The sequence below is a fragment of the Gallinula chloropus genome (genome assembly GCF_964237585.1).
Source record: "Gallinula chloropus genome assembly, chromosome: 11".
Classification (NCBI taxonomy): Eukaryota; Metazoa; Chordata; class Aves; order Gruiformes; family Rallidae; genus Gallinula; species Gallinula chloropus.
The window spans coordinates 4,777,692-4,844,921 of NC_140096.1; the positions used below are offsets into that span (position 1 = coordinate 4,777,692).

General features: G+C 61.9%; 5 protein-coding genes across 5 annotated transcripts in view; 3 read left to right on the forward strand and 2 right to left on the reverse strand.

Annotated features, from left to right (window-relative positions):
• The window catches only part of SHROOM4 (shroom family member 4), a gene marked incomplete at its 5' end in the record, with an annotated part of 12,084 nt that extends 9,723 nt beyond the window's left edge, over positions 1-2,361 (forward strand). Inside the window, 2 exons of the mRNA XM_084268944.1 lie at positions 429-701; positions 794-2,361. Of these exons, the coding sequence (XP_084125070.1) occupies positions 429-701; positions 794-1,066 (546 nt within the window). The 3' untranslated portion in view covers positions 1,067-2,361. The remainder of the gene's footprint in view (positions 1-428; positions 702-793) is intronic.
• Positions 2,362-6,318: 3,957 nt separating this feature from the next.
• Positions 6,319-26,237, forward strand: DGKK (diacylglycerol kinase kappa; the record flags this gene model as incomplete). Its single annotated transcript, XM_084269321.1, has 29 exons — positions 6,319-6,516; positions 15,205-15,315; positions 15,430-15,510; positions 15,740-15,844; positions 16,049-16,184; positions 16,395-16,501; positions 16,920-17,045; positions 17,165-17,267; positions 19,119-19,281; positions 19,378-19,486; positions 19,653-19,792; positions 19,931-20,012; positions 20,443-20,534; positions 20,787-20,886; positions 21,136-21,376; positions 21,672-21,773; positions 21,899-21,998; positions 22,403-22,510; positions 23,197-23,293; positions 23,374-23,481; positions 23,678-23,791; positions 23,917-24,051; positions 24,148-24,314; positions 24,463-24,580; positions 24,670-24,756; positions 24,870-24,986; positions 25,071-25,182; positions 25,666-25,796; positions 26,163-26,237. The coding sequence occupies 29 exons, from the start codon at positions 6,319-6,321 to the stop codon at positions 26,235-26,237; spliced, it is 3,465 nt and encodes a 1,154-aa protein (XP_084125447.1).
• Positions 26,238-26,938: 701 nt separating this feature from the next.
• On the reverse strand, positions 26,939-30,760 carry CCNB3 (cyclin B3; the record flags this gene model as incomplete). Its single annotated transcript, XM_084269340.1, has 11 exons — positions 26,939-27,033; positions 27,212-27,342; positions 27,569-27,718; positions 28,008-28,163; positions 28,557-28,694; positions 28,950-29,042; positions 29,226-29,324; positions 29,680-29,761; positions 30,242-30,360; positions 30,498-30,581; positions 30,668-30,760. The coding sequence occupies 11 exons, from the start codon at positions 30,758-30,760 to the stop codon at positions 26,961-26,963; spliced, it is 1,218 nt and encodes a 405-aa protein (XP_084125466.1). The 3' UTR covers positions 26,939-26,960.
• A 7,748-nt stretch (positions 30,761-38,508) lies between these two features.
• LOC311195544 (protein eva-1 homolog C-like) lies at positions 38,509-47,095 on the reverse strand (the record flags this gene model as incomplete). The annotated part of the gene is made up of 9 exons (XM_084268945.1): positions 38,509-38,969; positions 39,615-39,704; positions 40,045-40,116; positions 40,259-40,402; positions 40,544-40,696; positions 40,905-41,028; positions 43,039-43,238; positions 44,918-45,115; positions 47,008-47,095. The coding sequence occupies 9 exons, from the start codon at positions 47,093-47,095 to the stop codon at positions 38,584-38,586; spliced, it is 1,455 nt and encodes a 484-aa protein (XP_084125071.1). The 3' UTR covers positions 38,509-38,583.
• A 146-nt stretch (positions 47,096-47,241) lies between these two features.
• On the forward strand, positions 47,242-56,062 carry LOC311195650 (chloride intracellular channel protein 2-like). The gene is made up of 6 exons (XM_084269069.1): positions 47,242-47,420; positions 51,974-52,083; positions 52,541-52,666; positions 53,628-53,734; positions 54,143-54,324; positions 54,507-56,062. The coding sequence occupies exons 1-6, from the start codon at positions 47,364-47,366 to the stop codon at positions 54,666-54,668; spliced, it is 744 nt and encodes a 247-aa protein (XP_084125195.1). The 5' UTR covers positions 47,242-47,363; the 3' UTR covers positions 54,669-56,062.
• The last annotated feature ends 11,168 nt before the right edge of the window (positions 56,063-67,230 follow it).

Sequence of the window (67,230 nt, forward strand, 5' to 3'; positions counted from 1 at the left end):
TGGGGCATCATCGGTTGCTTGTGGGAGCTGGGGGCATTGCTGGATGGTCATGGGGACCAGGGGCATCGCCAGAGGCATAGCTGAATGCTCAGATGAGCTAGGACATTGCTGGATGCCAGTGAGGACCAGGGGCGTTGTTGAGTGCTTGTGGGGCCTGGGAATGACGCCATGGGGACCAGGGCCATCACCAGATGCTCATGGGAACCGGAGGCATTGCCAGATGGTCTCAGGGAACAGGGACATCACTGGGTGCTCACAGGGACTGGGACATTGCCAGATGCTGGCAGGGACTGGAGGTATTGCAAGCAGCTCCTGGGAGCCTGGGGTATCCCCACATGCTTATGGTCTGTGGGGTGCAGTGCAGCGCACCCCCCCAGCCCTGCCCAGCTCCCCAGTCCTGACAGCTGCTGGTCCCTTCCCTCCCCCAGCTGCAGCTGATCGAGAGCCTGAGCCGCAAGCTGGTGGTGCTGCGGGAGGCGCAGCGCGGGCTGCAGGAGGACATCAGCGCCAACGGGGCCCTGGGCGAGGACGTGGCCGCCCGCCTGCAAGCCCTCTGCACCCCGGGGGAGTTCGACAAGTACCGCCTCTTCGTGGGGGACCTGGACAAGGTGGTGAACCTCCTGCTCTCCCTCTCGGGGCGCCTGGCCCGGGTGGAGGCTGCCCTGGACAGCCTGGGCCCGCACGCCCCTGCCGAGGACAAGGTGGGCTACAGGACAGGGGGGGCACCCGTGGGGCGCCCAGGCGTGGGTCCCCCCACAACCCCCCCTGCCAATGCCACCCGTCTCGCCCACAGGTGGCCTTGCAGGAGAAGCAGCGGCTGCTGGCGGAGCAGCTGGAGGATGCCAAGGAGCTGAAGGAGCACGTGGGGCGGCGGGAGGAGGCAGTGGGTGCCATGGTGGCACGGTACCTGCCCACCGAGCACCTCCAGGACTACCAGCACTTCGTCAAGATGAAGTCAGCCCTCATTGCAGAGCAGCGGGAGCTGGAGGAGAAGATCAAGCTGGGCCAGGAGCAGCTCCGCTGCCTGCGGGAGAGCCTTGGCAAGGCCCCCAAGGGGGGCTGTTAGCCCACTGCCCAAGCCTCCTGCAGTGGCCCCAGCTTGCTGCCAAAGCAGACGTGGCCCCCCGGGGCTCTCCCTGTGTCCGTCCATCTGTCCAGCCCCTGCATTCTATTTATTTTCCCGGTTTACCGAGAAGGGGAGGGTGTGCCAGTCCAGGCACAGGCAAGGGTGGCTGTGCCATAGAGCTGCCCCAAGTTCTGTGGCCACCCAGCACCCTGAGCTCAGCGGGACCAGATGGATGGAACTTGCCCCCCACCCTGTCCCTCACCCCAGTCTTTGCTTGTGGGGGTCCCTCCGCCTTGTCCTGGACACCAGTGCCTGACCCACAGCTGGTGCAGCACCATGTGCCTTAAACACCCCCCCCCCAGCTGCCCTGTGGCATCCCCACAAAGTGCCTGGAAGAGTTAAACCTCTTGCCCCATGTCTGTTTGTCCAGGTCCAGTGGGAGCTGGAGGAATTTCAGTCCCCAGCATCCTCTTCCTCTCCATTGTGTCCAAAACAATGGACCTGGCCAGCAGATCTTTAACCCCTTCCCCACCATCCTGAGACAACATGGGGGGTAAAGGGGGGAAGACAGGTGCTGGTGGGTGCTGTGCATCACTCCGGACACTGTGGTGGGTGCCTCTGGGATGGTCCCCTGACAGGGGTGCTGGAGGCAGTAGACCAGGGTCCATGGGTACCCTTTGCCACCAGTGCTGTGGGCAGAGGGACCACCTGGCCTCATCCAGGCCTCTCTTCCAGCCCCTGGCAGAGCACCATAAGGAATTAATAGAGGAAAAAACATTCTAAGAACAAAGTGGGGCATCTGTCCCCTGTGCCACAACAGCCCCCAACAGCACATCTCACCCCAGGTCACCCCTCCGCTCTCCCTCTCTCCCCATGGGACGGGCAGATGCCAAGATGCTGACTTTGTACAAGGGCTTCACGCAACCGGCAGCAGCTTGGGAAGGGGGTGGCGGGGGGGAAGCCTTTTTGGGGAGGCAGAGTGGGCCCGAGCCCCTGTGGGAGTGGCGCAGCCCCAGGGTGCAGCCCTCCCACATGGTTGCTTCCCCCTGTTTCCTAACGCTTGAACACTACACCCCAGCCCCCCCCATCTACCTGTCTCTATTGTGGGACGGTCCCTGGCAGGAGTGGGGGGGTCCTTGCATGTACCCCCATCCCAGCTGCCCCCCGAGCCTGCCCAGGGACACAGCTAGGACCAAAGACTGCATCATCCATCGGGAGCCGGCGGCCCGCGGTGCGGGGGGTGCGGCCGTGCCGGGGCCGTGCGCGGCTCTCACACTAAAGGACCAGCAGCTGTACGTCTGTCTGGCTGTCTGTCTGTCTGTCTCCGTGCGGTTTGTCCCCGCGGCCCGGCCGGCGGCACCACGGGCGCTGGGGGGTGCCGAGCCCCGGCGAGCTCTCGGCCCCGCGGCACAGCAGCGCCTGGGATGGTGCCGCGGGCGGGGCCCGGCTCCGCGTCCGGTGCCGCCAGGCCGGCTGTGAGCCGGGGCACAGCCGGGACCCCTCCCCGGGGGGCACGGGGCGGGGGCGGGGGCGCGTTCGGGCCGCCGCTCGCAGCGCTGTGCGCGGCGCTCGCAGCCACCGCGCCGCTGGGGATGGGGAGGGGGGCACCGGGGCGGCGGCGCTGAGCTGGGGGGTCCCGGCCTTTCCCCTCGCCCCCCGCCCAGGCCCGGCAGTGCCGCGGGGGAGGTGGGAGGGGGGGGGGGGAGGCGGCGAGAGGGCAGCGCCGGCCGCTGGGTGGCGCCAAGACCCACGCGGGTGGGCACGTGCGCACGCACACGCGGGTGGGCGCAGGTGTGGGTGTGGGGGGGGTGGGGTGGGGTGTGGGGGGGTGTCGTGCGCGCTCCCGTGCGGGCGCGTGTTCGTCGCCCCGCGCGCCCGCGGGTGAGCACGCGCCGGGGGAACGGAAGCGCGCTGAGCGCGAGAGCGCGCGCGGCCCGGGGTCTTGCGCGCGCGCCAGGAGGCGCCGCGCGTGGGCACGGCCCCGCCCAGCGGCGAGCACGCGCGTGGGTGGCCGCGCGCGCCTGAGTGTGTGACACACGCGTGTGCGCAGGGAGGGAGGGAGGGGCCAGGGTGAGCACACGCCAGGAGGGGCCTGTCCCGCACCCGCCTGTGCCCCGTGGAGCTCCCGCCGCGGGTGGGCAGGACGTGGGCGCGGCAGCCAGGCCGGGCTGCTGGGGACCGGGGCCCCGGGGCCGCGCTGGGTGTGGGCACCGGGCAGGGCAGGGGGGGGGAGCTGGGAGTCCTGGTGGTCCCTGTGCGGGACCCCCAGCAGGCTCAGTGCAGCACGCTGGGCTCCCGCGTCTCTCAGAGGTGTGAACAGGAGCCGGGGATGCTGGGGTGGCCCCGGCCCTGCTCTCTGCCTCCCCAGTACTGTACCCACCTTACAAAGCCCCAGTCTGTCCCCCTGCATCTCGCACCCTCCTCGGTCCTAAGGGACCAGGAGCTGGGGGAGGATGAGCATGTGGTGGGTAGTGATGCTTCAGGGAGAGTCGAGCTCTGCCCCCTCATGGCCACCTTCCCCACACGGGAAACACGAAGGTCCAAAGCCTGCGACAGCATCCCCGCCCCCAAAGGGCAAAGCCATGCACTAGGTGTGGGGCGAGGCAGCCCCACGCAGCCTGGGCATGGCCCACTGGGAGGGTGGGCTGCGGTTTGGGGGATGTGGGTCTCAGCTGGGTTTGGTCAGCTGACAGGATGGGGGTCCCAGAGCAGCGCCACGTTAGGGCTGGGCACCAGGTGCCACAGCACCCCGCATGGCCAGCCTGGGACCAGGCCCTTTCTCCCACCCCTGGAGGTGCACCCTGCAGAGCAGGGTGCTGTACAAACACTATGTGGGGTGGTTGTGTGCACGTGCACCATAGAAACAGACCTTTGAAGACCACCCAGTCCAACCCTCCTGCTCCAAGCAGGGACACCCTCCACTAGATGAGGTTGCCCCAAGCCCCATCCAACCCAGCCTTGAGCCCTGCCCGGGACTCAGGGGCAGCCCCAGCTTCTCCGAGCACCCTGTGCCAGGGCCTCCCCACCCTCAGTGCACAACCTAAACCCGCCCCCCCTCAGCTGGAAACCATCACCCCCAGTCCTGTTGCTGCAGGCCTTGGTAAAAAGCCTTCAGTTTTTCTTGGAAGACTTCTTCATGCGCCGAAACGCTGCAGCGGGGTCTCCTGGAGCCTTCAGTGTTCCGGGCTGAACAGCCACAACTCCCTCAGCCTTGGTACCCCAGCCCTTGGGCCATGTGTGTGGGGTCCTGGTGCTGGACACAGCGCTCTGGGGGTGGTCTCAGCAGAGCAGAGCAGGGCAGGGGGGAGCATCCCCTTCCTCCAGCTGCCGGCCACGCTGCAGGTGATGCGCCAGGACATGGTTGGCTTTCTGGGCTGCCAGAGCATGATGAGGACTCACATGTGAGTGTGTGTGTGAGTGTGTGGGGGTGTCAGTGTGTGTGTTCACCCATGTCTGTGCACACCCACGTGTGTGTGTGTGCTCATCTGAGTGTGTGGTCATATGGAGGTGGTGCCTGTGCTCGCCCTGAGCCGTGCGTGCTGATGCACACATGGGTGTGTCCACATGTGTGTGTGCGTGTCCAGGGTTTGTGTGCTCACCCGTGCCACCCACGTGTGGGTGGCGAACACGCGTGTGCGTGCACACATCCGTGGCACGGCCCTGCTGCACATGGGATGAGCGTGCTCGTGCATGTGTGCCCGTGTTCACACCTATGGGCGTGGCAGCTGTGCGTGTGCCTGCCCAGGGCCGTACCCTGTGCCCCACGTGGGTGCTGCACACACGTGTTACACACCCGTGTGTGCAGTGCCTGTGCTCTCCCATGCCTTGGCTGTGCCAGCCCCTGCGTGTGCACACACGCGTGCTCGCTGCCCCCCGGGCCGTGCCTGTGCACACGCGTGTGCGCGGCGGCGGTGCCTGTGCGCTCCCCCCCCCTCCCGCGTGGGCGGTGCACACGCATGTGCGCGGCGGTTTGCGGGTGCCCGCCCGTGCCCGCGTGCTCGGGGCCGTGCGTGGGCCGCCCGTGCCGCCGCGCAGCAGCGCCCGCCGCGCCGGAGCAGGCCGGGGCTTGCGGCGCAGGGCAGGGCCGGGGCCGCCTGCAGAGGCACATCCCGCGGGGCCGCGCTGCGGGGCTGGGGTGGGGGGGGGGGCTGCGGGGCGGCGGGCGGGGGACGGAGGAAGAGAACCTGGCGCAGGCGGCGGCGGCGGCTCGGGGTGCGCAAGGTGTGTGCGCGGGGGAGGGTGCGGGGAGGGGGTTTGCGGGGGCGGGGAGGGGGGTGTGGGGGGAGGTGTGTGGGTGCGCTCCGCCTCCCCCCCCGCCCGGGCGTGCTGCGGGATGCTCGGCGGAGCCGCGGCAGCCTCGAGGCCGGGGGTGGGAGGGGAGGGGAGGGGGGGTGCGAGAGGTCCGCAGCGAGGGGAGGGGGAGGACGAGGACGGCAGCGCTGCGGTGCCCTCGCTTTCCCCCCCACCTCCTCCCCGGAACGCTTGTTGCTGTGCGGGGAGACGGCACCGCGATCACCGGCAGCCGCGGGGGGGGTGGTTGGGAGGGGGGGAGCCGGCCCGAGGGGGCCGCGCACGGCAGCCCCGCAGCCGGCCAGGCGCTCGCCCAGGTAGGTGCCCAGCCGACCCTCCCGCAGTCCCCGGGGCGGGCGAGGATGCCGGGGGCAGGATGGCTGTTCCCGAGCGCGGGCAGCACCGCGCCCCCCCCCCCACCCCGCACCCCACCCGCAGCCACCTGCTCGGGACCGGCGACCCACCGGCTCCCAGCCCTTCCCGGCTGATGGAGCGAGGCAGATGGCGGGAGGCGGCTGCTGATTCTCAGGGAGACCCCCTCCTCCTCCCTCCCCACGGCCACTGCGGGCAGCCCAGCGCCCCGGGGATGGGCACCGGAGAGGGGCTGGCACGGGCTGCGGCGGGGGAGCTGCACCCCCAGCGCCGGGGCACGGGGTGGCTGCACTCTCACGGTGGAGCGAGGGACACTTGGGATGTCAGGCAGGGCGAGGAAGAGTTGGGACGCCGAAAAAAGGCAAGGAAGGAAAACTTTCTCAGCAAGGAAGCAACCCCGAGTGGCATTCCTGGGCGAGGAAGCGCCGTCTCCCCCGAGAGATCGCACCTCCTGGCTGGCTGAGCCATTGAGGTCGGGGGGGGCCATGCATCCATCCCTTTCCAGGGCTCTTCCTCCACTCCCGTGTGTCCTTGTCCTCCTAGGACTATCACAGGAGGCAGCAGAGCCCTGAGCCAAACTGGGTGGGAAGATGGCTGAGAAGCTGGTGCCCGGGGACCTGTTCCTGAGGAAGACGCGAGAATCCGTCTCGTCCCTGGACTCGGACAAGCTGGCACCCATCTCGCCTGAGGCGGGCGGCGAGGAGTCGTCTGACAGCGAGGGCGAGCAGGAGGACAGTTCCCACAAGCTCATCCGGAAGGTGTCCACCTCGGGGCAGATGAGGAGCAAGGTCAGGGGTGCGGGGCCCCGGGGAGCGGGGCTGGCTGGTGTGCGGGGTCCCTCCTGAGGATGGGGTGGGGTTTTGCCTGCTCTGGGCTTGTAAATCAGTGCAAAGTGTTTGCTGCTTGCAGACCCGCTCAGCCGGTGCCTGGGGCAGGATCTGGCCCCTTGTGCCCCTCAGAAGGGCACATGCCAAGGTGCCCACCCCACGGTGGCAGGGCCGGCGTCGGTCCCGTGGGGCTGTGGATTTTCACCCCACCATTCAGGGACAGGGTGTCTCCCATACCCAGACACCCACCCCCCAGTTGCTTTCATCCCATGTTTGTATCCCCTGCATTTCCCCCACCTGCCCCTAGGGAAAGGGGGTTCTTTCAGGAAAGCTCTGCCCCATAGATGTTCTGGGGTGAGGCTGAGGGATCCCTCATCCTCCCGTGCACGTGTGGGGCCTGGTGGGCGGTGAAACAGAGCCGGCAGCTTTCCCAGTGCCCCAGATTAATTTGACTGTACCAGCCCCCCCCGCAGGCCCTGCTCCAGCAGCCTCCCCCAGATTTGGTCCCCTGTGGTGCTTTGCTGGGTGGATGGGGACACCTTTGAGGTTGGACGTGACATGCTTTCGCCTCCTGACTGTTGGCATGAGAGCTGAATGTGTGTGTGTGTGTGTGTGTGTGTGTGTGTGTGTGTGTGTGTGTGTGTGTGCAGCTTCATCAGAAGAAGCTATTTTGGTAGGACCCACAAAAACATGGGGTGTGGTGCCACCTGGCCGAACAGGAGTGGGTGGCTGTGGGTGTCCAAGGTGGGGATAGTGAGGTGGTCAGGCACCTCCTTCCTGAACAACCCCTGGACTGAACAACCAGGTGGGAAGTGAGGGGAAGAGGAGCTGGGAGGGGTTTTAAGGGGGGTGTTTTGGGGATCCGGTCATGATGCTGGGAGGATGCTCTGGGCAGTGTGCTGGGTGAGTGGTCCTTTCTCATCCACCTCCTGGCTGCGGGGAGGAGGTGGTGGTGTGAGTCAAGGCAGCGCCTGCAGTGCTGGCGGGCGTGCGGGGGCTGCTGCACTGCGGGGGCTGGGGGGGACCCTCACCCAGGGGCTGTGCCAGAAATCCCACCCCCCCCAGACAGCTTCTGGCCCTGGTCACCCATTGGTGGGAATTTGGTGGCTGTGCCACCCTGGGGAGGGGGAGCATCTGTGAGAACGCTGCTGGGGGGTGCAGTTGTGGAGCAGGAGGATGTCCCTGGGCTCTGGTGTTGGGTTCCATGGGCATGGAAGGAAGCAGAGGTGATGGGGCACTGCACCACATCTGGTGGCAGCTTGAGGCTGTGGAGAGCTCCCCTCCTGCTGGGCCAGGCCTGGCTGTTGTGCCAAGTCCAGGATGCTGGCATGAGGTGAGCAAAGGGTGTTTGCTCAGGGATGCAGCAGGTGCAGGCCCCCAGCCTGGCCCTGAGGGGTTTTCCCACTTGCAAGGAGACACTTCTGGGCAGGCAGCACTCTGGGGGGCTCTTGCTGAGTCCCCCTGGTTGCTCCAGAAACATGCCTCAGTTTCCCTTCCTTTGGAGCAGGCTGGCACCTCTCCTGCCCGCTCTGACCTGGCTGCCAGGTGGGTTCCATCGGCTGTTCTGGGGTGCAGGGTGCTGTGGCCAGGGGGGGGCACAACGGGAAGCCAGGCTGGTGGGCAGGGTCCTGGGGGTGCTAAGTACTGGGTGGGAGCCCTCAGCACCCTCCCAGAGTGGCGAGAGCAGCCGCTGGAGCTCGCTGTGCAGCACTTGCCATGCCAGAGGGGTTGGGAGCGCCGGGAAACCCAAAGGAACAGGGCAGGGTTTCCCCCTGAGGATCCCTTTGCCTGGGTCTGGCTGGGCAGGACCACGCTCTCCAGCCTGGCTCCTTGCAGGATGGGCTCTGTTCTTACCTGTGGAGATGAGGATTTTGGGAGGCATCGCTGGTGCCACCCAGGTGGGCTGTCCCTGGCTCCTACCTGTGCCATGGCACACGTGCTGCTCGTCCCTCCAGCTTGAGGGTCAGGCAGGATCTGTGGTGCAGCAAGCACCTTCCCAGCTGCTTCAACACCCCTCTGCGCCCATGTGGGTTTGGGATGGAGTGGAGAACCATTGCCTACCCCCCAGAGACTGGGTCAGGTACCTAATTAGCACACAGTTAATGAGCAAGGGAGGGTCTGGTGCCAGGGCTGCAGTTCCTGAGGGAGAAGAGTGTTGTGGTGAGGGAAGGGGTCAGGCTGGCCTATTTCTGGGCTGCTGCTGGTAGTTGGTGTGCTGGGGGGGTCTGTAGGAGGGGGCCATGTAGAGGTGCAGGGAAGGGTTAGGACCCCCACCCCACTGCCAACCCGCACTGCCTGGGGGAACCCTGATCACCAGTGATGGAATGAGCAGCTTCCCCCATGCCAGGCTGTTGTCCAGTGCCGGGGCGACAGGAGGGGGCGAGGATACTTTTTGGGATCTGCCGAATCCTTCGTGCTCTCCCCCTCCCTGTTCCCCGCGCCTCCCCCCCCACCCCAAATGCCTGTTCCCTCACCCCTCCTCAGACCCTCCCCATCAATCACAGCCCCTCACTCCACACCCCCGGCCTGGCTTTCTCCGCACTGTAATTGCCGGGCGCCCCGCGGGGGGAGCTTTGTGCTGCCTTCGGCGGAGGCGGCGAGGCCATTGTGCTGGGTGACAATGACAGCTGCCAGGCGCAGGTGCCCCTGCCGGGTTCAATGGCCCCGGGACCGATGGGGTCTCGCTGCCGCCCCCTCCTTCACCTCCTTCTCACCGAAGCTGGGACTGCTTCTTGCCTGCGCTGGGTTTTGGGAGCGCAAGGGCGGAGCGGGAGGGGGATGGGGGGTGGGGGGTGGGGGTGGGGGATGCTGTGCTGCATCTGGTCTCCGTAGGGCTGTGCAGGGAGGAAGGAGGCAGTTGGGGAAGGGGGGGTGGAGCAGGGACACATCCTGCCGGCATGGGCCGGGCGCTGGGCTCCTGGTGCTGCCCTGGGTTCTCCTGGCAGCTGGGCAGAGGCACGGAGCCATCTGACAGCTCTGCTTGGTTCAGCACAGCCAGCAACTGGTCCTGGGGTGCTTGCAAGGAGAGCTGGGGGGCTGCAGGTTTGGGGGGTGAGGGGGTGTATGTGACACTGCTCATGGGGTGGGCATGGCTTGTCTGATGTTTAGAAAGGGGGGTCATGTTCCTGAGTTCCTAATGCTGGGGTACATCACAGCTGCTTGGTGGGGCCAAGGGACCCACCAGCATCCTCCCAGGGGGCTGGAAGAGGCCAGTGGGGTTACTGGTGCCCTGAGGGACAAATGATCCCGGTCTGTGCTGGAGGGACTGGGCACCTTGCAGGTATGGGGTGCCCTGGGGATGGGGTGAGCAGAGCCTGGGAGGGTGGTGCTGCCGAGCCTGGCTGTGGGGAGTGCTGCCTGCCACGGGCCAGATCCTCACAGGAAGACAAGGGAAGCACGGTAGGGCCCCTGGGGCCAGGCCTGGAAACCTCCTTCCTGCAGCAGAAGGGTAGCATGTGGCTCCTGGGCAGTACGTGGCTCCTGGGCAGTACATCCTTCTGCCTTGATGCTGGTGAGGGACGGAAGCATCTCTCATACAGGGAGAGGCTGGGAGAGCTGGATCTGTTCAGGTTGGAGGGGATGGAGGGACTGGAGGGTCCACAGCGATGTGGATGGGTATTTGAAGGGGAGGGTGCAGCAGAGAGGGAGCTGGGGTCTTTCTCAGAGATGTCTGCTGATGAGGCAATAGGCACAAACTGAAACAGAAAATCCATCTCAACAGGAGAAAAAACTTCTCCTGTGAGTTGGTGAAACGCTGGCACGAGCTGCCCAGAGAGGCTGCAGGGTCTCTGTCTGTGGGGACACTCAGGACCCATGGACTGAGTATCTCCATCACCCTGGGCAGTTCCAGGGGACACCCTCCCCCCCCCACTCCTCACCCTGTCTCCATCCTAGAGCTTCCCAGCAGCCCCAGCCACGCTGTGTCTGGCTGACACCAAAGCCCATCCCCACCCCAGCCATGCCCCACATTGGCCCCAGTCTGGTGGCACATGGGGACTGGCTGGTCACTGGGTCACCCCTGCAAGCAGGGCTGTGCCCTGGGGCAAGGTGATGCTGCCTGGGACCAGCCCTGCTGAGGAGGCTGCTGCACACCGGGGAGGCTGGGCTGGCTCTGGTTAATCAGGGCTCGCTGAGCCGGTGCCTGGGGTGGAAAGATAGCCCCAGTGTCGCCAGCCGGATGTTTGTGAGGTTTCTCAGACGTGCTGCCCTCTCCTCGCTCACATTTTCCGTTATGCAAGCGCTGCTCTCACCCCTCAGGGGCTGGGCAGGGTGGGACAGCTCTGGAGGTACCTGGGCCTGAGGGGTGGGCAGGGGGGGGGACTGCTGTGGGGTGGGCTGGCATGGGATGCCTGCCGGTGGGATGCTTGGAGCCTGGTGGGGCTGGAGATAGGGGAGCATGAGCTCTTTTCTAAAGAGAAGCTGAAGGTTGTGACTGCTGGAGGATGAGGTGGGGGGGGGGATTGTCCTTCTTCTGGGGGCTCCTTCCCTAATTTCTCTCCTCCCTGTTAATCCCCCATCTCCTTTTGGTGACCTGAGTGGTGCCTCATGGCACTGCACAGCGGCATGGATGGCACCAGTGCTGGAATCTCCTTTCAGGGGTCCCCTCAGCCCTGGGAAGGGGGATGTGGCACCCTGCAATGGCAGCGGGCTGCATCCTTGGGGACTGTGGATGCGGTGGAGCCCGCGGGGCTGTGGCACTCCCCACACACCGAGCCCCCCAGCTGCCTGGTCCCGGAAGAGCTCTGCCATATCACAAGGCCTGATAAGGTTTCCAACCGTCTCCAGCCCACAGGGTGCCCAGTAGAAGCTGCTGGCCCTATGACTGGGCTGTTCTCAGGGCTGCTGGCTCTCCCCTGCTCTCCTGGCACCTGACGGCTCAGGAAGGGCATGAGCTCTGACCCCACTGGACCCCGGCACATGCCTGGTGGGCTGCTGCGTTTGGAGGAAGGCGGCTGCCTGGGATGGTGCTGGTGCAATGCAGGTCAGTGTGCTGCTGGGCGCTCAGCCCCTCTCCCTCTCCTCGGGCAAGGCACCGCGTCGCCGTGGGGCCGAGCAGATCCCATCAGGAATGGTGTAGGTCTGGGTGGGCAGCCAGTGTGTGGTGTCCACCAGCCTCGTGTGCCAGCATTCCTGAGTAACTCAGCCTTCCTGGCTCTTCTCCTGCAGCTCCTTCACTGTCAAAGCTGATCCCAGCTGTGGTCAAACCTGGCTGCACTACAGGCTCTTCCTGAGGAGGGTGGTGGCAGAGTTGGGAGACTTGGGTGGAATTCAAAGCAGCGGTCCAAGGCTCAGCCTTAGGGCCAAGGGAAGAGCCAGCATTTTAGGGTGCCCCCTGGCCTGGGAGAAACCCTGCTGGGGTGCAGTCCCAGAGGGGGGTTCTGTTCCTGCCTGTGCCTCCCCACTCTGCATCTCCGGGATCCCTCCCGCACTGGGCGCATCCCTGAGCTGGGGAGAGCAGGGAGTGTTGCCCAGGTGGGGCAGGGGAGGGGAGAGCCAGCCCAGGGCTGGTGGCCGGGCAGGTCGCACGTTGCTTTGAGCACTGGCACATCCTGTTGCTGCTGCTACTGCTGGGGTCAGTGCTGGCTCTGCCAGGGCACCCTGCAGCACCAGCTGGGGCTGGCCAGGAAAGCCCAGGCAGGGTGAGCAGAGGGGCTACGGCTTCACCTGGGGTGCAGGGAGCACCCCCTGCCCGGGGCAGTGCAGAGACCCTGTCCCAGGGGGAGGAAGAGGCAGCCCCTTCCCTGCTCTGGGGGCTGTAGGGTACGTGTGGAGGCCTGTCTGGGGCTTGGGGGCAGCCAGCCAGGCACATCCCCCTGCCCAGCCTGGCACATCCCCCTGCCCAGCCTGGCACATCCCCCCTGCCAGCCTGGCACATCCCCCTGCCCAGCCTGGCACATCCCCCTGCCCAGCCAGGCACATCCCCCTGCCCAGCCTGACACATCCCTCTGCCCAGCCTGGCACATCATCCCCTGCCCAGCCAGGCACATCCCCCTGCCCAGCCAGGCACATCCCCCTGCCCAGCCTGGCACATCCCCCTGCTGCTTGCCCTGCCCGCTGCCGGCCTTTGCCCTCCCCACACCCTTCCTGTCTGCGAGGGGAAGCTGCAGGCTGCAGTGTGGCTTCCTGCCACGGGCCAGGTCTGCTGGTGGCCTTGGCCATCAGGTGCCTCCCAGGTCTCCTCCTGTACCTAGTGCCAAAAGCAGGGGTCCAAAACCTCCGAGCCCCTGGGGAGCAGCTCCTGGCATTGGGCAGTACTGGGTGTTCCTGGCTGAGCCCCATGGACAGAAAATGGGGTGTGTGAGGGCAGCTCACTGTGGTGAGACCCTGAAACAGCCCCCCCAGCACCCCAGGCAGAATGACTTCTGTGCTGGCCCAGGCAGCATGGCACAACCAGGCTCTGTGGCTCGGTTCAGAGAGGGGACCTGCCTTGTTTTCCCCAGGGAGGGGACTGGCTGGCTGTCCCCACACTGGCAATAGTGGTATCAACTGAACCTGCACCCCACCATGTCAGTGCTGGGGGTGACAGAGCCGGGACAGGCAGCCACAGGCGATCAGGGCTGCGCGTGGTGGGGCAGAGGGGTTGGGCTTTGTTGTTGTGGCTGGGGCACCCTGGGCATGTTTTGGGAAGCACCCAAGGGTGGATGTGGGGAGAGGTGCTTCTCAAGCACCCCAAGCTTCTCAGCACCTGCTTTACTGCCCCAGGCTGGGATGCTGGGGGCAGTTAGTCTGCACTGGGAGGGGGGGGGAAACTGAGGCACTGCACTGCAGGTGTTGTAAAGCTTAAGAGTGTCATGTTGGAGGTTGTGGGGGCTTTGCTTTCGGGGCTGTGCCCTAGCCTGGGGCTGGTACAATGCTGGCAGTCCCCAGAATGGCAGGACTGTGACATCCTGGGGCCAAGTGATGCCTTGCTGCCACTGTCTGCCAGGGCAGCTTACTGCAGCGGTCACAGCAGCGCAGCCGGGGGTGTTCCATCTCCAGCCCCCTCGGGAGGGGATGCTGTCAGGAAGGGTACCTCAGGAGGGGATGCTGTCAGGAAGGGGTACCTCAGGAGGGGATGCTGTCCCCCTGTGTAGCCTTCCTGCTACCCACACACACATCCCTGGAGCCAAGCAGAGCTGAGTGGCTGCACCCTGCTGTGTGCTGGCTGCAGCCCTGCTGTGACAGCTCAGGCCACCATCGTGGACCTGCCTCTTCTTCCTCCTTGCCATCATGTTCTCCTGTCCTCACCATCCCGTGCTGCCTGTCCTGAGCAGCACAAGCAGTGACTGCAGCAAACCCCGTGCCTGCTGCATGCAAAGTGACATTTGTGGCTGGATCCCACCCAGACCCAGGGCAGGGACTGCTGAGGTGCATGGTGTGTGTGTGTGTGGATTTGGGCTTGCAGCTGGAGCCCCCAGAAGGCCACCCTCCCCTTGCAGCCTGGGCTTGGGGCAGCACTGGGCTCACCACCCCTCTGTGTGCTCTCGCAGTTGGGATGCTGGGGGGGGGGTGGTGGTGGGAATCGGTGGGTGCTGGCAGGGGGGACCCCAGGGCTGTTTGAGCCTGCACTGACACTCACAGGCAGTGTGAGGACCGACCACAGCCAAACCCTGCACCGGTCCTGCGTGGACAAAGCACTGACAGGGAGTGATAAAGGCTTCAAACGTCCCTCTCAGCTGTGAGAGCTGAGGATGCCCCTGCGCCTGTCCTGGGGGCTGGGGGAGGAGCGGTCAGGTACTGGGGGGGGAGTTGAGGAAGCACCTGCGGTGGGGTTTTTGCTTCTTCATGACCTCGGGGGCTCCTGCTGCTGCTGCTGCCCATCCCGTTGGGAGCTCTGGACCTCGGCAGCACACGGGCTGGGCGCTGGAGCGCGGAGCCCCGGGGCTGCGGCTCTCGGATGCCCTCGGTGTCTGGAGCTGACTCCCCATCAGCCGTGGCTTGTCGCTGTGCGCTGGGATCTGACACAGCCACGGCTGCGGCTAATTGCAGGGGAGCGGCTGAATGGGGCTGCCGGCGGCGCTTAACGGAGATACAATCAGAGGCGAGGCAGTGCCAGAGCATCCCCGCCGCCCTGCTCGGCACAGGCTCGGAGCTGCGCCTTGCAAACGCTAATTAATTGAGCCCTGTAAACACCACTGTGAGGAGGGTAAATGTTGGCAGGTGCTGCAGTTCGGGGAGGGTAGAAGCCAAGCTTCAGGGCTGTGTAGGGATCTCTGCTGGCCCCGGGCTGGCTGCATCCTGCTGGCTGCTCCCCAACCTGGGGACTGCGGGGCCTGGGTGATGCCAACACAGGGCAGGTGGCTCTGGGGCATCTGTGTCCCCTCCAAGGTTGCTTTTCCATCTCTGTCTGTGCCCTTGGCTTTGGGGAGCTGCAGCCGGTCAGGGCTGTCCTGGGTGCTGCTTTGGGGATGGGGAGGAGGTGACTGGCTCTGTGCCAGTGGACACCTCTGACCACCACCGCAGCAGCATCCCCCTGCAGCAAAGTGACCCATGCCTAGAGTGTGGTGGACAATGGGCCTCATGCAGCAGGGTGTGAAGCCCTGAACATCCCAGCTGTGCTCTGGGCACTGTTTAGCTCCTGGGGACCCAGGGGCGGGTGTCGCTGGATGGGGGCGTGTGGCTCTGCGGGTCTGGGCGCTGCAGGAGCTCATGACTCTGTGGTCTCTGCAGAAGAGTGTGAAGGAGGGGCTGTTGCTGAAGCAGACAAGCTCCTTCCAGCGGTGGAAGAGGCGATACTTCAAGCTGCGGGGCAGGACGCTCTACTATGCCAAGGATGCCAAGGTAGGCTGGGGAGAGGCTTCCGGAGTGCTGCTCTGGAAGGGCTTGAGCCTGCAACCCCGACAGGAGCCCCAGGTCCCTCCCTGCTGGACTGGGCCTCTGGTTTCCCTCCCGCAGTCCCTGATCTTTGATGAGGTGGACCTGTCTGATGCCAGCGTGGCCGAGACCAGCACCAAGAACATCAACAACAGTTTCACGGTGAGGGAGGTGTGGGGGCTCCCTTGCCACAGCCCTCCACCTCAGCACCTCGCAGGGAGGCACTGCAGACCCCTCCCCACAGAGCTGTGGGGCACCCTGCAACGTGGCCTGATGCTGCTGGAGGTGGCGCTGGTAGTGGCACCCCAGGGTTTGCTGGGGTGCTCTCCAGGGGGGCTGGCTGGCTGTGAGGGGGCCTTGCAGAGGAACACGGGGCTGGTGGGTGTTGCAGGTGATCACCCCATTCCGGAAGCTCATCCTGTGTGCGGAGAACCGGAAGGAGATGGAGGATTGGATCAGCGCCCTGAAGTCTGTCCAGAAGTGGGAGATCCATGAGGTGATGTGGGCATGGGGCTGCGCGGGCACCTCGTCTGCAAGTGGGGACCCCTGGGGAGCTGGGGGCACCTTTGGACAGGAGATGCTGCCCTTGGCACGGGGCATGGGGAGGACGGGAGGCGGGAGTGGGGCTGGGGTGACTGGGGAGCTAGGAGGCAGGGGTGGGTGTCCCCTGGGACTGATGGGGCAGGCCTGTGCCCCCCAGCAGGCCACGCAGTTCAACATGGAGCACTTCTCGGGGATGCACAACTGGTACGCCTGCTCCCACGCCCGCCCCACCTTCTGCAACGTGTGCCGGGAAGCCCTCCCAGGGGTCACCTCCCACGGCCTCTCCTGCGAAGGTCAGCGCTGGGGTCCTGTTTTGGGGGAGCTGGGGCCAGGACCAGGGTGGGGGAGGCAGGCTGGGGCTGGCCTGGAGCAGGAGGGGTGCAGGTCGATGCCTGCCACCTGCCAGGGCAGCAGCAACCACCGGCCATGGAGGGGGCTGGGGACCAGCACTGTGGACCCCGTGGGGGACCATCCCTGCTCCTCGCCTGCTCTTCCCCACACAGTCTGCAAGTTCAAGGCACACAAGCGCTGCGCTGTCAGAGCCACCAACAACTGCAAGTGGACGACCCTGGCCTCCATTGGCACTGAAATCATTGAGGATGAGGATGGGGTAAGTAGAGGAACATGGCAGGACAGAGCCACCAGCAGGGCTGGCCTTGCTGTGCCCAGATGGGGAGCGAGGGGGCCCCTGGGGCTGTCCCCTTGTGCTGTGTGGCCTCGGGGCTTGGCTCTGCAGGCACAGGGCCTGGGGAAACCTCTGCCCTTGCTGCTCTCCAAGTGGGACTGACCAGAAGACTTTTGCTGGGGACACCCCCACCCTGCCCCATGTGCTGGTGGTGGCTGCAAGGGGCTGGGTGGGCAGGGATGAGAGGGCTTGAGAGGTGTCCCAGGGCTTCCTTGTTCTGTTGTGGGGTGTCATCCTCTGCCCAGCTCTTCCGTGGTGCCTGGGGGAGGGGGGGGTGGCCCGTGTCACTGTCCCACAAGTGGGTTGGGGTGGCAGGGGTGACGTGCTGCGTGCCTCTCTGCAGGTGGCCATGCCTCACCAGTGGCTGGAGGGGAACCTGCCCGTCAGCGCGCGCTGTGCCGTCTGCGACCGGGCCTGCGGCAGCGTCCGGAGGCTGCAGGACTGGCGATGCCTCTGGTGCAAGGCCATCGTAAGGCCCCGCTCCCAGCACAGGCAGCACCGGCCCTTCTGGGAGCATTGCTGGGGAAACTGAGGCTGGAGGCTTTGGTGCTGCATTCCTTAGCTCTGCTTCTGTCCCTCTGTCCCCAGGTTCACAGCGCCTGCAAGGAGCTTTTCGGCAAGAGGTGCCCCCTGGGCCAGTACAAAGTGTCCATCATCCCACCAACTGCCTTGAACAGCATCGATTCGGATGGTGAGTCAGGGAGGGCACAGGGCGGGACTGTGGGTGAGGGGGACAGGCTGTTTGGGACAGGGCACTCAGTTCCCTGAGCTCCTCTGCAGGCTCTGACTCCTGGTGCCCCCTTTCCTGTGGGGCACCAGGATCACCACAGTCAGTGCTCCCCTGCCCATCCCTGACTGAAAGCTGCTCATCACTCACAGCACATCACATCACAGGGCTGTGGGGGTGCTGTGTTTTAGGGTGGCACTGCTTCCCCACGTGTGGCTTCAGTTGCTCCTGCCAGCCTGCTGCCCTGGTCGTGGTCCCAGCTCTGTGCTGGGATCAGCAGCCACAGCCATAGCCCCCAACATGGGCTGCCCCCCATCGCACTCCAGTACTTCAGCACCTCTCAGGGCAGGATGAGGCCCTTGCTTGGGTTATTTCTCAGTGTCTGAACCTCCTGGTTTTTTGGAAGTGCAGAGCACAGCTTCCCCTTGGCATGGGTGGCTCTGGGGTGCTGGGCAATATGTGGCCTGGGGTTGGATGTTCCCGCTGTCTCCCTTCCCCTCTCTGGAGGGGCCCAGCTGGCCTCTGCTGAGAGAAATCTGTTCTTCTCCTCCGGATATTCCTTCCCTTCTCCTTTAATGATTTTCCCCCCTCGGCTCAGCCGGTGGCTCATCTGCTCCTTGTTACTCATCGGGATGCTGTCAGGGTAACCAGCACACAGCTTCTCCTCTGGCTTCAGAGCCATGGCTGCTCAGGGCTGGCTCCCTGGGAGTGTCCCTGCCCTGTCCCTCCTGTCGTGGCAGCCTGGTTGGCTGAGGCCAGCAGGGCTGTGACTGCTGCTGAGCTCAACTGCTCCCACAGGAAGCAGCCCAGTGTGGCCCCAGCTCCTGTCCCCCTGCTATTCTGTCCCCCCACCTGGCATATGAGTGGTGCTGGCAGCGGGCTCTTCCCTGGCAGCCCACGCTCTGACTCAGCAGCCCCCGGTGCTTTGCTTTGCTGCTCTGCTCTGCTGGGGGTAGCGGGGATGGAGCGATGCTCGGGCCAGGTGGGCTGCGGGGACGGGGGATGCTGCTTCCTGTGCGGCGGAGGCACCGGGGCTCCTGGCTGCACCCTGTGGGGCTCTGTGGGTGGTGGCTGTGGGGCTGGTGCCAGCTGCAGCGTGGGGGTGATGCTGTCCCTGCCGCAGCACTGCTGCTCTGCCAAGGGAAGGAGCCAGTGGGCACCGGCCCCATGACCTGCGGCTCTGGCCAGGCGGGATGTGCCTGAGGCGGTGCAGGCGCTGGGCCAGCCATCGATCCTCCCTGCCTTTCATTCCCCATCTCATTTCCTTAAAAGCCTGGTGCCGGCTGCCAAACCTCCCAAGACTTCCACAGCGTTTGCAGCCACCCTGGCAGAGCCCTGCTAGGAGCAGGTGGCAGAGCTGGGGGTGACAGTACAGCCTTGGGGGGGCTGCAGCTCATTCCCAGGGGTCGTGCTGGCTGCCAGTGCCACCCCTGGGAGCACCCCAGGTGGGAGCATGCCCCGCTCCATGGGGTTCTGCTGGGCTGGTCCCAGCTGGGCTGTTGGCCTTCCTGGGCACCCACCGCAGGCTGAGGGCACAGGCAGCTCGGTGACATGCTTTGTGCCCACGGGGATGGTGACAGAGGAGGAACCTAACCTAGATCTGCCCTGCTGCTGGCCTTGCCCATCCCTCACCACATCCCAGTCCCCGCTGCCATCTCTCCTTTCCCTGTCCCCCCTGACGACTGTGGCCCCTGCCTGGCCCCAGCACCCTGTGGTCAGGCACAGCACAGCCTGGCTGCTCTCCTAGGGCCTCCAGCAGTGTCTGTCGGGGGGGGGTGTGAGAGCTGAGAGCTCACGTGCTTGGGACTGCTGCAGGTTTCTGGAAGGCCACCTGCCCCTCGACCTGCTCCAGCCCTCTCCTGGCCTTTGTCAACTCCAAGAGCGGGGATAACCAGGGCGTCAAATTCCTGCGCAAGTTCAAGCAGTTCCTCAACCCGGCCCAAGTCTTTGACCTCATGAATGGGGGCCCACACCTGGGGTAAGCGCTGGGCTGGGCACCCCAGGGTGGCTTCAGGGGGGGGGGGGTGTCCCAGCACAGCCCCCAGCCCCTCTCTCCTGTCGCCTCCTCCCCCAGGCTGCGCCTCTTCCAGAAGTTCTCCACCTTCCGGATCCTGGTGTGTGGGGGGGATGGCAGCGTGGGCTGGGTGCTCTCCGAGATCGACGCCCTTGGCCTCCACAAGCAAGTGAGCGGGAGCGCCTGGCACCGCCCCAGCACCCGCAGCCACCGCGGCTGGGAGACCCCCGCCGTGCGCCTTGAGGGGCTGGGAGGGGTGGGCACGGTGGGGTTGGGGGGTGTGTCGTGGGCGCCCTGAGGCTCTGAGCCCTCCCTGCCCCATCCCTCTCCTGCAGTGCCAGCTGGGCGTCCTGCCCCTGGGGACTGGCAACGACCTGGCACGGGTCCTGGGCTGGGGCAGCCTGTGTGATGATGACACCCAGCTGCTGCAGATCCTGGAGAAGCTGGAAAGAGCCACCACCAAGATGCTGGATAGGTAAGCGTGGGGCACATGCCTCTCTGCTCCCCCGCCCTCAGCACCTCTCAGGGAGCCTGTTCTTGCCCCCCCCTGGCCACTTGTTCCCAGGCTGGGGTGCTGGGAGGTCACGGGCAACTGTGGTCTCTACTGGGGCAGGTGGAGCGTGATGACCTACGAGGCCCCCAAGCAGTCTCCCCCGACCCTGAAGGAGGAGGAGAATGGGGACTCCAACATACAGGTGGGCACTGTTGGGGACTGAGGGCCTGAAATGGGGGAGGGCAGGTTGTGGGGGTAGGTCCCCGTTCACCCCATCAGCCAATCTGGGGACACAGGGTGGGATTGCACAGAGAGAGGTCACGCTGAGGGTCCCTGGGGCTGTGGGTGGGCCAGCAGCCAGCTGCATGCAATGTCAGGAGTCTGGCATGTCCACCTGGGAGCAGGCAGCAGGGTGAAGTGGGGCTGGACTGCTGCCATCTGGGCTCTTCCATGTGCTCCCCTTCAACTGCTTGCCTCAGTTTCCCCTCCTCCTGTGGCTGAGCATCTTCTCTGCCTGGTGGTGAGGGCTGGTCATCCTCGGCCTGGGGCTGGCCAGGCAAGGTGCCACTCTGGAGCAGGGTGTCTGGCAGGGCACCATGGCTCCAGCTGTCCTCCCCTGTCCCCCTACCCAGGCCCAGATCTCCCACTACGCTGACTCTGTTGCTTTCCACCTGGCCAAGATCCTGGAGTCGGACAAGCACTCAGTGGTGATCTCATCTGCAAAGTAAGGAGGGGGGCTGGTGATGGGGGTGCCAGCACCCTCCTCCAGACAGGAGCATGTCTCCAGGGGTTCCGAGACCCTCCCAGGCTGTTTGTCCCCTGCCTGGCCAGCCAGCTATGCTGCCAGGCACTGGCAGATAAGGACAGCACTGCCCCTTTGATGCAGGGGGGCATTACTGGAGAAGCTCCTCTCCCCACCCCACCCCCAAGCTGGCATCTGTGCCCCCCTCCACCTGCCTGCTGCTTCCCTTGGCAGGTTCCTCTGTGGCACCGTCAATGACTTTGTGGCTGAGGTTGGCCGTGCTTACAGGAGGGCAACGGAGAACAAGCAGGAGGCTGAGCTGATGGCACGGAAGGTGGGTCATGAGGGGGGCTGGAGGGGTGGCACATGCTGGGGGGGCACAGCCTGGGCAGCAAGAGGGGGTGCTGGCTGGCAGGGTCTGCTGCGGGGCCCTTGCTGGCATGTGCTGGGGTGGGCTGTGCCCAGGCAGGGTGGGGTACAAAGGTGGGGTGCCCTCACGCTTGGGATGCCCAGGGAAGCACCCAGCACTGGTGGGGGGGCAGCTCGTTGTGTCAGGGTGCTGAGGGCGCTGGGCACCCCACAGTGTGCCATGCTGAACGAGAAGCTGGACTCGCTGGTGCGGGAGCTGAACGAGGAGGCTCAGGCCATCGTGGGCCCTGAAGACATGGCACTGGCCACCCCTGTTGATGCCAAGGACCAGGAGAAAGGTGGCAGCTTCAGCCCCAGCCCGGTGCCTCGCATCTTCAAATCCAAGGAGCAGCTCATGCTGCGGGCCAACAGCCTGAAGAAAGCCCTGAGGCAGATCATCGAGCAGGTGGAGAGAGGTGAGGGGGTGGGGGCAGGGGCTGGTGGCTCACGTGGCACTGCAGCAGCCTGGCACAGGCTGCAGGGGGGTGCTGGACCTGTGCCTTGGTTTCCCCAATTGAGTCCTTGGGCTGGCAGCAGCGCTGTGCACTCTGAGGGCATCAGCCCTTCTCTGGTGTGTGGTGTGGCTGAGGGGGGTCCCTGAGGCTGGGAGGGCTGCCACCCTGGGCCCTGCCTGGGAGGAGCCCGCAGGGCTGTCCTGGAGGGAGCACAGGGCTACCCGGGACTCACTGTCATGCCCCTCTCTGCATCCAGCTGTAGATGAGCAGAACAAGCAGACCCAAGCCTACCACTGCAGCGCAGGCCCCAGCAAGAAGGACAGCTCAGAGGAGCTCAGCAAGGAGGAGGAGAGGCTCAGTAAGATGCCAGTGGGGCTCTTTTCTTTGGGGGGAAGGGGGGAAGAATGGAGGTGAGGTGTGGGATTGGCTCAAGGTAAAAGCCACTAGAGCAGGTGTCTCACCTCTCATCTCTTCCCTACCCAGACTCACGGCGAGAGACGGTGACCTCTGCATCTTCCTCCATCATCCTGGACCGTCCAGACACCTTTGGCAGCTTGCAGTTCCCTGATGACCCCAGTGCCCTGTGAGTCAGGGCTCCTGCCCACCCCCTCACCCACCTTTGCTGCCCATCATGGAGCAGGAGCAGAGCTGTGGCCAGGCTCCCTCTTGTAGATGGCCCCTGGGGCAGCCTCTGCCAGCCACCGTGTGCCCGGTGCCTGTGCCCGGTGCAGGGCCTCCTACTGCCCCTTGGCCAGCACCGTGCTCACACTGGGAGCTTGGAGCTCCCTCCTGCCAGTGCAGGCAGGGTGTGCCATGCCCCTGCCTGGGTGTCCCACCATAGGGACTGAAGGGGCTGCAGTCATCCATCCCTGCTGGCTTGGGCCAGGCTTCCCAATACTGACCCCCCTGGGAACTCCCACACCCCGTCCCCTGGTGCCAGCCCAGCAGCTGCCTCTCAGCTCACCCCCCCCCATCTGCTGCTTTCAGGCACTTCTCAGAGAAGTGTGTCATGAATAACTACTTCGGCATCGGCCTGGATGCAAAGATCTCCCTGGAGTTCAACAACAAGCGGGATGAGCACCCCAAGAAGTGCAGGTGGGCTGAAACCCCCCCCATCCTCCCAGGAGGTAACACACACATCCCTGGTGCTCTGATGCCAGCACCAGGAGGGACTCTCAGGATGCCAGGAGTCACAGGTTTGGCTCCAGGCTGCTGTGCTTGGCTGGAGAACGCTTCCTGGGGCAGGTTCTCCACCTGCTTGCAGCACTGGGGTGAGCATCCCTGGTTGGGCAGCAGCTTGTGAACACCCCCTGGTAGGGGGAGAGCTGCTGCAGAGCTCCTGCTGCCCCTTCTCCCTGGCTGGTGGCATTAACCCAGTCTGTGGCTGGAGAGAGGAGACAGGGCCATGCTGGCACGGCAGGGGACATGTCTGGGTGCCATAGATGCTGCAGCCTGCATTTCCTGGGAGGCAACAGGCAGCCCCCCATCTTCTGGGGGTGTTCAAGGCCAGGTTGGATGGGGCCCTGGGCCACCTTGTGTAGCTCCAGGCCTGGAGGTTGGTGTCCCTGCCTGTGGCAGGGGGTTGGAGCTCTGTGATCCTTGGGGTCCCTCCCAACCCAGACCAGTCTGGGATTCTATGATTCTGGGAGGGGGGGAGACTGAGGCAGACACAGGGCCAGCAGCCCAGCTGACTGAGGCCAGTTCCCTGGGAAGGATGCAGAGCCTGAGGCAGGCAAGGGGGAGCCCACAGCCCTTCTCACCCATCCCACTTCTCCCTGCAGTAGCCGCACCAAGAACATGATGTGGTACGGGGTGCTGGGCACCAAGGAGCTCCTGCAGCGTACCTACAAGAACCTGGAGCAGCGGGTGCAGCTGGAGGTATGGGGCTGGGGAGGAGCAGGGGTGGGGCAGGGGGGGCAGTGGCACAGCAGCCCCCCAGGCTCAGCCCTCTTTTGCAGTGCGATGGGGTGCCCATCTCGCTGCCCAGCCTGCAGGGCATCGCTGTCCTCAACATCCCCAGCTACGCCGGGGGCATCAACTTCTGGGGAGGCACCAAGGAGGACAATGTGAGTGCCAAACTGCAGGGTGGAGAGGGGGGGGCACCATGACATCATGACATCCTTCCCCACCCCCCCCATCCCAGGGAACCCTCAGGCAGGGTTTGAGTGTGTCCCTGCCTCAGGCACAGGCAGGGGAAAGAGCCAGGCTCCACCCTGAGCCCAGTTTGGGGGGGGGGGTCTGACTTGTACTGGTCCTCTGCAGAACTTTGGGGCTCCCTCCTTCGATGACAAGAAGCTGGAGGTGGTGGCTGTCTTTGGCAGCATCCAGATGGCTGTCTCACGGGTCATCAACCTCCAGCACCATCGCATCGCCCAGGTGAGCGCAGAGGCCGGCGCCGGGTGCCAGGAAGCTGCTGGGGCAGCAGCAGGGACCCTGCAGCTGGGAGGTGACCTCAGCCCAGCCCCAGGCACTGGTGCCAACCCCAGGCTGTGTGCCCACAGTGCCGCCTGGTGAAGATCACCATCCGGGGGGACGAGGGTGTCCCCGTGCAGGTGGATGGGGAAGCCTGGATCCAGCCCCCCGGCGTCATCAAGATCCAGCACAAGAACAGGGCCCAGATGCTGACACGGGACAGGGTGAGCTCAGGGTTGCACAGCCCACGCTGTGCTGGGGCAGGGGGAGGAGTGACAAGCTGAGGAGGGGGGGTATCTCACTCCCTCCCCCCCCCCCAGGCGTTTGAAAGCACCCTCAAGTCCTGGGAGGACAAGCAGAAGGGGGAGAGTTACAGAGCAGCGGCCCGGCCACGGCTCAGCTCCCAGCAGTCCATGGAGTACCTGACTGAGGAGGAGAGCAGCCTCTTGCAGCAGGTCTCCCAGGTTGCAGAGACCCTCATTTCCAGGTCAGGCTGGGGAACAGGGGACACGGGGGTGGGCACTGGGAGGAGGGAGCTTCACTGCAGCCCCCCAGAGCTGCAGGGGTCTGATAGTCCTGTGGTGCCCAGCCTGGCTTGGGGGAGCCCCAGCAGCTCCAGCCCCTCTCCTCCACAGGATCCATGAGGCAGCCAAGGCTCACAAAGCTGTGGAGCAGGAGCTGGCACACGCTGTCAACACCAGCTCCCTGGCACTGGGAGAAGCCCTCTCCAACAAAGCCTCCAGCACCTCAGAGGTGAGCTGGGGCTGGGGCAACCTCCATCCAGCCCCCCCCCCCCCCCTCCAGCCCCGCTGCTCAGGGGGTCATTCCTCCACCTCCCCCAGTTTCTCAGCAGGAACGTGGCTGTAGAGGTGGTGCTGAGCATCAAAGAGCTGTACTCTGAGACCAGGGCGTTCCTGGAAGGGAAGGCGGTGAGTGGGGGGGCCCAGAGCACACCCAAGACATGCAAGAGAGGGACCCCTGCCCTCAGCTGGCACCCCTGGGGCTGGCAGCAGGGCTGGGGAAGGTCCCTGTCCCCCCACAGCTGGACTCACCCCAGGAGGAGGAGGCACTGCACGGCCCCCTGAGTGTGCTGGGCCAGGAGCTGCAGCGGCTGCTGGACATCCACTGGCTGGGGCCCATCGCCCACCCTGCTGAGGAGGTGAGTGCAGAGGGGAAGGGCACAGCCCCTGCAGCAGCCCCCCCACCACCACTGGGGCACCCTGCTCAGCCAGGCTTCTCCCAGGAGAACACCAGCAACACCAACAAGGGCAGCTTCAAGCTTCGCCTCAACATCCCCAAGCCCAGGAAGGACAAGGACAAGGTGCAGAAGCAGAAGACCAACAGCACACTGCCAGGTAGAACACACCTGGGATGGGGACAAGCACAGCCCATGCTGGCAGGGACCCCCACCTGCTGACTGACCCTGTCACACCCCTGGCCTGGGTGTGCTGTGGAGGGAGCCTGGGGAGGGGGGTAGGACGGGCCCTGGCTGCCTGGGGAGGTCACCAACAACCCCTTCTGCTGACAGATGCCCAGAGCCCCAGGCCCTGTAGCTCCAGCACCACTGCAGGAGGAGAAGGGGGGTACAGCACAGCTCAGGCCTTCAGGAAAGTCCCTACCCCAGGGCTGGGGGTCTTGGTGCAGGGGAGAAGCTTGAATGCTCCATAAGCAAGATGAGGAGACACCTCTCCAGCCCAGGCTTGCTGTGGCCTCTAGCAGAGCTGGGGGTGGGAGGGGGGGATGCTGGCTGCCCCTGATGCCCTCAGCTGCCTGCTTCCTACTCTGCTGCCTCCAGGGCTGGGGGCACAGTCCACCTCTTTGGTTTTCCTCCCTGGCAGCAGACAAGTGGGGCTCGGAGGAGGTGGCAGCTTGGCTGGAAGCCCTTGGTTTAGGGGAGTACAGAGACATTTTTGTCCGGCATGACATCCAGGGCTCAGAGCTGATCCTGCTGGAGAGGAGAGACCTGAAGGTACAGCCCCCCTTGTGCCCCTGGGAACATCCAGCCCCCCCTCCCCAGCCCTTGCTGGGGACACTAGTCCTGGCCTTGCTGGGCTGAGCTTATGCCTCTTGCATGCAGGGGCTGGAGGAGGGGAGGGGGTAGTGCCTGGCCCCCCTGGCTTGCAGGGCCCTGCATGCCTGCCCAATGTGGGATCAACATCTGCATTCCCACTCCTGCACCCAGGCACGGGGCCAGGGGGCAGAGCAGGGACCATGCTCTGCAGGGAGAGCAGTGTGGGGGGAGCTGGGCTGTGCAGCCTTGTCCTCTGCCCCACAGCTCCCCTGCCCCACACTGTGCCCCCCACGACATGTCAGCTCTGCTCTCTGCTCCCTGCAGGACCTGGGCATCACCAAAGTGGGCCACATGAAGAGAATCCTCCAGGCCATCAAGGAGCTCAGCAACCCACCCTAGGCCAGCTGCAGGGCAGCAGCCCAGCCCAGCCCTTGTGCTGGGTGCTGCCCCCTAAGAACCAGGGGTTGGGCAGGGGGGCTCCTGGCCCCCACCATGCCCCACGTGTGTGGAGTCTCCCTGCTTGCCTTGCTTTGTCTGTTTGTCCCTTGGTGTCCTTGGAGCTGCTGCCTTTTCCCAAGCCCATGGGGCTAGGAACACTGAAGCAGAAGTGGTGTAAGCCTGTAGGCAGTGTGGCATGACCTCCAGTGCAGCCCCCAGCCAGGTCACTACAGGAGCTTGGGCTGACAAAACGTGTGCCCAAGCTGGGGCCAAAGCAAAGATCCCCCTTCCCCAGGTGGGTATTTAAGCTGTGTAAATATTTGGAGAAGAGATACTCATTGCTGCTGCTCGTGTAGTGTCGTTACTTACCAGAAGGTGAGGGATCTGGGGAGGGTGATGGGGATCTGGCCCCTTCCTGCTCTTCATCATGCAACCCCCCCCCAACCCTGCTGTCACCCTCTGCCCCAAAACACAGCAAGAGAAATCTCAGCATAACCTCCACCACCCTCCCTACCCCTGTCCCAGCAGCCACCACCACCACCTAAGACAAACAATATTTTATTGACAGCTCCACATGACTTTTTTTACCCCCCTCCCCTCATTAAAAGTGACTTTTTTTTATGTACACAGTGCCCCCCTGCCAGAGAACACCCAGCTATTTACAGGCTATTTACAGAGTCAGGGCTAGCAGCTCTTCAGGATCTCTTCCAGCTTGAGCATGTCCATGGGAGTGATTTTTGCAACCTCAAAGAAGACCCTGGAAGGAGCCACGTTGGCTTAGAGCTCAGCCACAGCCTTAACACCCCTCCAATGGGGCCTCCCCCCCAGCTCTCTGCAACACCCAAGGGTGCATGTTGGTGGTGCCACCCTCCCACCAGGGGTAGGGGTAGCAGGGGTGGGGGGGCAGGCATGAGGCAGGGCCATGGGATGCTCACCTGTGAGAGTATTTCGTGTGCACAGCCTTCAGCTTGTCACGGGGCTGGTACGTGAGGAGGAAATTCAGCCTCTTCACCAGAGGATGCAGGTCCTGGGACCGGTACCCGCTGTAGTACTCCAGGGTGGGGGTCTGCACAGGGACAGCAAGGCTGAGATGGGTCCTCTCAAAGATAGGACCAGCCACCATCTCCCTTCCCCAGCCCCCTCAAATCAATAGAGCCCCAGAGCACAACCCCCAGACATTGCTCCACCCAACCCTGCACCCCTGGGGTGTTTACCAGCTGCCTTAGGGGGGGAATGGGGAGGTGGAAGGGACAGATAGATGGACACACACAGCAGGGCAGGCAGGTGCTTACCCAGGTACCACGGTTCTTCATGGTGAGGGCCAGCAGCAGGCAGCTGGCAGCCAGCTTGGAGGGGCTCTCCCGGGCATAGTCGTACTCCTGCAGGGTCATCTCGCAGAGGAATCGGGCCAGTGTCAGCGTCTCCATGGTGGCACGGGCACACTACAGAGAGCCAGGCAGGCAGGGAAAGGCTCAGCCTCCTGAGCAATGCTGCTCCCCACCCCAGCCTTTTTAGGATCTAGAGTGCTGCCTGTGAGGCAGAGGACCCCATTCCCACACCCCCAGCCTGCCACAGACCAGCATCTTCACCCCTCAACCCCTTCTGGAGGAGCACGTGGCTGTGACCTCCTTGCAGTCAGCTGGGAGCCCAGGATGCAAAGAGCCCCCCCACAGGTCACACAAGGTGCCTGGAGACACCCTGACCCCAGCCTGCCCCCCCTGCTGCACCCACCTTAGCAAAGCGCCGCAGGAACCGGTAGGCGATGGGGATGTTGATGTCAAACTTGAGGGTGCTGAGGATGCTGATCTCCATGGCAATGAGCTCCTCCCGCTTGTAGGCATCATCACAGATGTACAGGAAGTCATCCACGCAGGGTGGGCACCGCTCCTGCCAGGGCACAGCGGCTCAGCACCCTATGGGCCATCATCCCAGTAACGCTCATCCCCTGCCAGACCCCACCACATGGCTTGTGTGTGTGGTGCCTACGCTGCCCCAGCCCTTGGCCCTGACTCTAAGCCTTGCTCAAGGTGAAGTTGGGTGTCTCTGCAGAGCAGAGAGGAGCCAGGTCTCCAGTGACACCAGCAGACAGGACTGGGACTGTGTTTGCTGCCCTTGTGACAGGGAGGGGTAACACAAGGACAGACCAGACGTGCTACTCCAGCAGCTCTCAGGGCAGTGGCCTTGCACCATAGGGACCTAACCTTCTCCAACCACCCACAAGGACCAGGGAGGCCCAGCCCACACTGCCCCAGCACCCAAAGGCAGCACACAAGGAGTCACCTCAAATTTGGAGGCGATGAGGATGGCGGTGGAGCCGAGGAGCTGCAGCTTGTCCCTCATGCTCACCACCTCCACCAGGTAGTGGTCCACCAGCTTCACAGCCAAGTACAGCGTCTCGTGATTCAGCTCAAAGTTCTCCTGCAAGAATGCAGCAGGGAGGCAAGAGAGGGGTGTCAGGAGAAGCCAGGTCCACCCCATCACAGGGGCAGAGGTGCCCACAGGGCCAGGCTCAGAGGGAGGAGGAATGCAGGCTCATCCCCAGTGTGGGGAGAGGGAAGATCAGCTCTGCACTGAGGACACTCACAGGAGCCTCTGCTGGCATACTGAGGTAGCACCCAGGAAGGGTGGGGGGCTGCCTGCAGAAGGCTGTGCCCCCTCCCCATGCCCACATACCTGCACCTCCACCATCCAGTCCACCAGGATGGCTCGCATGTCCCCGCTGATGTCCGGCTGCTTCGCCATGTAGTCAGGGAGCAGGAATTTCTCCTGCAGAGGTACCAGCTGTCAGGGATGTGCCAGACACCACCACCCCCAAACAAGCCCCACCTCCCTCCTGCCCCATGCAGGTCCCCACCAGGTACTCAGAGCCTCTGGCCAGGGGGTGGCCCTGCCCACACAGTCACCCCTTCCCCAGGCAGAGCTCACCCCCCCCAGCCAGGCAGCACCCACCTCTCTTTCCCGCATGTATTCAAAGATCTCCTTGGCATACTCAGCACTGGCATAGGGGTCACCCAGCTGCTCCTTGTCTATGTCCTCTATTGGTGGTACCTGGTGGGATGGAGCAGTTAAAGGGGAGGACCTGAGTTCTGAGGATTGCCAGTCACCTCTTCAGGGCAAGGCTGCTGCACCTCTGCACCCGCCTTCCTCATCTGGCCCCATCACCCAGGAGCCCCCATCCCACTCTTTTCCTTGGGAGGTCTGAAGAAAGAAGGTGGGAGGGAGGTAACCCCCCCCTCAAGATTCCCATCACACTGGCCCATGTATCTCTAAGGTCCAAAACACTGCCTGGTGTATCACCAGCAGCAGCCACAGACCAGCACCATTACCAGACCAGTCACCCCAGGTGACTGGGGACCAGGGTGCAGCCCAGGGTCCCTGCACTCTCTGCAGAGGGCTTCAGTACCTGTGCAGGCACTGGCTCCTCTGGCACAGGATCCTCCTTGGGCTCTGCAGGAGCCGCTGTCGGGGGAGTTTTCTTTGTTGACCTGGACAGGACAAGAGCGTAAGTTATTGCTGGGAGGAGGCCTTGCTGAAAGGCTTTTTCCATAGCTTCAGGAAGGCACTAAACTACCTCTAAAATATTCCCACAGAAGCTCTTAGAGTCTTATGTTGGAATCACAGAACCATAGGGGTTGGAAGGGACCTCCAGAGCCCATGGGGTCCAACCCCCTGCCAGAGCAGGGTCCCTAGGACAGGTCACACAGGTCGGCACCCAGACAGGGCTGGAATCTCTCCAGAGAAGGAGACTCCACACCCCCTGGGCAGCCTGTCCCAGGGCTCCCTCACCATGAAGAAGTTCTTCCAAATATTGGTGCAGAACTCCCTGTGCTCCAACTTGAGGCCCCTTGTCCTGTCCCCACAGACTATTGAAAAGACCTGTTCTTCCCCACGGGGCAGGTTTGCAGGTGCTGGCCCTGCAGCATCCCCCCACCTGGGTCCCTGTCACCATCTCCACAGCCACTCACTTTTTCAGGTTGATCTCGTTGTTCTTGGCCACCCCCAGGGCAGCAGGGACCCTCTGGGCTTTTTGTGGTGCCACTTTCACTGCCTCCTTCTTCCCTGCCACCACCTGGTTCTTGTGAGCCTGTTCAGGTGAGAAGGGGGAAGAAGTGAGGTGTGCTCTGCAGGGAGCCCTCTCCTCCTGACGGGGCACAGCACAGCCCTCCAGCCCCACACAGAGCTCCCAGGGGACACCACCAACAGTCCCACAGACGCACTCACATTAGTGATGTCACCAAACGCTGACCTCTTCTTGGGTGCACCCTGGGGTGAGGATGGAGACCTCTTGGCCTGACAGATCTCTTCCTGCAACAGAGTGTGTCAGGAGATGGGGCATCCTGTTGCTCCCCCCTCCAGAGCCCCCCACACCCCCTGCCCAGCTCGGGACTCACCTTCTCAGGGTTGACATTCTGCACACCCAGGCCCACCTTGGCCGCCCGGGGCTGCTTGGTGCTCAGCACCTTGGAGTTGCGTGGCACGGGCATCTCTCTCTCTCTCAGTGTGTACACCAGGCTGGGAGCAGAGCAGGGCTTGAGGGGGGTGCCAGCCCCCAGGGACACCCTCAAGGGCCGGGGCACAGCCACGGGGGCACCTGCCCGCCCCGGGGGGTGTCGTGCAGCAGGACAAACCCCCAACCCCCGCCCTGAGCGCCCCGGGGGAGGGCGCAGGTCTGGCTGGGGGTGCGGGGAAGGGCCCCGCGCTCGCTCCAAAAGCGCCCTGCTGGGCCCGGAGGCGGCTGCCCGCACCCCCCACTGCCCCACTCCCTCACCCCCAGCACCGGGTGGGGAACCCCAACACCCTGGGGCAGCAGGACCCACCCCTGCACCCCCCGCCCCGGGAGCCGGAAGCGGTACCGGACCCGCATGGGAGCAGGAGGGAGCGGGAGCCCCCGCACAGCGGCCACCCCCCGGGCGCAGACCCCGCTGCCACCCGCCTCGGCACCACCCCCCCCAGCCAAGGAGCCCCCGGCACACCGCACCCCCCAAAACCAAGGAGCCCCCCGGCACCCCCCCCCCCAAAACCAAGGAGCCCCCCGGCACACCCCCCCCCCCCCCCCCAAACCAAGGAGCCCCCCGGCACCCCCCCCCCCCCAAAACCAAGGAGCCCCCCGGCACCCCCCCCCCGCAAAACCAAGGAGCCCCCGGCACCCCCCCCCCGCAAAACCAAGGAGCCCCCGGCACCCCCCCCCCGCAAAACCAAGGAGCCCCCCGGCACCCTACACCCCCCAAACCAAGGAGCCCCTCGGCACCCTACACCCCCCAAACCCCAAACCAAGGAGCTGCCGGCACCCCCCTCCAAAACCAAGGAGCCCCCCGGCACCCCCCCACCCCCCCCCCCAAGGGGCACCTGGCACCCCCTCCCCCACCCAAGGGGCCCCCGGCACCCCCTGCCCCCCAAACCAAGGGGGCCCCCGGCGCCCACCCCCGCCAAGCACCCGACCCGCACTCACCGGCACCACCACCCCGCAGCCGGCCCCGGCTCTTTTGAAAATAGCAGTTGGGCAGCGGCCGGCCAGCACTGGCTGAGCGTCGCCCAATCAGAACGCGGGGCGGCCCCAAGCACAGGCCAATCAGCGCGCGGGTAGAGATGCGGTTGCTAAGGGGCAGGGCCGCAGGGTTTAAAATTCACCCGCGGCGACCAATGGGAGGGCGGATTGGCGGCGGAGGCGGGGACTCCCGGCCGCGGCGGGTGGCGATTGGTGGAGCGGCTGCCGTTTAAATGCGTCTCGCGGGAGCAGGTGGTGGGTGTTGTGGTGCGTGGAGGGTCGGGGTCGCCGCCGCCGCGACAACCATCGTCCCCCCTCCCGCAGCGACCCCCAGCTGCTGTGTCCCGTCCCCCCCGCCCCGTAACCGTCATCGCCCCCCGGGAGAGCGGCCTCGGCTCTCCCGCCCTGCGTGGGGCGAAGGAGCCGTCTCCGCAGGCCCCGGCGCCCAGCGTGCCATGCGGGAGCCTCAGCCCTGGCTGCTGTGGGGCAGCCCCGTGGCCCCACCCGGGCTGCCTGGGGCTCCTGGTGTGGAGGTGGGGTGTACCCCAGGCTGGCCCTGCGGCTTCTGTGCCCCCGTGACACCAAGGGGTGGTTGGGGCTTGGTGATGGTGGCAGACATGGGGTTCCCCAAAGCTGGGTGCTCCTGCAGCCCTGCACCGCGCTGATGTGTGATCCAGGGCTGCCGAGGCAAAGGCTGGGGTGCAGGGCAGGGTTACACGCTGTGGGGTTACAGGAGGCAGGGTTACATGATGCAGGGTTACACGCTGTGGGGTTACACACTGCAGGGTTACACACTGCGGGGTTACACGCTGCAGGGTTACACGCTGTGGGGTTACATGCTGTGGGGTTACACGCTGTAGGGTTACATGCTGTGGGGTTACACGCTGTAGGGTTACACGCTGTAGGGTTACATGCTGTGGGGTTACACGCTGCAGGGTTACACGCTGTGGGGTTACATGCTGTGGGGTTACACGCTGTAGAGTTACATGCTGTGGGGTTACATGCTGTGGGGTTACACGCTGTAGGGTTACATGCTGTAGGGTTACATGCTGTGGAGTTACACGCTGTAGGGTTACACGCTGTAGGGTTACACGCTGTGGGGTTACACGCTGTGGGGTTACACGCTGTAGGGTTACACACTGTAGGGTTACATGCTGTAGGGTTACATGCTGTGGGGTTACACGCTGTAGGGTTACACGCTGTAGGGTTACATGCTGTGGGGTTACACACTGTTGGGTTACACACTACAGCATTACATGCTGCAGGGTTACACGCCACAGCGGTCACCAGAGACCTGCTGCTGGCCAAAGGTGTCCCTGTGTCTTGGTTTTGGTCAGGATGGAGTTAACTTCATTTGTAGCAGCGGATGGAATGCTGTGTTTGAGAGTTAAAATGAAAGCAGTGCTGATAACACCCTGATGTTTTAGTTGCTGTCAGACAGTCAAGGACTTTCTCAGCTCTTCGTATTTCTCTATTCATGAGAAAGGAGGGGATGAAGCCAGGACAGGTGACCCAACTGGCCAAAGAGAGTATTCCATGCCAATTAATGCCCTGCCCAGGATATCGGGGGGCCGTTGGGAGGAAGAGCAGGGACGGCTCCGGGACGCACGGTTCTTGGGGGACGGTCGGGTTCCAGGACGGCTCTGGGTGGCACGGCCTGAGTTCTGGGTTTGGTGAGAAACTGCATTGTGTACCAACAGCTTCATATATTTTTGCTCTAAAGTCCTGTTAGCATTGTTATATTGTATCTTTCTGTTATCTTAGTAAACTATCCTTATCCCAACCCACGGGCCTTTCAGTTTCTTGGGTTTGGGGTTATTTGCCCCTTCCTTTTCCCTTCCCGTGCCTCTCACACCCCCCTCCCCCCCTTTTCTCCTTCCCCTGCTCTTTTCCTTTAAGGAGCAGGCAGCTGTGTGGATCTCTGCTCTCAGCCGGGGTAAAACCACGACACCCTGCCTCGGGGAGCAGCCTTGAGAGGGGCCCAGCTCGGGCACACCGTGGTGGGCAGAGCTCAGAGGCCTTGCCCAGGTTGGTGTATTTATGGAGTGAAGTGGTGGGCTCACAGGTTACGTGTGATGGGAGAGGTCTGCTGGGGACTCCTTCCACCCCTGGCTTTGTCCCATGATAAATAGGTGTTGGAGAAGCCACCTGCTGTTTATGTCACTCTGCTCCTGCCTGCTGGCCTCGGGGCACCCAGGAGGGTCCATCTACATCCACCTACACTGACCTGCCAGGAGGGTGCAGAGAGGTGAGGGTTGGTCTCTTTGCCCTAGTGACAGGTGATGGGACAAGGGGAAATGGGCTCAAGCTGCCCCAGGGCAGGGTCAGCTCAGATGGGAGGGAAAAGCTCTTCCCTGAAAGGGTTATTGGGTGCTGGAAGAGGCTGCCCAGGGAGGGGGCTGAGTCACGGCCCCTGAGGTGCTCAGGGATATGGGTCAGCACAGGACAGGAATGGTTGGGCTTGATGATCTCAAAGGTCTTTTCCAACCCAGTGATTCTGTGATACTGGGCTCTTCCACCATCTCAGGTGCTCTCAGAGGGTCTGTCTCCTCGTCCCCTTTTACCCTGCTGAGATCAGAGAGAGGGGTGGGTTGATCTCCCCCATGAGGAGTCCCCAGGTGGTCATATCCCCCCACCCTGCCCCCAGCATCTCATGTTCTGGAATGAGGATGGAGGGGCTGAGTAACATCCATGTCACAGCTGGCCAGGACAAGTACCTGAGGAGCAGGGGCAGGCAGCAGCTGCCAAGGGCTGGGACACACACACACACACACACACACAGAGGAAGTGCAAAGGGAACCCCTGCCAGCAGCCCTGGGGTGGGAGACACCTGCCCTATGCCCATCACCTGAGCTCAGCTGGGCAATAAGGTGGTTCTGAGGGCTGGAGCTGCCCTGCCTGTGCAGGGTGGTTCTCACTGTGCAGCCTCTGACCCAGCTGTGTACCATCTGAGCAGCTCCCGTGGTCCCAGAGGCTTTGGGGATGCTCTGACCTGATCACAGGCTCACAGAACCGTAGGGGTTGGAAGGGACCTCCAGAGCTCATGGGTCCAACCCCCTGCCAGAGCAGGGTCCCTAGGACAGGTCACACAGGTTGGCATTTTAACTATGCTAAAAGCACTGGGTGGTGGAACCCTAAAAAAACTGGGAGATGCATTTAGCCAAAGCCACAGGGTGAGTTAACTCCAGGGGGTCTGCCAATCGACCTGGTCCTGCTCAATCCAAACTCCCACAGACCCGTGGAAGGGGATAAAGTCCCTGCAGTGCACATGAAAAACCTGTTGGGGAAAACAGTCTGGGTTGTTCCTGCTTCAGGCAAAGGCAAACCCATTTGTGGGGTTGCTTTTTGCTCAGGGACCTGGGTGCACTTGGTGGGTGATGTCCAGTGTGTGCCCCAAGGGGATCTGATTTGAGAGGTGAGGAGAGCTCATAAATTGTTGGTGTATCATGTGTAAATGGTGTTGTGAACCACACCAATGAACTGAACATGAAAGTTCTGGGCATGATGTAGCCAGAATGGAAAAAGGGGTGGATGTCCTGGTTCCAGCTAGGCCAGAGTTACCTTTCCCAGGGGCCAGCACAGGTGAGCTGAGCTGGCCAAGCTGTTTCCTACACTGTGTGACATCATGCTCCCCACAAAGGGGGCTGCTCAGGGAGGGGGTGGGTCTGTGTGACTCCTGGAACCAGGACAGCTCAGCAGAGCTCAGCCCTGCAGTATTGGAGAGCTTTCCCCAGCTGGCAGCTGCCCAGCAACACCTTCCAGATTCCTAAATTTAACCCAAGGAGATCCTCTGGGCTAATCCCACACCCACGTGCTGCTGCTGCTGGTGGAGCTGATGAATGCCTTGGAAACATCCCCTTCTGAGGGGACATAACCCTGCTGCCCAGGGGGATGCAGGCAGGTCTGGTCCTTCCTCCTGGCTGCCAGGCAGGGTGGCTCCATCCATGTACAGGCAATTCTGCCACGTCTCTAGCAGACAGACCTGGGGCCACTGACAGCCAGGAGCTGCAAGGTTTGGGTTGTGGCAGGGCTGATGGGGGCTTAGAGCTGGGTCCCACACATCCTGCATGCATTCAGTCCTCAAGGTCAGGGCTGCTGTGTCTCCAGCCCATCTTGTTTCCTCCCCAGCAGCCCTGGTGCTGCTGCTGCCAACCCTGACCTGGGAGCTCCCCAAGGTTTGCTCACCACAGATCCTTGTGGGATCCATGTGTCTTCCTCTAAGGAGGCATGTTGGAGCAGTACAAGCTCCAGCCAAAAATATGAGACAGGTGCATATTTGCCAGGCAGACCTGGGATGCATCCTGCTGCTGATGGAAACGTGATGCATTGGTCTGTGGGCTAAGATCCCCAGCCAAAAAAATCCCCATCCAAGTCTGCCTACGGCTCTGTGGGGGCTTGGGAAAGCTGCCTGCTTTGGGATGGGTCCATGTCTGCCCATCCTGCCCAGGCTTGGCGGGGGAAGCTGGCTTTTCCAGTCCCTGTGATGCTGGTGCTCCTCAGGAAGCCTGGCCCCACTGCAGGGGCTGCAGCTTGCACCACACACGCCAAAATCCCACCTGGGCATCAGGGGGTACTGGAGGAAAGATGAGGGGAACAAGAAGTGGACCTTGCAAATCAATGCTGTGAGTCTGCAACAGGAGCTGTGCCAGCTGTCCAAGCGCTGTGGTCTCAGCCCTGCTTCTCATCTAAGGATGCTGGAGGTCAGTTTGAGGTGAGAGCCCTCCCAACTGCCCCTGGGCACTGGCATCCCTCAGCAAACCCCCAAATCAGGCAGAATGCCAGCCCTTGCCCCCCCCCTCATTGGAGCAGGAGCAGAAGCCTGCTGCATTCCCATGGCACTCAGCTCCCCACTGGGGAGCATCCAGCACAGAGCAGGGTACAACCCTGGTTACCAGGGGCACTGAGGTCCCTCACAGCCCTGTCTTGCTGCACCCAGCCCAGGCACTTCAGGTTTGGTGGCAGATGGAAAAACAGACCCTGTTCCAAGCCAGTTCAAGAGCATCAGCACCTGGAGTGTCCCTGTGATGACAAGAGCTGGGTGGCTGCTTCCATCCAGCCCTTTCCCACAGCACCAAGGAGTCCACGCTGCCTTTTGGGACTGGAGCAGCCCCAGCCCAGCCCCCCAGCACTGTGGAGGTGCCCTGAAGCCACTCTGGGAAGGATTTCTCCAGGACTGCTTAGCAGAGAGCCTCCAACTCAGCCAGGAGCAAGGGCAGGTAAGTGTTTTTCATGGGATCCACATGGATTCTTTCCCCCCTTTCCTTTCCCCAGGCTAAAATCTGAGTCTTTCCCATACTAAAACAGGCCCAACTTGTTGTTCCCCATGGCCCAGCTCCAGAAACACCATGGGGAGGCAAGAAGCTGCTCTGCAGGGGGAGGGCTGAGCTTTGCCACTTCCCTTTACCTCCCTTTTCTCCAGCAGTGGCAGAGGTCAGGGAGGGACGTGATGCCTGTGAGCCGGTGCATTTATTGACTGGGAAAAGCCCCAGTGAGTTACCCCCAGGAGCTCTGCTGCCAGTGGGAAAGCACGAAGGGAGAGCACAGGGCAGCACAGGGTGACAGGGCACCTGCTGGGAGGGAGGGGAGAGGCAGGGCCATGCCCAGCTGCCCCGGCCCGGGGTGCAGCTCAGGGGTGCAGGGGCTGCAGGGCACTTGGTGTGGCAGGGCTGTGCTGCACCACGCTCACGGCTCTGCCACCTGCCCCAACGGCATCCTGCCCTCCTCCTGCCAGCTCTGCCTCTCTGCCCAAGGGCACAGGGGGGTGTGTCACGAGGGGGGGGTGTGGCACAAGGGGTGTGTGCAGCAAGAGAGGTGTTTGCAGCACAGGGGTGTGTGTGGCACGAGGGGTGTGTGTGGCACAAGGGGTGTGTGCAGCAAGAGAGGTGTTTGCAGCACACGGGGTGTGTGTGGCACGAGGGGTGTGTGTGGCACGAGGGGTGTGTGTGGCACAAGGGGTGTGTGGCATGAGGGGTGTGTGGCACGAGGGGTGTGTGTGGCACAAGGGGTGTGTGTGGCACAAGGGGTGTGTGCAGGACAGGGGGTGTGTGCGGCACGAGGGGTGTGTGCAGGACAGGGGTGTGTGTGGCACACGGGGTGTGTGTGGCACAAGGGGTGTGTGTTGCACGAGGGGTGTGTGTGGCATGAGGGGTGTGTGGCACAAGGGGTGTTTGCAGCACAAGAGATGTGTGTGGCACGAGGGGTGTGTGGCACAAGGGGTGTGTTTGGCATGAGGGGTGTGTGTGGCACAAGGGGTGTGTGCAGCACAGGGGGGGTGTGTGGCACAAGGGGTGTGTGCAGCACAGGGGGTGTGTGTGGCACAGGGGGTGTGTGCAGCACAGGGGGTGTGTGTGGCACGAGGGGTGTGTGCAGCACGAGGGGTGTGTGTTTGCAGCACGAGGGGTGTGTGCAGCACAAGGGGTGTGTGTGGCATGAGAGGTGTGTGCAGCATGAGGGGCAGAAGCCAGCACCCAAGCAGAAACAGGAGCAAACAGCCCAGGAAGGCTCAGGGTGGCTGAGCTGGGTGAGCTGCTGGAGCCATCCCATGCGAGGGGGCAGGGGGCAGGTTAGCTCAGGGTTAGTGCTGTGTGGGTGGCAAAGGAGCCAGCGGCCCCACGAGCTGTCCCACAGCCACTCAGTCTCACCCCTGGGTTAGAGGTTTCCAGGCTGCTGGAGCAGCGTGTTGGTGGCCACACTGGGGCTGCTGGGGCTCCGCTGCCACTCGGGGTGCCCACTCACCCCAAGGCACCCAAACTGTGTCTCTCCAGTGTCAGACCCCACACAGCCTCCTCCCTCTGCTGCTCTCCAGCCATTTCCTCTCAGTTCTTACTTGGTGGCTGACTTGATCTTCTGGATGGCGTATGGGCTTGATTCTTTGGGCATCCAGATCTCCTCCCCTCCACGGCCTGGGTGCTCTGCCACCCCCTCCATGGCTGCTGTCAGCTCCGGGCCAAAGATGCTGTCGGTGGCGCGGTAGGTGTGGGTGAGGCGGCGGAAGGAGGAGTCTGAGGAGCTGTCGTCGGGCAGGTCTTCCTCCTGCTCATCCCGCAGCTTTGTCCTGCCGAGCTCTGAGCTGCTCCCTAGCTCTGGGTCTTTAAGAGCCTCCCCCACCTCCTGGAGGAAGGTGGTTTTGGGGCTGATGATGCACAGCAGGAGCATGAGGCCTCCAGAGACCCCGCAAAGGAAGTAGAGGCCGACTTTCTCTGGGATGCCTGGGGGAAGGGGCAAAGAGCAGAGACACACCAGAATACAAACTGCCTCTGTATCCTGCAGGGTGCCAGCGTGTGGAAAACCCCCTCTGCCAGGCATGTGGCAGGAAGAGGAGGGGAGCAGGGATGCCCTCAGCATCCAGGCTGCCCCCTGTGATTGTGGGAGCATCACCCAGAGCCTCATCAGCACCCACCAGTGTCCTGAAATGCCCCTATTCCCACAGGAATCTCCCACTAGAATGGGGGTGGGCAGTGCAGGGGGAGGAATCATCTTGGCAGAGATTTAAGTGAGTCATTTCCCCTAGGAAGGGAGAGTTTTGCCTGCAGAGAGGTGCTCTCCGTTAGTGCCCCTGCAGATAGGGCAGGAAGGAAGGAGACCCAGCCCGCTGGAGAAGGCAGGTCCTTGGGCAGGATGGCAGCACCACCATGCCCAGCAATGCTGTTGGACCCTGAAGCTTGTTCAGCCTCCAAGCTCCCACCTATGTGGCCTCCCCCCTCCTCCTGAAAGCCAGCGTGGGAATGTCTGGGGTCTGGCTGCCTCTCAGCTGAGCCCCAGGCTGAGCAGGGGCGTCGTGGGACCTGAGCCACCCTCCCCAAGCCCATCCTGCTCCCCCAGGTGCTGCATGAGAGCTGGGGGAGGGCACGTACCCCAAAGGTGAGCAAAAGCTGCCAGAGAACTAGTAAAAATCATCTGGTCTTCCCGGAGCCTGGAGAACCTGGGCCCTTTGTACCAGCCACCTGCGGCGAACAAGGGGACGGGGGCTGAGACACGAGGGGCCCCCCCAGCTCCCCCCTGCCTGGCTGCCTGCCCCTCCTGCCTCCTTCCCCACCCCACACTCCTTCCTTCCTGCACCTCTGCCCGCCAGGATGCTGCCCTGCAGTGCCTCCTCTCCCGGGCTCCCAGCAGACCTCATCATGTCCCCAGCCCCTCAGACGTGGGTGCTGACTGATGGGTGGTGTCTGCCACAGAACAGCGATGCTGGGATGGAGCTGCAGGCCAGCACTGGGTGCCACCCATGCGGGCAGGCCAGGGAAGGGGTTGTACTGCCTTTGGCATAGCCTCCCCCCACCATGTTACCGTGCATGTAGTCCGAGAGCAGGAAGGGGTCTGAGGTGTCAGGGCCCACCTCCTCCAGCAGCTGCTTGGGCACTGCAAGGAGAGCACATGCCAAGCATCACCATCCCGCTTGTCCCCAACGGCCCCTTCCATCTCCCCTGTGAGCCCCACAGCCCTGCACAGTGGGGGCTCAGCCTGCAACCCCCATGCCCCCAGCCCCACGGGTGGCTCTCACCGCAGGTGTAGGAGACTCGCAGCTGTTTCTTTGTGCCAGGGAGACATGGGTCCCCAAAGGTGGCCCGGTCAGCAGCCACGGTGCAGTTCCCTTTACGGTGGCACTTCTTGGAGACCCTCCGCAGGGCATCTGGCGCCAAGCACTCTGCAAAGACATGGGGCATGGACCCACAGGCAGACCTGCCTGCTGGGAGCCTAGAGGCACAGGTACAGCCAGATGCCATCCTGTGCCACGCTCTCTGCATGGCCTCTGACCTCATTTCTGGCTCAAACCGTTCTGGTGTACCTATAGGGGGTCCCCCAGTGTTGGGGGCATCACACTCCGGTTTGCCCCGCAGGAATCGGCCGTAGTTTGCAGAATAAATGGCCAGGATGGATTTGGGTCGGCACTGCAGCCTCAGCTTGTCGTTCTCACACACGGTCTTGACCCGGTGGTTCCCTGGGGAGTGACACTGCAGAGTGTCTCAACACATCCCGAATCGCCAGCAGTCCCCTCCGCCCTTAGTCCGGCCAAAGGGTCTGTGTGGTGCCAAGGTCAGGGCTGGAGGGTGGTGGGACAAGACACAGGAGCAGCTTGGCCCCCCTCTCTGCCCCTTTCTGGCCCAGGGAGAGCCCACACAGCGCTGCCCAGACCCGCTCTGTCTCACCTGGCCGGCACTTGTAGGACGTGATGAGGTACTTGTGTGTCCCAGGGCAGGGGTCTGGCCCGAAGACTTGGCTGTGCACAGAGAACTGGCACCACTGCTGGTCCTGACACTCTGCCAGCAGCTTCTGCAGAGCAAAGCGGGACAGACAAGGTGGAGGAGGAAATGCAATCCATCTCGATCCCAGGTTTTGCCTGAGCAGAGCTAAGCCTCAGCACCAGCCTTGGTCTCTGCTCTGCAGAAGTCCCTTCTCCTACAGCAGCCTCCAAGTCCCTTCTCCTACAGCAGCCTCCGGGCAGTGGTGTGCCCAGCCCAGCGTGATCACAGTCCTCTGGGTAGGGCAGCTCCATCTCCCTGCAAACCTGAGCTCACAGTTCTGTCTCCAAAAGTCTGTGCTGCACTGTATCCTCACCCTGTGCTTACCACACAGGCTCTGGGGACCCTGACCTGTGTTTGCAGGGTGGTTTGTGGGGCTGGTTTGGTGCCATGGCAGCACCATCCAGCGTGGTGCTTGCAGAGCTCCAGGTACACGAGGGATGTCAGGAGGGGATCTGTGGCTGGAGCAGGACTGGGCAACAAAGCCACAAGAGCTCTCAGAGTGGGGAACTGGCCCCTCAGCCCTTGTTCCTCTTCTATGGCTCCATGTTCCCCTTCCCCACAGGCAGCTGGCTGTGCTGTGGTTGTGTCCCAGCCCTAGCAAGGAGCTGGAACAGGAATAGAAAAGTAGCACTTGAAACCCTGTCCCCATTGGGACCCTCCTGCTGGCCCTCACCGCGTGTCTCACCTGCCCTGGCTTTGCCAGAGCCCTGTGACCAGGAGGGAGAAGCCAGGCAGGGTTTGGGTGTGCTGTGTCTGGCACATCTCACCCACCCTCCCACAGCCAACGGGTGCAGTATCCCTCCTGCCTGCTGAGGGGCTGGACTGGGGAGCTTCAGCTGAGGCTGAGGAGCATTGCAGGGCTGAGCAGGGCTCCAGAGAAGGCAGCCACCAGGTTCCTGTCACCACAAGGCTCCAGCCCCAGGGGCTCCTGTGGGAGGAGGGGGTCATGGATGAGTGGAGATGGAGCTCCACTGTTCAAGGAGACACACCCAGGGCTTTCCAGAAGGAGCGATTTTGTTCCATCCCAGGTGACTACGATGCCTGGACCGAGCTGCTGCCAGCTGCAACGGCCAGTCTGATCCAGGGCATCCTCAGGCCGAGGATGCTGAGGCTAGCTGCACCGGAGTGCAGAGCCAGAAGCCAAGGTAAAGCTGCAGGATGCCACGGAACGACGTCCCACCAGCTCCTCTCTTCCCCGTTCCTCAAGCTGCTCCTGCTGTCCCATGTGCGGCCAGTGGAGGGCTGATGTCTTCAGCGGGCACAGAGCTTTCCCCAGACACACAGAGGGCTCGAACACAGCCACAGCATGGAGCGGGCTGCGGGGCTTTAGGAGCGGCCCAGAGAGCGCTTCAGCCAGGCATCATCACTGGAGAGGTCCCTTCCCTCCTGCCAGGGCCCCTGTCTCATTAATCTGAGCTGCCAGCACAGAGAGGTGCTGCTTCTGGCTGGGGAGGAGCTGGGCTCCGTGCTGACCCCAGGGGATGGCACCACAGAGCTGAGCGCAGCATCCCTGTCCCTCCTCCCAAGCCTGCCACCCCGGCGCTGACCCATCCCTCCCCAGGCTTCCCCTGGCACCCCATTCCTGACATGTCCCTCCCCAGGCTTCCCCTGGCCCCCCGGGCTGATCCATCCCTCCCCAGGCTTCCCCTGGCACCCCATTCCTGGCCTGTCCCTCTCCAGGCTTCCCCTGGCACCTGACCTGTCCCTCCTCAGGCTTCCCCTGGTACCCTGACACTGACCTGTCCCTCTCCAGGCTTCCCCTGGTACCTGACCTGTCCCTTCTCAGACTTCCCCTGGCCCCCAGCACTGACCTGTCCCGCTCCAGGCTTCCCCTGGCACCCCATTCCTGACATGTCCCTCCCCAGGCTTCCCCTGGTACCCTGACACTGACCTGTCCCTCCCCAGGCTTCCCCTAGCACCTGACCTGTCCCTCCCCAGGCTTCCCCTGGCCCCCAGCACTGACCTGTCCCTCCCCAGGCTTCCCCTGACACTGACCTGTCCCTCCCCAGGCCCCCTCAGCCACCGTGTCTGCACCTACCAGGTGGGCAGTGCTGGACACGCACTCGGTGCTCTCCGGGGCGGCGCTGCCGGCGCTGGGGCAGAGGTTGGGGCTGGGCACGCGGCGCCCGTAGAAGGCGCCCAGGATGCTGATGGTGGTCTTGCGAGGGCAGACGATGACCAGCTGCTCCCCATCGCAGGTGTGGGCCGTGTGGTTCCTCAGCACCTTGCGCAGGTACCCTGGAAGGGGGGAGCAGGGGCAGCGCTGGCTGGAGGAGACACTGTTGGTGCTTGGGGCTCCTGGCAGCCGGTGGCAGTGAGGGTGTCTGGGGCCAGGGTGCTTATGGGGTGCACACAGGAGCAGAGTGGGGCTGCAGCAGAGGGGTGAGAGGCTTTAAGCGACCCTGAGGGCTGAGTCTGCAGTTGGAAGGGACTTGCAGCAAACCTTCCATTCATCCTGCAGTCAGGGGGCTGGAGAGCAGCGTGGAGCAGCCCAGCGGGTTAGCAAAGGGAAGCGAAAGCTGGGGGCAGGATGACAGCTCAGACAAGATGTGTACAAAAGAACCCCATGAGTCAAGGGCTGAGAGGAAATCAGACTTGTTATGGAGACATGGGAAGGAGAGTGTCCCAGCGTAGGGCAGTGAGGTGAGGCTGTCCTGCTCAGGGCTGAACACAGAACCCTCGGCTCTGGCTGGTATCAGCTGTGCTGGGACTTTGGTGAGCAAGGAAGCTGTGTACTGAAGGCTCTGGCAGGGGTGCTCTGAGCGGGAGCTGGTGGCTGGAGGAAGCTGAGGAACTAAGAAGAGCTGACAAAAAATTGTTTAGGTCAGGCCCTTCCTTGAATTAAAGAAAAGCAAAGGGGGAGCATCCTCCTGAGGCTGGGAGGTGGGGACAGGAGAACCTGGTACCTGCTGGGCAGGATCCTGGGCTGCCAGGGGAGTCAGAAACCCCAGTCCCCAGCTGTGGGGTCTTTGGAGGGACTTGCACCCTGGCACTGGGGTCAGAGTGGGACACACCCCCTGTTCCCCAGCCCACTGTGTGTCACCCCCCCCAGCCAACACGAGAAGGTGGGAGCGCTGGATCCTGTGCTTCTCCCCCTGTACTCGGCAAAGCAGTGCCAGGCTCAGCTGCACAAAGGGTCCCTTTCACCTTCCCTGCTGCCACCCGCCCTCTGGCAGCCTCAACCAGCATCCCTTCCATGGGGAGATGTCAGCAGATGCAGCTGGAGCTGCCCCTGCTCAGACTTCATCTTTCCCTTGGGCATGGGGAAGCTGCTGGTATTTCCCAGCTCTGAAAGGAGGAATCCTTGCAGGGATGGGATGAGCGGTTTGGAGGGCCACAGCCTTGCACAAGCGAGCCCTTGCTCACTCCTGTGGGCAGTGGAGGAGAGGCAGAGCAGCGTGGATGGGAACGGATGAGCTGTTTCGGGCAGGTCAGAGCCCCAGTGAGAGGCAGAGATGCTCCCTGGAGGGCACGAAGCAGGATCAGCCCCTTGGGGTGCAGTGCCCACAAAGCGTGGGCTTGTCCTGCTCCTCTCCTCTGGCTGTCCCATATCACCAGGCACTGGGGGCTACAGGAGGCCAGGGACGTCTCAGAAAACATCAGGGGCTGTTTTATGATTTTCTTCTTCACATTTCTGCCTCCAAATGCTCTGAGGGAGCGCACAGGCAGCTGGGGGGGAGTTGGTCCTCCCTCCCTCCCAGCAGTGCTGTGGGACATGCACAGGGTGTTTTCAGATCCCAGCTCTGATGTGGGAATAAAACAAACCTCAGCTTTTTGGGTTTTTTTTTTAGCAGATTCCCTCTGGCTTGTGCCAGTTTGTGCCTCGTTTGCCACTGCCCCACCAACCTGGCATCACTGTGCCCTCGGCTCACACTGCCCCCATCCCTGGCATCCCTCATCACCCTGCTCACACTCACCTGAGAGCTCCGGGCTGGCCTCCAGCCTCACAGACAGGCAGAGCAGGAGCAGGGCTGCTGCCGGCCCCTCCAGCGGGGCCATGGTGTGATGCTGCCGGCCCTGCTGCGTCCCGCCAGGCAGCCTCCGCCGCTCCGGTCCCCGGCTGTGGCTGGCACTGGGGCTGGCAGTGTGCAGGGACAATAGCTGCCTTCTCTGCCCTGCCAAAGCGCTGGGGCTGGGCAGGCGCTTGTATACCCGCTCTTTGTCTGCTGCCCAGGCACGGGGCTGCTCTGGGCAGCTGGGGACACTCTGCACAGGGACACCTCCCATGGGGAGGGAGGGACATGCTTGCTCCATGGCTGGCGAGTGGGCCTGCCTCAGCATCACTGTTGCTGGCGCAGAAGCCAGCAGCCCCCTCCCTCCTGCTTCTGTTCCCCCCCTAGGCACGGGGACAGGGCTTGGTGAGGTTTCCAGTGTGCCCCCCCTCTCTCAGGGGCACAGTGAGGCAGAAACCCGGATACAAGTGTGCTGTAATCTCAGCAAATGTCCGGCCATTCAGTGCTGGCGGCGGAAGGGAAGGGCGGCCAGCAGAAACACCCGCCCTGCCCCAGGCGCTGCGTGCAGGGACCCCTCTGCTCCTGCCCTTCTGGCCCCACAGCCTCCTTCAGCACAGATACTGGGTGCTCCAGCATCTCAAGAGGACACGCTGCCATCCCTGTGCCCCTGCCCTGTGGGAGGTTAAATCTTGCCTGCTGCTGGCAGCTCCCAGGGAAACACGTTGGGCTGGAGCAGGACAGCACCAGGAGCTGGGGCAGCTTTCCACAGGCTCAGCATCGCCCTGGCAGGGGCAGCAGGAGGGGGGAGCTGGGGAGGCAAGGGGGACTGGCACACATCACCCAGGGGAGCTGGGAAGGGTGAGGGGGGGAGTCAGGAACTGGGCTGGTGCTTGTGGGTGGGTGTTTGCCATGGCCCTGCTCTGCACTCACAGCACCGTTACTTCATTGCTGCTTCCAAGCCTGTCAGGCAGAGCTTCCTGTCCCATCAGATGGGGTTTTGTGTATCTGAAAAGCTTTAAGGGGGCATAAAGAAAAACACCCCCAGCCCCTCCTGTGGAGGCCCCCAGCCCCCCTCCGTTTAACCACAGCCTTGGGCCACGCAGCAGCACCTGGGAGAACTACGGTACCCCCTTGGGGAGGCTCCTGCAAAATCCTTTCCCAGCCTCACTGCACCAGGGTGGGTGCTTCCTTATCAGAGTTTGACTATTTTTAGGAAAGTCTGTGCTTACTAGAGCTGGGAGGGGGTGGGGGGTGGAGGGGTGGTGAGTCACACAGCCAGGATCCCTGTTTTGTGCAGAGCTGTGGTACAAGCTGCGGGGTCCCAAGGTGTGAGACGGGACTTGCCCGAGGGAGGAGTTAAACGTGTGGGTGCTGGGAAGCCATCTCCTCTGGGACTGCAGCCAGGATGATCTGACAGCCAATGTTTCCCTCCCATCCTGGGGAGGAAAGCGAGCTGGTCATCCTTCCTGTGAAACAGCCCAAATTCCAGGAACGGGGCCCTGCTGGGGCTCAGCCCTGGAGACATCCCTTCCCACCACCCTGCCACGTGTTGTGCTGGCTGGGCGGCACTCTGGGGTTCCCTTTTGCACCCCAAAGTGCTCAACCCTCTTTGATTCCCCCCCCCAACTTTGGCTGTTTTGCAATCCTTCCTGCTTGAGGTCTGCACCCTGGCAGTGTTGGCCTGCTGCAAAGAGCTGGTGGCAAGTGGCCGGGGTGCCACCTGTGGCATTCCTGAGCCCTTGCCCAGCTCGGCCCCCACCCCTTGCAGCAGGGGTGCTCAGATGAGCCCACCCAGAAAAGCCCCGGGGGTGGTTGCAGGGAGAGGAGCTCTGCCCCTATATTGGGATGCAGCAGCTGGAGGGGGAAGCAGCAAGATCAGCTCATTTCACCCCAAAGAGATAGAGAAGCGGTGAGCCCTGCGGCACCGGTGTCTGGGCACAAGGCTGGGAGGGTGGCAAAGAGGCAAGATGGGGCCGGGACAGCGCAAGGAGCAGCAAGCAAGAGGTTTCCTCTGCTCCCCCTTGCTCCCAGCTGGGAGGTGACAGCAGCGGTACCGGGACTGCCGGGGCCACCAGCCTGCTGCTCGAGGCCCTGGAGCAGCGCCTGGGCGTCTGCGATAGACTGGAAGGGACCCATCAACATGTCCAGATAGACCCATGCTGAGTCACAGATGGGAGGCCCTGCGGCTTCCCCCTCCCCCAGGAGGTCCTGGTGCACACCCCATCGCTCCTCCCCGCCTCAAAGGAAGGAAAGGGCAAGCCTCAGCCCTCCAGGACGGGACAGGACGTGAGCGGGGTTGAGGTGCTCAAGCTGCCAGCTCTCCAAAAGCTTCCCCCGTGTGAGCTCTGCAGAGGGCAGAACAACTCACTACAGCAGTGAGCAGCGAGCTGTCCCTCCCCACGCTGCCAGGATGGAGAGTCGGCAGCACAACGCCACCAAGGAGCCCGAGATCGAGCTGTTTGTGAAGGTGGGTCTAGCGGGGGGGGGGGGTGGGGGTGTGACAGGGGAGAGGCAGCTGCTCTTTGATGGGTCCCTTCAGGCTCATCCTTGCCAGGGTCCAGCTGGGTGTAGGTGGTGGAGGTTCATGGGTGTCTTCACGTTTTTGGCGGGTACCAAGGCTGGGGCTGCTTGCCACAAGAGTGAAGAGTGGCTAAGTGGGTGCAGAGAGGAGGGGACGAGGCTTGCAGCGGAACAAGGACCACAGGGTGTCACACCCAGCATCCTAGAAGATGCCCTGGTCTCAGGGTGGTCGTGTACCCAGGGGTGGCAGTGCTGCTGGTGTAAGGAGGGGCAGGCACACACGCACCTCTCGAAACCCAGATAAGACCAGCCCCAGCCTGGGAACAGCACACGGGAGGGCTGAGAGCAGCTGCTTTAGCTTCTCCTGCGAGCCAGGGTTGCGAAACAGAGCCGGTGCCCACATGTGGGTGGGATGAGGAGGCTTTGCTGAGCAGCCCCGGGGATTATTCACTGGAAGTTTGTTCTCCCCCCCCCCCCTTCCCCGTTAAGCAATTTTCCAAGCGCTTCCCTGGAACATCTGAACACTTGAGTTCAGAATATCCACAGCAGACGTGGGGCACAGCAGAGGAGCTGAAACCTGCATGTGCCAGGGCCGTGCCAGCAGGATGGGTGTGCCCTGAAGTGACAGCAGTGGAGGCAGCAATGCCTCCCTGTTCCACCCCACCGAGGTTCTAAAGGCAGCTTCCCTACAGCCACTCAGCCTGTGGGCTTTGCTCCTCTCCTCTGAGGGCTGCCCGGTGCCTGGCAAGAACCCTGGATACGTGTTGGAAAGGATTATCTGAACCTTCAGGGGAGGGTTCTCCTCCATCCCCTTGCCAAAATTGAGACCAAGGCTTGCTAGGCACTGAGCTTGACCAGACAAGTGTATTTTCTCAGTGAAAATAATTCGGATTGGCTGTGAATTCCCTCCTTGGCAGCACTTGTTTCCCTGGGATGGCTGGGGGAGAAGAAAACGATGTGTGAGGTGACAGCAATGGCGGCAACCCGCTCAAGGGGGTTTTCAGAGGGAAGAGAAACAGAAAACAAAGCAGCAGCATCGTCAGGGCTTCCGGGCCACCTTAATTTAGCACAAAACCCCCTTCCTGGCTCGTCTGTTAACCGACCAGTTGATGCTAGGCCTCGTCCTACCATTCAGAAGGTGGTTTTACCAAAGTGGTGCCAGCTCCTGGCTGCAGCCTGGCACCCTCCCATGCCAGGGCACCTCGAACCTCTCCCAGGCCAGGGTCCACCCCAAGATGCTGCTGCCAGCATAAGACACCAGCCCTGAATCGTGGGGGACACCGGTGGTCTCACACCAGCACGGCCTCCCCCGGCCTGGCTTCCACTTTGGCAACCGCTGCAGTTAACATGGCGGGGATGGGGAGGGTGTGAGGCAGCTCCTGCATCGTCTCTGGGTTGGGGTGAGTGGTCCCCCAAAGGGCTGGCAATTTCTCACCCTGCCGTGGTGCCAGGGAGAGCATCGCCTCACCGGGCTCTCCCTGCCTGGGGGTCACTCGAGGTGCTCAGCCACCCCAAGGTTGTCTCCCAGGGGCCTGGTGGGCCTGAGGCACAGAGCCCCAAACACGCGGCCCTGCTCCTCCCTCCTCCCACTTGTGCTTCACGCTGCTTCACTGAAGAGGAAACCACAGGAACTGCCAAGTAATTTCGGTGCTTCGACACCGTGCGCAGCCTCAGGAGGCCTCAGAGCTGGGGCGTGGATGCTGTGCTGGCCCACGCTGGGTTTATCACCTTGGAAGGTCAGTTTGGGGTGGCTTTGAGCTCTGCACCCCTCACCCTGATCCCTGCTGCAGCCCAGGGGGAGCGGGGGAAGCATCTGTCTCTGGAGAATGAAGCAGAGTGATGACTTCCCTGCCCTGCTGCTTGGCTTTTTTTGCCAGGGAGGAAGAGCCTGTGGCTGGGGGTACCCCCAGGCCCCTTTCTCCTGGGGTCCCTCAGCTTCTGAGGGGTCTCCTCACACCTAGGTGGGTGTCAGCAGGGCCACACCAGAGCCCGGTGTCCCTGCCTACAGTGCTTGAGCTCTGGTGGAGCTGCCCTCCACCTCCTCTGGGTAAAGATTTGGCTCTGAGCATCCTAGGATGGGCCTGGCCCTTTTTTTTTCCTGCAGAGGCCATCCTGATTTTCCTTCCACTCTGGTCCAAAACTCCACACCTCTCTATTTTTAAAAGACAAGGGGAAAAACCAGCCTGAGCTGCTTGGCAGCCAGAGCTCAAAGAAAATCCCAGAGAAGGCTGAAGCAGGCAAGCACAGCCTGAGCCCAGAGCAGCCCCGAGGGCTGAGGGACACCCTGCTCACCTGACGGTCCCCTCCAGCACCATGGTGTTCCCTTGAGCGATCCCACTCACTGCCTTAGCTCAGCACAACAGCTCCTGTGGGCACAACAAGGTAAATCCCAATTAAGGCTCCTTGTCCCCAACCTTGTGCTGAGAGAGGAAAGCGAAGGCGACCCAGCTGTCTGACTGCTTCTCCTCTGCCACCAGCCCAGGCCATCTCAGGACAGCAGGGAGAAAAGTGTTGGTCCTTATGCCAGGCAGCCACAGAAGCATCTTCTGAGGTGTTGGAGATGCTCCAAAGGATGGCATCAGCTTTGGCTTGTAGGTGCCAGTGACAATGGAGCAGGGAAGGGGAGCAGAGGCCCTGCTCTCCTAAGAATGGGCAGCCCTCATGGCTGTTTTCTGGCTCTTCCCTCCCACTCACAAGACATACGATACCCAATCTTATCTGCTGTTGTATGCTGACACAGGATGCTCCTGAGCAACAGCTACTCAGGGGCTTTTTGTATTAACAGCCAGCAAAAAGCCTTCTGTGTGAGTTCAGCTTTGCTTCTGGGTATGTTCCAGCGAATCAACACGTTTCCCCGTTCCCATTTCACTTCTCAGGAGCATCATTTCATGACAGCTGAGCATAGGAAACACTGGTTAAAAGTTATTTTTCATTCCTCTGGAAGGACTAAGAGGTGTTGGCACAGTGGAAAAGCAGACCACCTCTGCCAGCTGACCACTCTGAGTGATGGGGTTTTGTTCTGACCAGTTTACTAGCTCCCTTGTGGTGAGTTTGAGGCTGGTGTAGCTCTCCTGGAGAAGCTGAGCGCTCCAGAGTCCACAGGTTTCTGGGCATCTGTAAATACCGATCTCTAATTAGTCTGCTAATGAAGCAGCCTTGCCCATCCTAGTCTTTGGGACCCCTGTGAGGTGTAAGCTCTGGAGCCACTTCCGAGTTGCCTCCTTGGACATTAATGCTGCTACTTGACTTCCGCACCACCAAACCCTCCCCTATCTCACCAGCTTCCTGCTCAGGCTCTGAACTGCAGCTCACCAGCAGATACTGAGGCTCAGTGCAGAGCTGTGGGGCACGAGCTGTGCCTCTGGGGCTCATGCACTGCCATGAGCTGGCGTGAGCCGTGCCATGTCCCTGAGGTGTCGGGACTGCCCCACACACGCTCCAGGGAGCCGTGGTTCACGTGCAGCCAGGGAACCAGTTAATTTTCTTCAAGAAGTCGAGCTTCCTGTGAGCCATTTTACCTCTCAAACCACAACACAGCTTCCCTCTCTGAGCAGCATCTGTGGTTTTCATGCACTGGGGAGAGCCTGCCCTGTCCCTCTTGAAACAAACTCCTCCTAAGGGGTGCAGTGGGTGGTTTTGGCTGCTGCTGAGGCAGGAAAGAGACACTTGATGCTGCTTTCCCTGCTGAACTGCTGAACAGGCAAACTGGGAGAGACTTGTCCCCAATGAGGGACACCTGGTGGGACAGGGCAGGCTGTCCAAGCTCCTGGTTTCCTGTGTCCCCACTGCTGTTGGGCCCTGTGCTGCTCACAGAGCAGCCCCTGAGTGCTGGGATGCCACGGCCGTGTCCGTGCAGAGGGATGGAGAGGGACTGTGTGCACAAGTGGGGCTTTAGGAGCTGATGTGTGCCTCAGTTCCCCACGGATACTGGGTGGGATGCCGGTAGGAATCTACCACTGCACAGCCCCATCTCCTCACCGAGACCAAGGAAGTTGCTTGGGTGGTGCTTGGCCATCAGCAGGCTGGGGGAGTCATGCCTGGGTCCGGAAGCAGACACTAACAGCACACAAAAACAAACTGCTCCTTTCCTGGCAAGCATGAGCACATTTCCCTTCTCGCCGTCCTCTCCAGCCTGGTCTCCCAGCCAAGTGGAGCCTCCCTTCCTCCTCATCCATCAGCAGCCATGCTCCACCTCCTTGCCCTGCCTCCTTCTTCTCTTCCTCATGGCTTTATTTCACGTTTCTGGGAAGGATTTGGCCCTGGCCATCCTGGGGATGCTCTCTGATGCTTTCCAGTGGCAGCAAGGTCAGGGCTCAGGGATCCTGCAGCCAAGCCTGGTGCTGGGAAGAGCTCCCTGCAGCATGCAGCTGCTGGGGTGCTGGGCCAAGCCCTCTGTGTGCCTTCCTCCCAAGACTGGTGGCTCTCCATCTCCAGGCATCCCATCTGGGCCGGCTGAGCCCAGCTAATTGTTAAATCCTCTTCTCTCTGCTTTCCTGGCAGGCTGGTCTGGATGGAGAAAACATTGGAAACTGCCCCTTCTGCCAGCGCCTCTTCATGGTGCTGTGGCTCAAAGGGGTCAAGTTCAATGTCACCACGGTGGACATGACCAGGTGAGATGGCACCACAGCCCAGCCCTGGGCCAGCAGTGGGGCAAGACACCCTGGCTTAGCTCCCCCCATCAGCTCTTTCCTCCCTCCCTCCCACACCACAGCCAGCGTGTCACTGTGAGGACAGGGGTGACAGTCCCTGCCTGCACACTGCCTGGCACACTGCAGGGTGCAGGGGGTGGGTTGGCACGGAGCTCCAGCTGCATGCCAACCCATGCATGGCACGGGGACCCCCAGCCTGCTGGGCGCAGGAACAGGTCTGATGCACCACAGAGCAGACGGAGAGGCTGCGGGGCACTGAGCACCCCAAACCCAGCAGAGCATGGAAGTGGGGGTGGTCCCAGTCCTGCTCCCCCCTCCCATCACACCCACCCACTCCAGCTTTTCCTGTTCTCTCCTGGGGGGTTGGTGGGTGCAGACAGGCTGCAGACTCTGAGCCCACTTCTTATCTCCACTCCAGGAAACCTGAGGAGTTGAAAGATTTAGCGCCAGGCACCAACCCACCCTTCTTGCTGTTCAACAAGGAGCTGAAAACAGACTTCATTAAGATCGAGGAGTTCCTGGAGCAGACCCTGGGCCCACCCACGTAATTGCAAGCTCACTCCTTCCCCCTTTTGGGGTCTGGCAGGCATGCCACAGCATTGCGTAGTGCTCAGCGGGTTGGGAAACCAAGGCAGGGTGCTAAGAGGTGCCTGAGAGCGGCTCGGGGAGCGCGCTTGCTCCCCAGCCCATGCCCTGAGTCTGCAGGGCCAGGGGTTGCAGTGCTGGGGGGCTGTGAGGGGAGGGCTGGCATGGAAAGCCATAGGAAGAACTGCAGCAGGCCCTCGGTGCAGGCAGCGCTGGGGGGAGAGGGAGAGCATGGTGGGGGGAGCGTGGGCAGGTCCCTGTGGCGTGGGCACCTCCTGGGAGGGGGTGGTTCTGCAGCTGGCTGCTGTGGTTGGTGTCAAGGTGGGGAGAAAATGGGAGACCCTCCTTTGCTCCCTGATAGCCAGCGTGCTTGGAGGAGCAAAGCCAATGTCCCTGCCTGAAGGCAGCAGTGCAGGCCCAAAGGGCTGCTGGAGGGGTGTGGGACGGCCCCATGAGCTCAGGCCAAGGCAGCCCCCTCCCCGTGCCCTGCGTGGCTGCACGCCCTCCCGCCCAGCCAAAGAGGAACCTTCCTCCCCCCCAGGAGTCTGCCCTTGCAGCGTGCCCTGGGAGGCAGCAGCCAACCAGACTGTTCCTGAGGAAGTCATGGGAGCTTCTGGCTTCCGCACCCCCTCCCGTGGGCTGGGCTGGGCCAGGGCTACAGGCAGAGCTCCGCTCCAGGGCCGTGCTGCCACCACAGTGCCCAGACCCTGGCATCTCTGCCCGTGGTTTCCCCCTCACAAACACCCATGATAATAGAGCTCCTGGGGGGCAGCTGCAGTAATTTAAAGCGTCACCATTCTCCCACAAGCAGATGAGCATCCCCTGCCTCCATCCAGCACTAGACACCCTGGCTTAGGAGCTCACAGGGCTGAATCCCTGCTTCCATCCTTGCTCATACTGACACAAGTGTCTCTTTAAAGGTACCCACACCTGAGCCCCAAGTACAAGGAGTCCTTCGATGTCGGGAGCGACATCTTCGCCAAGTTCTCAGCATACATCAAGAACCCACGCAAGGAAGCAAACATCAGTAAGAAATGTGGGCAGGGGCTGCAGGTCCAGGATCTGCCACGCTGGGCAGCGTGGAGAGACGCTTTTGTCTGCAGGGAAGTCCTGACAGCGGGTCAGGGCTCCTGCTGCATTCCCCACCTGAGCCTCCTGAGCAAGCGTGGGGCAGGCAGAAGGGTGAAGGGAGCCCGTGTGTGCTGACAGCCCCGGGTACAGGCGCTGGGGAGAGCGGGTGTGAGCAGGTCCTGAAGGGGACAATGGGGTGATGCTGTTGGGATCAAAGACCCTGGTCAGGGTCCAATGCTGTGCACCACCAGTATGGCCCTGAGGGTTTATCCCTATATGGAGAGGCTCAGACACCTGGCACAGCGCTGGGCTGTACTGGGACCCTGGGGCACTGGGCTAACAGCACGTTTCCCTGCCCACCCAGACTTTGAGAAGGCCCTACTGCGGGAGTTTCAGCGGCTGGATGTCTACCTAAACACCCCTCTTCCTGAGGAGATCGACCAGGACAGTGTGGAGGACATCACTGTCTCCAAGAGGAAATTCCTTGATGGAGACCACCTGACACTGGCTGACTGCAACCTCCTGCCTAAGCTGCACATCATCAAGGTGAGGCCCCCGCTCCCAGGCACATGAGAGAGGTGCCCACTCCAGGGTGAGGTGGCGGGGCAGGATCACACACACAGGGGACTGGGGGTCCCATATCTGTGCGTCTCCCCCCCGTAAACCAGAGAGCGAATCTTCCCCAGACCTGGGCAGCCTCAGCTTCCTCCTCTTCCTCTCCTTTCTAGATCGCAGCCAAGAAGTACCGTGACTTCGAGATCCCAGCGGACATGACGGGCGTGTGGCGCTACCTCAACAACGCCTACGCCTGCGATGAGTTCAGCCACACGTGTCCCGCCGACGAGGAGATCGAGCACACCTACGCCAGCGTGGCCAGGAAGATGACCTAACCCCGCTGCGGGGTGCTGCGGCAGCACCGCCCCAGCCGAGCCCTCCACCTCCGCAGCCCTGACATAACTAAGCCCCGGCCAAGGGAGGGACTGGAGGGGGTTTTACGGCATCATCGCTACCCCCGCTGCCTTTCAGAAATAGTGCCTTGCTTCACAGCCTCCCTGCCGCTCCCTTGTCTTCCTCTGCTGGCTGGCTGCAGCCCTCCTGCGCCACCCGCGCTGCCCGCGTGTACAGACCGGTCCCTGTGTGGCTCCAGTGGCAACTGCATCCCTGCTCCCCACATCACAGGGAAAGCTGAGTCCTTCTGCAGCGGCATTTTGGTGGAAGAGATGAGACCCCACCCTGGCAGCTGGGCCAGCCCTGCCTCCCCATCGGCTACTGAGGCCGCTCTGCTCTGCTCTGCCAGCCCTGTGCCGTCCCAGCCGTCCCGTACGCTCAGGAAGAGGCATCCCAGGATCCCAGTGCGTCACCTGGGCTGAAGCTGTTTGAATTTGGCCCCGCAGCCGGTGTCTGGGCAAGCCCTCTCTTCCACCACGGCACCCAGGCTCCACCTGGAGACCCCAAAAGGCTCTGCTGCTGTGTGTTGCAGTGACAGATCACTCTCACTGCCAGCGTTGCGATGGGTGTCTAATGCCCCATTAGGATATGCAGCAGGAAGATGCTGGGCATGATGTGTGAGAATGCCAGGACCTGCTGTGGGAGGGAAGGAGGGATGTGGGACTTTCAAAGGGCTGAAGATCAGAGCATCCCTCACACACATGTCAGCACCCAGGGCCACGTGCTGCTGGCTGCCTGGCTCCTGTCAGCTAAGAAAACTCTCCCTGCCTTATGGGATGTGTCAGGAGAAGCAGCCATGTACAGCTCCAGCTCTGCCACTCCCTCCCTGGACCCCAACAACACTTCAGGGCCCTGACTGGGAGATGGAGGCAGGGGGTAGGGCATCCATCTGGTTTCTACACTCCTGCACTGGGCAGCACAAAGAACAGGCAAGAGCTGCTTTGCAAAACATCGAGTCTGTAGGAGACACATGGGCAGGCTCAGTGCTCCCTGCCTGCGTGCTGTGCCTTCCCATCCAGTGTTGCTTCATGTGAGGGCTGCTTTGCACAGCCGTGACATCCCATAATCCCCATCTGATACCACCAGCTCCTCCAAGGGCTCCTGCCCTCCCCAGCCAGCCCCGCAGGCAGAAGAATACTGTACAGTGAGTGTGGTGGGTCCTGTGGGGACACGGAGGTGGCAGAGACCCCCCAGTCCAGCCCTCACTGCCTCTTCCCGTGTACACTAAAAGGTGTGTCCTGCATCTGATGGTGCTGGGTTTGGGGACTGGTTTTGTTATCAATGGATTTTGGTTTATTTGGGTTTTTTTAAAATGGAGAACACCAATAAACTCTATTTTAATATGCCTTGTTTGAGCATGGTGAGTGCACGGCCCAGGCCGGTGGGCACGGGGGGTGCTACAGCAGGTAGAGGGGGCTTCCTGCAGTGGAAACCCATTGGAGATGTAGTGTAAGCACAGTGTAGCCCCCAGCCTCCACCACCCTGACTGCTGGGATGCAGCTGGCAGCTCCATGCATGTGGCAGTGGGAGCGAGCAGGACCCCCCACAGCATGGGGATGGAGTGACCACCGGATGCTGCTCTGCTGCGAGGGGTTTACTTGGCCCCCATGGGTCCTGGGGCTCTGCTGGCATTGGAGAAATGCTGTCCTGCAGCCCGGATCATCATGGGACTCTCCCCCTACTCCACAAAGCCCCTCCTCTGCTACAGACCCCCTCCCCTTTTCCCACTGCCCAGTTCTCTTTATGATCCCCAGGGCACTAAACCTCCAGCACACCTTTGGTCTGGATGCATCAGAGCAGCCTGCTGCCTGCCTCCCTCCATGGCTCCAGGACACGCAGTTTGGGGACAGTCTGGCTTCAGGACAGCTCTGACAGCCCTGGCATGTCCCAGTGTCTGTGGCTGTTCCTCCCTAGGGACAGGACTTACCACTTCTCCTTGCTGAGCTCCGCAAGGTCCCTCTTGGTCCATCTCTGCAGTGTGTCCAGGTCCATTGGGATGGCAGCACGACCCTCTGGGATTGTCAGCTGTGCCTCTCAGCTTGGCATCAACCACAAACTTGCCAAGGATGCAGGCTGTCCCACTGCCCAGGTCATTAACGAAGATGTTAGACAGAACCATCCCCGTACTGACCATCCAGACACACTGATAATGACTGGCCTCCAGCTAGGCTTTGTGCCTCAGACCACAACCCTCCCTCCAGCCACATTCTCAACCCACCTCACTGTCTGCTTATCTAACCAGGACTTTGTCATCTTCTCTGTGAGGATGCTATGGGAAACTGTGACAAGGCACATGTCTGCTGCCCCCAGCGTGGCTGGAACAGGCAGGGGAGAAGGTCCCCATCAGGCACCTGGGTCCCCCTGCCACAACAGACCCTTCTAAGGGCAGCTCTGCAGCACCCCTTCCTGCCTTCAGCCAGGCTGCTGCACCCATGGGAGCTATGAAAGGTTACAGGCAGGCCCTGGGTATCCCAGGGCAAGCAGAAAGCCTTCCCATGGCCTGTCCATGCTGCTTGGTAGAAAAGGCTGCTCCAAAAACAGATGTCGGGCACAAGGCTTCAACCGAGGGAACAAATCCCTTGCTGTCTGACTGTGTTTAACTGGAAACCAGCTAGCGTGTCAGGGGCTTTCCAGCATCCACCCTTTGCCCAGTCCCCTCCTCCAGCAGTTGCCTGCAGGAAGCTCCCACCAGGCTCCTGGAGTTGGGCAATCCCAAGCACTTGGCCTTGTATTTCCTTTGCCTCAGACACGCTGTCAAACTACTACAGCTCTGGAAGTCCCCATGAGTCAGCAGAGCGACAGGAGGAGCCCTGGCCCTGCTCGGAGGTGTGGGGCAGCACGCTGTGCAGGGGCTCTCAGGGGCTTGGCAGGCTGTGGTGCCGGGGTCACACTCTCCAGGGCTCAGACTCTGCCCAAGGGACTTCTTCTCCAGTATCAGGAAGCCCAGAGTGTCTGGCCATGCCTATGGACCAGGACTGGAGGGTGGATAAAAACGGGTGCCATTGTCCCCGAGCCCCACAGACGCTGGCTCTGCTGGCTGCAGTGAGGCACAGCCGGGCACCAGGCTGCAGCAAAGCCCCCAGCACGCCGTGCAGGCAGCCCACGCCACAGCACCGGGTCTGGCAGCTCTTGGGAAGACTTATATTGGCCCTGTGACCATGAGCAAGTCACCCCACCCAGAGTGCTCTGCACCTCAGCTGCACATAGGATGTTCAGAAGAATTTTAAGTCTAGAGGGTCATGTTATTTGTAGGCCCCAGGCTGGCTGCTTCCCAGGCCATGTTGTCTGACATCCCAGGGCAGATGTCACTCCTGCAGATCACAGCAGACAAAGCAGTCCCTCAGGACAGGACAGGCTTCTCTCATCCAACCAGGTCAGGCTAGGAACAGGTTTAACTGCCAGTCGTTCCCTATTCCTGGCAATGCTGGGGAAAGCCCTCCCCCAGCTAGGAGGCTTTTCTGCCCAAAGAGAAAAAGGGGGAAGCTGTGTGTGTCTGCACCAACCAAACCTCCATGAGCCACCAGGTAGGAGCCATGTAGCTTGCTGGAGTCAGCACTCAGTGTCTGCTGCAAAGCAGTGCACAGGGACAGACCTCACCTGGCTCTCAGGCACAAATACCCAAGCCCATTGTCCTTACCTCAGGCACTGTCGCTTCCTGGGTAGACAGGATGAGCTGATGGCCATCCTCTGGGAAGGCATCTTCAATCCCCCTCCAAGTCTTGACCTATTTCCTAGGAACCAGTGTCTCAGGGCAGTTCTCTTCTGTGGCCTCCAGGGCAGGACTCATCAAGTGACAAGGCTCATCCTCTGCAGCTGGCAGCAGCTGGAGCTTCCTTGCTGGAACAGTGTTTGACCTTTCTGGCTGTTCCCAGCCCTGCTTGGCTGTGGACATCCAGGCCAGGGAGTGACTGCAGACCGACCAGACTCAGGCTGGGTGGCAGCATCACAAGCAAGGTGCAGTTCAGAGACAGCGCTGGGGTCGGGTCATTTTGTCTGGCAGTTAAATCCCCAGTTTTAGTCTCTCTGGAAAAAATAAAGTAGCCAGTGACAGAGACCTTGCAGCCAACATCCCACACCTGCAAAAGCTGGCCATGAGAAGTGCTCTCCTGAGAGGACAGTACAGAAGCAGTGTGAACTCCTCTCAACCACTGCAGGCCTGGAGGCAGACCTCAACCGTTCACTGAGCCACAGGGACCAGGCCCAGCTCTCCCAGGTCCAGGTTTCTCCAGTTCTCACTCAAGTCCCTGTCTTATTCACAGGCTTCACAATTAGTGTAATATTAGCCAGCTGGAGTTGCTTCTAATTAAAACTCTTTGCCTGGAGGGCTTAATTCAGAGGAACCCAGATGGAGCTGGTCCCTTTGGTGACCTCAGCCAGGCCACATTTGCCGTGACAGGAGCTCTCATCCTTGTTCATAAAGTGCCATGCTTCCTGAGAGCACTGAGGAAGGGTTTGACAGGCATGATTTTAGGCTCTCAGGAGGTGCAAATCAGCCTTGGATGTTACTTGAAGGGGAGAGGAGATGGAAAGGTCTGTTTGGTGCCCTTTCCTACCACAAAAAGTCCCGGAGGTAGGCTCATCACTTCTGCTGTCAGGACATGGGCAGGAAGCATGGAGAGGGTTGTGACAGGGAGAAAGCATGGAAACCCCCTCCAAACTCACACGTGATCATGAGAGGATGTGAGGGCAGCTCTGCCTGTGCTGTGTCCCTCCAGCAGCGTGAGCTCTGGGCAGAGAGCTCCGGATCAGTGCAGAGCAGTGGGATGGTGCTGAGCTGAGATGCACGGTCGGTCTGTTCCTTGTTCCCAGAGCAGAAATCCCCAGACATGCACCGGGAGCGTGTGGAGCACAAGGACTCATCTCCCATCGCTGTGCTGTGGGAGGAGCAGGGGCGAGCTGGCTGCTCTCCCACCCAGCACGGCGCAGGGCATCCCGTGGAGCAAAGGGACCCAGTGTCAGCGCTGGGTGACACATGGCCCCTGCCAGCTCGGCCTCATCGGCACCCGTGGCACCTCCTGACACTTGCCACACGTCCCCAGACGAGGGCACTCCCAGACCAGCGCTGAAGGGAGAACGATTCTGCCCTGGAGCCTCCCATCCCCGGAGCGCGGCCCTGGCGAGGTCTGGGCATCCCCACCGCACCCGGGGCTCGGGGCTCGGTTTCGACCCGTTGAGCCGCCGGAGAGCTCCTGCCCGGGGAGGACGCACAGGCCTGAGCCAGAAACATCACCTCCCCACAGCCCATCAGCCCCCGGCCCCATACAGGCCCCACACTCTGCACTCAGTCCCCAGCTTTTGGGGGTTCTGCAGTCTGCATCCCGGTGGGCTCCCCAGCTAAGCCACCCATCCCCTGCCTGGCTGGCCCAGCGCTGCAGGGGGAAGATGCAGGAGTCTGGGTCATGTCACAAAGACCTGTCAGGCTGAGGGATCGGGTCTGGCAGGACAGCGCTGACACTGCTGCTCACAGAATCACAGAATCACAAGGTTGGAAAAGACCTTTAAGATCATCAAGTCCAAACACTCCCATCCTGTGCTGAACCAGATCCCTGAGCACCTCATCTACCTGTCTGTTAAACACACCCAGGGCTGGGGACTCAGCCCCCTCCCTGGGCAGCCTGTGCCACAGCCCCACAACTCTGCCAGGGAAGAACTTTTCCCGCACACCTGCTCTGACCCTGCCCTGGGGCAGCTTCAGCCCATTGCCCCTTGTCCCATCTCCTGTCCCCTGGCTGAAGAGACCATCGCCCACCTCTCTGCACCCTCCTGGCAGGTCAGTGGAGGTGGGGAGAAGGTCCCCCCTCAGCCTCCTCTTCTCCAGGCTGAACACCCCCAGCTCCCTCAGCTGCTCCTCAGAGGATTTGCCCTCCAGCCCCTTCCCCAGCCTGGTTGCCCTTCTCTGGACTCACTCCAGGACCTCGATGTCCTTTTACGGTGAGGAGCCCAGAACTGGACCCAGCACTCGAGGTGCAGCCTCACCAATGCCCAGTACAGGGGGTACAGTGGCTCCATGGGACCCACCTGGGGCTACAGAGCCATCGCAAAGGTACCTTGCACAGGGGTGGCCCTGGTGTCCTGGATCTCTTGCCAGATACACAGACGCACGCCGGAGGGTGCTGGGGACAGCTGCAAGGATTTGGAGAGTCTCTGAGCTGTCTCAGAGCGCGGGCAGGGCAGCTGCAGCAACAGGCAGGATGCAGAGTGAGCAGAGCAGGGTGGGCACAGGGCTGCAGCAGATCCGGGGGCGGGATGCAGCCCGAGATGCACCTGCTCTCTGCACCCTTGCCTCCCATGGTTTTCAAAGGAAAATAGGGATCTCCCATGGTTCTGTCAGCCTGCAAAAGACTTGAGCTTACTTTCCCCCTGTCATTTCAGGAGGCGCCGTGCCCCTCGTGCTCATTAGGCGCTATGTTTCCTATGCGGCACCGAAAGTCCCCTTAGCCCCCGCACAGCAATTTTCCACTCTCCAATACTTTTATAGGCTCCAGCTCAGCTCTCTGAGAATTAGTAATAAGAAATACCCTCTTGCATAGTCCTAAAACTGCTGTTTCTAATAAAGAGCCTGTTTTCAGCTGCATTCCTCTCACGGCTTTGATCTGGTACCAGCAGAAGCTGAACACGCTGCCGGCAGCGCGGAGTGAAAGCCGCCAGGAGCGAACCTATCGATTGCAGTGAGTCAGAGCTCTCACAAACCTCTGCACCGAAGGCCTCCAGGTACAGCACTGAGGCTGTGGGCCTGAGGCCAGCCCGGGAGACAGCGACTGGCCTCTGAAATGATGGGCACTGCGGGGCTGGGCTGGATGCCTGAGGAGTTACCACTGGCTCACCCATCGCCAGGCTGCGGAGGGAGCACGGGACGCCTGTGAGGGGGCCAGGTGTGCGCAGCAGTGTGAGGGGCACCCAGCCAGCCATGCTGCTGGGCTCAGCTGGGGGACTGCCCCTGGACTCAGCTCCATGCTCCAGCACAGCCCCATCCCGCTCAACACGTGGCACCAGGCCAGGCAGACTGGGAAAGGATGCAATCCAGACTCGTTCCGCCCAGACGCTGAGCTGCACAGGTGCTGGCAGGTCTGTCGGGGCGTGCCAGGACCTCACCTCCACAGCGAGCATCGTGTCTTCTCACTGTGGCTCTGCAGAGCCCCACAGACCACTTGCACCTCCAGGGAGAAATAAAAAACCCCAAACCCTCTCACACTCACTTGGAAACTTCGGCTGCTAAAATGCCATCTTGAAATGTCACGAGCCTTTTGCCTTTTTCCACTGGGTATGAACACCTCTGTTTCATACAGACAGGGGATTCTCAGCTGCCTCAGCTCCCCCCAGGCCGGGGTGAGTCCCCGTTGCCAGTGAGTAACTCGCCTGAGTCACCCGTGGGGTTCCCAGCACGGTCGCCGTGTCAGAGACTCGGAAGAGAGCTGCTTTTCTTTTGATCTTCAAAGACGTGGCAGACTGTTACAAAAGCACCTTCTGTGCCAGACACGAGCCCAGCAGCCAACAACAAGGAAGCTGGGGGAGCCAGTGTGGTCCCACCAGACACAAGCCAGGATGTCATTGGATTTCTTGGCCACCTGGACACACTGCTGGCTCATATTCATCCTGCAGTCACCCAACACCCCCAGGTCCCTCTCTTCCTGACAGCTCTCCAGCCAGTCACCCCCAGCCTGTAGGGCTGCTCGGGGTTGTTATGTCCCATGTGCAGCTCTGTAGACCACCAGCATCAAGGGGTCAGGCTAGAAAAGAGACTGAAGGAAGGTGCAGATTGCTGTGGGCAGGAAGGGAGTAAGCTGTTCCCTGGAGAGCAGGACAAGAAATCACAACATGGAAAATTGTGATGCGTCCCTGGGGAAGCTGTTAGTGGAGAAAATTGACCGTTTTCAGGGAAAGAGCAGGGTTTGCACTCCCAGGGCTCTTGAAACAGAAGCAGAACACACATCTGGGGCACTCTGCCAAGGAGAGCAATCACCACGAGGTCCCCAGTACCTGCAAGGAGGATGACATGGCTGTGGGGCCACAGAGGAGGAAGGGCAGACACGTGGTTTTGGCATTGGCAGAGCAGCCACAGCTCTATACCAAACGTCTCAAAAAGTTAAAAAACTACTTGGTAAGGTTGGGAGGGAGGTCCCTGTTCTGCCTGAGGGTTTACAGGCTGCGGTGGTTCAGCCCCTGTGACTGCTCCACAAAACCTCAAGAGCTCTGAAATCTGCCCAATTGCAGCGTGGGGGAAATTCTTCTGCCCAGCCATTTGGTTTGGTTTCCAAACACCTGAAAAGGCCATTTCATGTCACTTGAAATGTTCATCTTCTGAAAAAGAGAAAGTGAAACAGATGAAGGGAAATCAGAGGCTTGTTTCAGCTGAGCCCCAGGAGACCTTTGTGGCAGCAAACGGGGGTGGGCAACAGGCCTGTTCCTTCCTGCAGCTCCTGGGGCTGGTGGTCTCCTTTCAGTTATTTATTTTGATATATATTCTGCTCCACCTGCTTGATGCAGCACAAGTCCTCCCATCTCCTGTGGGAGAGCTTTGGCTTAGGAGATGCACACAGCAGAGCTGCTTGCTTTGAACAGCCTCACAGAATCACAGAATCACCAGGTTGGAAAAGACTTTTAAGATCATCAAGTCCAACCATTCCCATCCTGTGCTAAACCAGATCCCTAAGTACCTGATGTACCCTTTATTTAAACACATCCAGGGAAGCTGACTCAGCCCCTCCCTGGGCAGTCTGTGCCACAGCCCCACAACTCTGCCAGGGAAGAACTTTTCCCTCACATCTGCTCTGACCCTGCCCTGGGGCAGCTTCAGCCCATTGTCCCTTGTCCCATCTCCTGTCCCCTGGCTGAAGAGACCATCGCCCACCTCTCTGCACCCTCCTGGCAGGTCAGTGGAGGTGGGGATAAGGTCTCCCCTCAGCCTCCTCTTCTCCAGGCTCAACACCCCCAGCTCCCTCAGCTGCTCCGCATAAGATTTGCCCTCCAGCCCCTTCCCCAGCCTGGTTGCCCTTCTCTGGACTCATTCCAGGACCTCAATGTCCTTCTGATGGTGAGGAGCCCAGAACTGGACCCAGTACTCGAGGTGCAGCCTCACCAATGCCCAGTACAGGGTCACAATCCCCTCCCCAGACCTACTGGCCACACTATTTCTGACACAAGCCAGGATGCCATTGGCCTTCCACCCAAGGCTGTGGCGCTTCACCCAAGGCTCCCCAAGGCTGGCAGTGTGGTACCCTCTGCCCCTCCGTCCTCCCAGATGCCCGGACACTGCACACCAGTTTCTTACCTGTTCCCAAACCTGGTTTAAATCTCTTGAACCTGGCCATGTCCCCCAGAGCTGGAATCCCCCAGACCCAGCCCACTGCAAAGCACAGCGCTGCCCAGCACCGGGGCAGAGGGTTCCCTTCACCTCTGCCTCACAAACACATCCCAGAGGCACAGCCATGGATGGGCAGGGCTCTTCAGAAGCAAACTGCCCTGCTGCTGTTAAAGGGAATAGTAAGACTGTGGCTGAGGAGCTTATCCTTTCCTCACACAACAGCTACATGCAGACTAACTGCAGGTGCAGTTTTCTCCCAGGGAAACTCCCTGTTTCCCTGGTGCCTTCCCCAGACACGGCTCTGGCAGGGCAGCACTGGCTCTGTAACACAGGAAGAATACACACAGCAGCCAGTTTTCCATAATAAATTAGTGATTTTTTTAAAAAGAAAAACAAACCAAAAACCAGCTCTGGTGCACAATCAGTATTTACAGACATGTAAAAAAACCCCAAACCCTTCTCTTTCTTGGAAGAGGGTTACATATAGTATAAACCAGTATATACATAAATTTCCCCTAGTGCATGTGCTGTACACACACCCCTTGGTGGATAAATAGCTGAAACGTTTGGTGGTTTCAGCTTGTATTTGTATTCCTTATTTGTATTTCTTATGTTCAAGAGCACCCAAACCACAGAGGGAAGCTCTGAAGAACCTGATCTCCCCCATCCATGGCAACCCTGCTTGGAGCAAGCCTGTGTCTGCCCACAGCAGCGCCTGCCAGCCCAGTCCCATCCTTGGCAAGCCACAGGCAGGGCAAACAAGCAGCACCTTGGGCTCTGCTTGCTGCTGTGACCCAGGTGCTGAGAGCTGCCAGCCAGGCCCTGCCTGCTACAGCTCACAGTCAACTGGGGCTCGCAGCTCATAGCCAGACCAGGCAGCTGCCCCCGGGACGTCGAGGGGCAAGGGGGGCAGCTGGCTGGGGCTGGGCAGGGGAACCCCCTGCCCCGAGTCACCCGTCTGCACAGTGCAGCCACTGGCCTGAGGCTCAGTCCCAGGGGGCTGCAGGGGCTGGGGAGCACGGACGAGCTTCTCTCCATCCTTCTCCTTGCTGGCCAGCAGCTTCACAGAGTGGAGTGGTACCCAGTGCTCTGCCACGCTAAGGCTGTCCCACGGGCTCTCCTGGTCAAGGCTCCTGCCTGGTGTGGGTGGAGGTGGAGAGCTGCCTGCTCCTGAGGCTGGGCACTGGCATTTAGAGTAAAGCTGGAGGTGCAGGGAGAGCCACGGCTCGGATGCCTGGAAGTCCCTGTCACCTGTGTAGCAGTTTCTGGTCAGTCCCATCAGCACTGGCAGCTCGGGCACATCATCCCCATCATGCGTCTCCTCATGCTGCCCCAGCTGTGGTGAGACCCAGAGCCCCAAGGTGCTCCCCAGCTGGCTGCAGGTGCAGGATGGGTCCCTTCCCTCCTGGCAGTCTGGCCCAAACCCGTTGGCACAGTAGCCATTTGTGTCCTGGGAAAGGCTTTCTCTGAGGAGCCTCTGGACTGTGGGTACTGTCTGCTCGGTGGCAGGGGTGCTGTGGGAGGGGAGCATGGTGGGCAGGAGCAGGGCAAGCGAGTCTTCCTTGAGTTCCAGGGTGGGCACTCTGATTGCCACACTCAGCTCCCCGTTCAGGCGGGTCTGCCAGAAAACAAGCAGCAAAGCAGTCAGTCTCACCTCACTGAAACCTCTGCCAGCCTGGGGCTGACAGACTGCACACCCCAAACAGGGAACGGTCCTGGGCAGCCCGTTTCACCTTGCTCATGCCCAGGAGAAGCACAGGCAGGGCTCTGCTCAGTACCCACAGGGGCTCTGGGGTGCCTGGGGACAGTCACAGCAGGTGTCATGCTGCTGCTTTTCAAGCTGTGCCCCAGAGACTGATGGAAGAGCTCTTGCATCCTCAGAGATGCAAGCAACCCCCCCACAGAAGCTGAGAAGAGGAACAAAGCAAAGGGAACTTCTTTAGCTCAGCCAGGTTGGCTTTGTTCCCATTGCTCAAAGGGCTGCTCACCCCAGACTGCTGCAGCCTCCCAGCACTGGGAAACGGGGGGAACTGGGACTTGGGAAGAAAGGCTGCCCTGGTGACTGTTTCCACAGGGCTCAGTCCTGCTGACCCAGAGCACATTTTGGATCAGCTCAGCAGGCTGCAGCTCTGGAGCCTCTTGGCTGCATTTATCCCAGCGGCAGAGCAGTGAGGGGCTGCATCTTGCCCAGGCCAGCCTGGCCCAGGTAGCAGTAGCACCCTTTCTCCTCTTCTAGGTGTTTGCAGCCAACAAAAGCTAACTGCCTAAAGCAGGAGGCTCTGGCAGGGGCTGAGCTCACAGGCCACGTGCTGCCCAAGTCACCCTCCTCCAGCGTGACCCATATCCGACTCATGCATCCCATGCAGGGAGGCTGGGGGGCACGGTGGGTGGGATGGCAGGGGAGGCACCTGGGCACTGGGATGGGTGGGATGGTGCCTGAGGTGGAGGGAAGGAGATCCTGAGCTCCCTGCAGATGCAGGCAGCCCCGTCTCTCCTGCAGCACGTGCGGGGCAGGGGGGCTGGAGGAGGATTGTTCACTCACAAGTGTCTTTGGGAGATGCGTCTCCGAGGGGCTGGAGAAGACGTACAGCTGGATGAAGCAGAGCCCGGCCACACACAGCAGCAGGAGGACACTGCTCAGCACAGCAAGGGTGACCCAGGGAAAGCCTGTCAGGAGGTCACAACAGGCTGAGGACTGGAAGAATCTCAGCTGGTACCCCCCCCGCCCCCCCAGCCTGCCCCATGCTTCCCTGGAGCCCCCAGCTGGGATGCTCAAGGAAAAGAACACAGGGCAAGCCCAAGGCAGAGAGCAAGAGAGCATCTCCCCAGGAAAGGTCCCCACAAGGCGTTACTGGGCCACCAACACCAGCCAGAACGGCCAGGGGACGAGCAGCCCACACCTCCACACACAGCCCACACCTCCACACACAGCCCACACCTCCACACACAGCCCACACCTCCACACACAGCCCAGACCTCCACACACAGCCCACACCTCCACACACAGCCCAGACCTCCACAGACAGCCCACACACCTCCACACACAGCCCAAACCTCCACACACAGCCCAAACCTCCACACACAGCCCACACACCTCCACAGACAGCCCAAACCTCCACACACAGCCCAAACCTCCACACACAGCCCACACACCTCCACACACAGCCCAAACCTCCACACACAGCCCAAACCTCCACACACAG

What these genes read in the sequence shown, in the direction of transcription:
- LOC311195650 (XM_084269069.1), top strand. Translation starts at nt 47,364, where the DNA reads ATGGAGAGTCGGCAGCACAACGCCACCAAGGAGCCCGAGATCGAGCTG. An exon ending in AGATCGAGCTGTTTGTGAAG is followed by an intron (nt 47,421 to 51,973) that starts GTGGGTCTAGCG and finishes CTTTCCTGGCAG; the next exon opens with GCTGGTCTGGATGGAGAAAA. An exon ending in CTAAGCTGCACATCATCAAG is followed by an intron (nt 54,325 to 54,506) that starts GTGAGGCCCCCG and finishes TCTCCTTTCTAG; the next exon opens with ATCGCAGCCAAGAAGTACCG.